Here is a 71021-nt window from a genome sequence, read left to right as displayed (position 1 = left end):
CCTGTGGCGGGGAGGTGGGGGCTCGCTCCGGAGCAGCAGGCTCCAGTCAGGCCCATCCCGCCAGCCTCAGCGTTCCCTTGCACTGCTCCGCCCCGGTCTCGGTGCCCAGCACTGAACATGTGACCCAGGGGCAGCGTCCCCAGAGCCATGTGCAGGTAGAGAGGAGCCAGGAACCATCCCTTCCCTGTTCCACGAGGCCTCTATGGCCACCCCCAACCCACGGCTGCTGCCTTGTTGCACTGAGGACCCGATCCCTGGGCACTGCCCGACCAGAGCTCCCACAGCAGTGGCCAAGCTGCTGCAACCCACCAACCGAGCCAGATCGGCCTCACACCAGAACTCAGGGTGGTGGTGGGGGGAACATGAAGCCATTTGAACAAAGGGGTCCTGAGCCAGCAGGGACGAGGGTGCGCACAGCATCACCCAGCCGGGCACCACTCCCACATCGGCCCTGCTGACCCGCTCTCTGACAGGATCATTAGTAGGGGCAGGCTCCCCAAGTTCCCCCCTCCAGCCTGTGGCTCCTAGAGCTTCTAAGCAGGCAACCAAGACCCCCCCCCGGCACCTCTCTACTCCCCCTGGGAGCTGGCTCCTGGTCCCCCACCGAGCCCCACAGGGCAGCAGAGTGCAGAGTTCTAGCAGGGGCAGCCCCAGAGGCAGCTGGAGAGACAGGACCAGAGCAATGAGGAAGTAATTCAGGGGGAGAAAGGGCTGAGGACAGGGCATTCCTCCCTGCAGGAAAGTTTGTCCCGATTCGAGATCTTTTTTCCAAAACCAAATTTAAAAAAAAATGGGTGGGAAGTTATTTTCATTGTCCAGCCAACTCTAATCAGCCTTTGTTTTCTCACGTGGATTTGAGAAGTCTCCCATTACATCCCTGTGCGCCAATCTCTGAGCGAATGCAACCAGCACGGCACTCAGAGATATGCAGGAGCACAGAGAGCAGGAGACTTTTCCTGTGGTGATTTTTAAAGCTGACTGAACAGCGATCCCAGTCACCTCAAATTCTGCAGAAGAAAACAGCCCTCTGGCAGGAGACCATCTCAGGCAGGAGGAATCTGTTGTTATAGGTGTCAAGGGGAAGGCATGGCGCTCTGTACCTCAAATAGCACCTGGGACCTCCCGAGTCACCACTGTGATAGGATGATGATGTGTTTTGTACAAAGCATGCCTTGTGAGGTACCATTTGAGAAGCCATGATCTGTTGAGTGTTACGATCCTGTTGGATTGTGTGTAGTACCGTTGTATCTGAAGTTAGGAAGTTTTCCTAGATGTGTGTTACTGAAATGAGGTTGGGAGACACCCACAATCGGCCTTTCAGTGGCAACAAAGGAGCAACTAACGTTGGCCAGACAGGCGTTGATGGCCCATCAAGAACAATCCACTCTCCCACAAACTCCTCAGAGAGCACATAGGCGGCCGAACATGTCACAGCAAGGATCTTTCTAGCTGGAGAGAAAGCGTTAGTGAGCATGAACGTCACCACTTGACCTCTCTCCTCCCCCTTCTCAACACCTGGAAGATTGTCTGGAAGACAAAGACTGAACTGGGGAGATCGATCTCAGGCTGAAACGGAATCCAGGAGATTAAGAACTGTGAGCTGCCTGTAACATCTATTAGGGTGAGAAACTGCTCGATTCAAACCTTAAGCCATGTCTATATTGGCGCTTTCATTGTTAAAACTTTTGTTGCTCGGGGGTGTGAAAAAAACACACCCTGACTACAAAAGTTTAATGACGAAAAGCGCTAGTATGGACAGCGCTTCGTTGGTGGAAGTCCCTCATTGGGGGTGGTTTTATTTGGCCACCGGAAGAGCTCTCTCTCGGCGATAAAGAGCACAGTGTAGACCCAGCCTTCCCTAGTCTGTAGAATTTAGATTGGTTACATAAGAAATAAATGTAAAAATGCAATTTTGGTCTCAGCGCCTGCTCCTTAGAATCACTTAAAATCCATCTTTCTGCAGTCAACAAATCTGTGTCATATTTTATCTAAACCAGTGCGGTGTTGGTGGCAGTGCTTGGAGAATCTCAGCTGAGGTTAACAGGGGCTGCTGCACGTCCACTACCCGTTAGTGGAGCAGCGAACTAATTGATGAGCTTGCGCTGTCCAAGGGAGTCTCGAGCCGTGGAAGACGGTGCAGTTCTGGGGTGATTGGCTGGTGCCACTCTCTGTACAATTCGTGAGTGGCTTGCAGAGCCTTCATGCAATTTAGCTGGGTGTGGGCCTTCCCATGCTGATCGCTGAGTGATCACAGTGCCTGGAGGGGGTTACTGTTGTCACTGGCATAGCTTTGTGAGAAATAGCTCAGGCTGGAGAGTTAAGGGGGAGCACAGCTGTCCCATAGTTCCAGGATGTACCCTGGGGGTCCCATCACAGAGGGTCAAAACCAGCCTGGTAAGAGAAAGCGCAAACATGGAGTCACTCTTCAGTCCAGTCAGAGTCAGGTGCAGTTGTTGCTCCTCGCACCCACAGGACGGCCATTCTGGTCTTTGTTCTCAAAAAGAAAAGGAGTACTTGTGGCACCTTAGAGACTAACCAATTTATTTGAGCATAAGCTTTCGTGAGCTACAGCTCACTTCATCGGATGCATACTGTGGAAAGTGTAGAAGATCTTTTTATACTCACAAAGCATGAAAAAATACCTCCCCCCACCCCACTCTCCTGCTGGTAATAGCTTATCTAAAGTGATCACTCTCCTTACAATGTGTATGATAATCAAGGTGGGCCATTTCCAGCACAAATCCAGGGTTTAACAAGAACGTCTGGGGGGGAGGGGGTAGGAAAAAACAAGGGGAAATAGGTTACCTCGCATAATGACTTAGCCACTCCCAGTCTCTATTCAAACCTAAGTTAATTGTATCCAATTTGCAAATGAATTCCAATTCAACAGTCTCTCGCTGGAGTCTGGATTTGAAGTTTTTCTGTTGTAATATCGCAACTTTCATGTCTGTAATCGCGTGACCAGAGAGATTGAAGTGTTCTCTGACTGGTTTATGAATGTTATAATTCTTGACATCTGATTTGTGTCCATTTATTCTTTTACGTAGAGACTGTCCAGTTTGACCAATGTACATGGCAGAGGGGCACTGCTGACACATGATGGCATATATCACATTGGTGGATGTGCAGGTGAACGAGCCTCTGATAGCGTGGCTGATGTTATTAGGCCCTGTGATGGTGTCCCCTGAATAGATACAGTTGGCAACAGGCTTTGTTGCAAGGATAGGTTCCTGGGTTAGTGGTTCTGTTGTGTGGTATGCGGTTGCTGGTGAGTATTTGCTTCAGGTCGGGGGGCTGTCTGTAGGCAAGGACTGGCCTGTCTCCCAAGATTTGTGAGAGTGCTGGGTCGTCCTTCAGGATAGGTTGTAGATCCTTAATAATGCGTTGGAGAAATGCGTTTGTGTGTGTGGGGAGGTGGGGAGAGAGAAAACCTGGATTTGTGCTGGAAATGGCCCAACTTGATTATCATACACATTGTAAGGAGAGTGATCACTTTAGATAAGCTATTACCAGCAGGAGAGTGGGGTGGGGGGAGGTATTTTTTCATGCTTTATGTGTATAAAAACATCTTCTACACTTTCCACAGTATGCATCCGATGAAGTGAGCTGTAGCTCACGAAAGCTTATGCTCAAATAAATTGGTTAGTCTCTAAGGTGCCACAAGTACTCCTTTTCTTTTTGCGAATACAGACTAACACGGCTGTTAATCTGAAACCGGTCTTTGTTCTGTGCATCTTGGACCAGAAGAGAATTTGGTTCTCATCACAGGTACAGGGAAGTGGCGGTAGGAGACTGAAACCTGCCCGCTGCAGCTGGAAGCTGCCCTGCTATTTACAGATGGGAAGCGGCATGATCACACTTGAAAAATGAAAGAGGAAGCTCTAGTTTGCTGAGCTAAAGCTGATGGGGGCTTGGGGCTCTGAAGAGAGACTTCCCATACAGCAGAATGTTGAGAAGCCCAGAGGTTAAAACAGCTCCTATAAGAACTAGGGTCACAGCTCATGACCCAGCAGAGAAAGTAACAGAAAACTCCAGCGTGTTGTTGTCACGGAGTCCCTGGGCGATGCTCTGGAACTGCTCCCCATGAAGCCAGGCAGGACTCTGGGGAAGTCTCCTTTCTGTGAGCAGCCTGTCTTCAGGACACACAGCTCACACAGCTTCCACCTTCCTGGGTCTGACCTCGGAGCATTCAGCATCCTCTGCCCCTCCGTGCGCTTCCCCCAGTGAGTCCGCTCAGGCAGGCTCCTGGGGAAGCCAGAGGGTCCTGCACCCCAAATCCACAGTCAGATGTGACTCTCAGCCAGCCAGTAAAACAGAGGTTTATTAGATGACAGGAACGTGGTCTAAAACAGAGCTTGTAGGTGCAGAGAACGGGACCCCTCAGCTGGGTCCATTTTGGGGGGCAGTGAGCCAGACAACCCCATCTGCACTTCACTCCATGTCCCAGCCAGCCCCAAACTGCAACTCCCTCCAGCCCCTCCTCCTCTGGGCTTTGTCCCTTTCCCGGGCCAGGAGGGCACCTGATTCCTTTGTTCTCCAACCCTTTAGCTCTCACCTTGCAGGGGGGAAGGGCCAGGCCATCAGTGGCCAGGAAACAGGGTGTCGGCCATTCTCTGTGTCCAGACCCCTGCACACACCTGCCCTCTAGGGCTCTGCAAGGATCATACACCCTTACCCCACCCCCTAGATACTTAAGAACTGCATAGGGGAAACTGAGGCACCCCCACACTATTCAGAGGAACCATTAAGAACAGTCCCACTTTGTTACATCTCTCCCCCCTTCGAGATCGAACTGAGCGGGATCACTTTAGCCAGTGACCTGGGGAAGTTCGAAGCCACCAACATTCCCATGGATGCCCCAGCATCTCTCCCATCCCTTGGTAAGAGTTATACCAGGCCCTTCCAGTTTCACGCCCTCCCCTAGGTCGGGGGTGGTCGATAGAACTCGCAGGCTGCATGTGGGAAGGTTTATGTGGCCCGTGCCCTTTGGCCACCCGAAAACCCCAGGGGGTCAAACTGGGATTGGGTCTTCTCCCCAACAAGCTGGCCCAACACAGCCACTTGGTTATAGGACTGTTTAACTTTCTTAACAGCTTTCACTTCATCTGAGACCTTCTCAAAAGCTATCCACACTGGATCTTTCAACAGGAAAGTTATTGGATCCATTCACAACAGAAAATTTCTGGCTGTTAGGAACTGAAACTTTCTTGATTAAATCACTTTCACACCCTTCAGTGGCAGTAAACTGCTTGCAAAGACTCCATGAGGATTCCTTTCCCTAGGGCTTTTCTATGCAACAATTCACCCCTCACAGAAATTCTGCCCTCTTACCCTCTTTACCTAGGGCTTGCTCTAGAGGAACACTTTCCTGAACAACAACAGACTCTTTCTGGGTCTCCCTTACATCCAGAATTACCTCTGGCCCATCAGGCGGATTCCTACACAATCCCCTTTCAGGCAAACTTACAGACTTCCTAGATAAAAGGTCAGAAGCATTCTCCTTCCCTTTGCCACACACAAGTTCAGGAATCTTTTCCTTCTTGCGACAGGTTTCCACACCCTCAGTAGGTAACACAATCACATCACCTTCATGCTCTCCTTGTGCCCTGGCTGGGATCTCACCCTGATTAGACAGAGTTGCTCCACCCTTTCCCAACAATACATTAGCAACAGGCAAAATACAAGCACCAGAATTGTCTGGTCTCTGGGATTTTACACAGACACTAACTGGATGCGACCGAGTTACAGGGCCATTCTCTGGAGCAGTCACAAACTTAGGACCCTTCCCTTCCTGGGCTTTAGCTGAATCCAGAACCAGCTCTGAGACAACTGCACTGCCCTCAACTATCACAGGCTGAAAGGCCCCTTCTGTCTGCTCCACAGACAAAGAAGAGCTGGACACACTTTCTCCTTTCCCAGACACACAGCTTGGGATCTCTTTCCCCTGGTCCCAGCACACAAGGCTGGTCACAGACATCTGCTTGGAGATCAGGGTAGCTCCCTCCATAGGCAAGTCAATACCCCTGACAGACACAGGCACGTTTCCTTCACTGTCCCACTTCTCCACCCAGCTAACAGGTAAGGTCCAGGGACACTCATCTTCCACTCTCCTCGCCTTCCCACCCTGCTGACTAGACACAGCCATCAGCTCACAAGGCTGCCTAGGCTCATCCAGGTTTCAGAGTAACAGCCGTGTTAGTCTGTATTCGTAAAAAGAAAAGGAGTACTTGTGGCACCTTAGAGACTAACCAGTTTATTTGAGCATCAGCTTTTGTGAGCTACAGCTCACTTCATCTATGCATCCGATGAAGTGAGCTGTAGCTCACGAAAGCTCATGCTCAAATAAACTGGTTAGTCTCTAAGGTGCCACAAGTACTCCTTTTCTTTAGGCTCATCCAGACTTTCCTTACCAAGCACCTTGCCACTCCCAACAGATCCCCTGCCCTGCCTGTGTCTCCCTGCACTCAGCTGGGGTCTCAGCTCCCACTGTGCTCAGCGCTGCCCTTGCTGTCCCAGAGGGGGCAGGCAGTGAGCTCGCTGCTTTCCTCACAGCATCAGAGCCAGTGTGAGCCTCCTCTCCAGTGTGCAAGGGGGGTGGGGTGCATCTCTCTGTCCCACCCAGCCCCAGGGGTCTGGTTACAGGCAGGCAGGTAGCCTAAGCCTAGTAGCTCCTCCCTGCTGCCAGCCAGGTCATCTGCATTTTCACTGACCATTTCCCTCTCCGCCGATTGGTTCCTTGGATTCAAATTCAAACCCTTGGCCATTACAGGAGCAGGGCCTGGATCCTGTCCCAAAAAGACACAGTCACCCCACAACAGGGTCTCACAGCTGATATCCTGGAGAACCCCAACGACCAGCCAGCCCCACCCCTCCTGGGTCTGCACAGGGATCTGGGCCACAGGCAGGGCGAGGGGCTTCATCCCTGGGACCCTCACCCAGCCCCTCAGCATCTGAGGCTGCACCACCCAGGGCCTGACATCAGTTCTCTCTGTCCCAGGATCTCGCCACCCCAGGAATGTCTCCCCATTGACCATCACCTTCTGCTCCCACTGGGGGTCTGAGGGGCCTGAGCCCAGGAAACTCCACACAGACATATAGGCTGGGACCAGGAGTGGGAGCCTGTCCACCTCCCCACCCATCTGGCTGACGGAGTCTGTGGCCTTGGGACCCAGCAAGGGAGCTAGACACCGGGGCTTTTCTGCAGGGTCCCCCTGGTTCAAATCTCCAGCCTGCTTAAAGGCAGTGAGGTGGGCATCCACATCCCCCCCCCCCTTAACCAGGGGCAGCAATTTAGTCTTGAAGTTCCCTGCGGAACTGGCCCCCCGGGGTCTATCCCCACTCACCCCTGGGAGGTCCCCTAGGCCTCTCCGCTCCACCACCCCCAGTTCATGTTGCTGCTGCTTCTGCAGCTCTTTCTCAGGCTCTCGCTGTCTCTCTCAGTCCTCTTGCTCTCTCGGACTCAGCTCCAATCCCGTTCGTCTCCGATTCCCGGATGGGGAACCCGATCGTGAAGACCCCCGTCTGGTCGGGGACAGGAGTCTTGGGGATGTCTGGCTCCCACTCCAGCTGCTCCCAGATCCTGCCATAGCCCGATTTGGGGTCAGGAATCTGTTCCTTAGAGCGGTCATCCTCCTCCAGCTGCACGATGAACTGTGCTTTGGTGAACTTTCCAATGCTCAACCCTCTCTTTCTGCCAGGGTTACAATGCCCTTCTTAAGGAGACGGTGACAGGCCATCACTCCGCTCTTCCCGAGTTGTTGTGGACTCACAGGCCTGTGTGCTCTCAGCTCCCCACGGTTTCCAGGGAGAACCCCTAGTGTGCCAGCCCTTCTCGAGGTCACCACCTCTTTGCCAGGGTCGAGCTGCAGACTCCTCCGCCTGTTGGACCGCTCACTGCAATCCCCCGGGGGACCCTGTTACTGCAAAAGTCCTTCTCTCTCCCAGGGCCAAGCCGCAGGCTTCTCCGCTGCTGAGACTGCTCATCGCAGTCCCCAGGGGCACCCCATTACTGCACAGTCCTTCTCGCTGGTCACACTCCCAGGGGTTAACCGCTCCCTGAAACAGTCTCTCTCTGAATCTTCAGCACGCCTGGTCCTCATCAATCCCCCTTCGTTTTACTGCTCCCCAGTCACTTACTGCAGGAAGCACCATCCACGGGGTGCAGTACATCCCACCGCTGCCACCAGTTGTCACGGAGTCCCCGGGCGATGCTCGGGAACTGCTCCCCATGAAGCCAGGCAGGACTCTGGGGAAGTCTCCTTTCTGTGAGCAGCCTGTCTTCAGGACACACAGCTCACACAGCTTCCACCTTCCTGGGTCTGACCTCGGAGCATTCAGCATCCCCTGCCCCTCCGTGCGTTTCCCCCAGCGAGTCCGCCCAGGCGGGGTCTTGGGGAAGCCAGAGGGTCCTGCCCCCCAACTCCGCAGTCAGACGTGACTCTCAGCCAGCCAGTAAAACAGAAGGTTTATTAGACGACAGGAACATGGTCTAACACGGAGCTTGTAGGTGCAGAGAACCGGACCCCTCAGCTGGGTCCATTTTGGGGGGCAGTGAGCCAGACAACCCCACTTCACTCCATGTCCCAGCCAGCCCCAAACTTTGAAACTCCCTCCAGCCCCTCCTCCTCTGAGCTTTGTCCCTTTCCCAGGGCCAGGAGGTCACCTGACTCCTTTGTTCTCCAACCCTTTAGCTCTCACCTTGCAGGGGGGAAGGGCCCAGGCCCTCAGTTGCCAGGAAACAGGGTTTGGCCATTCTCTGTGTCCAGACCCCTGCACACACCTGCCTTCTAGGGCTCTGCAGTGATCATACACTCTTATCCCACCCTCTAGATACTTAAGAACTGCATAGGGGAAACTGAGGCACCCCCACACTATGCAGAGGAACCATTAAGAACAGTCCCACTTTGTCACAATTGTGACTAAGCATCTAACCATCCTGGAATGCATCTGATCCCTATGGCGTTTGGGCTTCCCCCTGGCTCTGGGGAACGGCCAAGCAGCTGCAGCAGTTAGACATGGAAGAGAGCCACTAAATACGAAACCCCCACCAGCCAATGCAGCACGGTTCCAAAAAGGGACACTTTCTAGAGCTTCCGCTTGTGAACATTTCACAGGATAGGGCTCTGTTGCAGTAATGGCTGGAAAAATGGTACCAGATGTTTAGCGCTTCTTGTCTCAGTAGGTAACATGAGTGGGGAAATCACCCACATTAGCTGAAAACCCTAAAGAGCCCTGGGAGCAGGGCAGACTCCCCCAAGGGAGGGGTCAGGACTAGCTCACCATGGAACAAGTCATGGCTCAGCCCCCAAGGCCAGTAGATTCCCTTACTCAATAGCCTCATAGTTCTGCATAGCACTTGTCTGCATGGAGCCTAATGCTAGCACCACCTGTCCCATGTCTCAAGGGCTTCCCTTGAGGTCACGGACTAGCAGCCCCATCACGGAGCCCCTGGGCACAGGGGGCTCTGCAAACCAGCTATGCCAGATCTTGACCAGTTGAAGGGTGCTCTGCAAAGAGTCAGAAACAAGGACCAGGGGGCTGAGTAACTACAAGAGCCCACACACACAATTTGGGTGAACAAGGAACATGCTGCCGTCTCCAGCACCGAAGATATAAACGCCCAGGAGACGCACTGCTCAGGGTGGAACGAGGGCTCGTAAGGGGAATAGCATGATGCAATTAAGCTGAATATTTGGAAATGTCCCAACAGTGAAAGCTTAGGGTGAGGAATAACCTCCATTGGGGGAGTGGCTCCTGCGACACTAAACTGGGTGCATTGAGGTAATAAGGAGGAGCTCTGTCTTGACTCTGCCCCTTGCCTGCTCCCCTGCAGGTCTGATTTATTATTTAGACTCACAAGAGCTTTAATAAAATGCCCAGCCAATAAACAGCCCTGTGCATTCCCCCGAGTAACTCAAATACACAGTGATGACCACACCCAAACTGAGACCAGTCAAACCCGTTCACCTGATCGGCAGAGCCCCACGCCGCCACCACCCACCTCCAGTGAGATGTTATGGAGAGAGCCTCCTTACTGCCGGGCAGCGCTTCATGCCCCATGCCCATCTCTGCGTGCTGGCCGGCCTGTCTGCACGCAGTCGCCTGGCTCCTTGCTAGAAACTCCGCTGCTGGGCACCCCTGTCCCTTGCTGCTTTTTAGCCTGGGAGTGGGGAGGTCTGGCACCTGGTGGAAAGGGGGCATCTCCAACCCATCTGCCATGCCTCCTCCCAGCCATCCAGCCTTGCCTTTCTCATGGCACAGTTCCCCCTGCTGGCTTCCCCCCCCCCGAACCCAGGAAATAGACCAGGCCCCAGCTGACCTCCCACTGAGAATTCACTAGATTTTTAAATGGTAACAATCACACTGGATGAGCCCCCAGCTAAGGTACCATAGGGAACAATCCTGTCTGCCTAGCAGGGGGACACCCTTACCCAGCAGGGCTCAGGACAGGCAGTACCAGAGGATGCTGTATCCAACCCAAAGCACCCAGACACGTCGCTAGGCAGAATACGATGACCTTCGCTGGCATTTTGCCAAGGTATGATGGTTAATGAGTCTATTCTTACAGACAGTGCCATGGGATCCTTAATGAAAGCAAGTAGCTTAGTGCTCCATTTCCCGTCTTGCCCATGCTGCACCACGGAGCAGAAGGAAAAGTTCTGCCTGCTGAATAACCACAGACCCCTCCCTGCCGCACTGAGCCCCTCCAACCTGCGCAGCCGTGAGGGTACGCTGGCTCACAGCCCACATGGCATGGCTGCAGCCCCTGTAAATGCTGCTTCCACAGCAAGGTTTGGGCAGAAAGGGCTGGCATTCAGGACAACTTATTTTACCAGCGTGTATGAAACCTTGCTGGCTGGGAAGCTCCCACTGGCAGAGGAATGAGCGGGGTGCAGCTCCTAGGGACATGACATTACTGTGGGACAGGCGCAGATGTCGGCACGGCAGATGCTACTTTGGGATTGTACATGTCCAGTTTTCAGTGGGAACCCCGCATTGAATCCTAGCGAGTGACAAGTCAAATGGAAGGCTATTGGCAGCAATGAAATCCCTGGGAAGCCAGGGAGCTGCACGTGGACCAGGCCGGGGTGCAATGGAGCACTTCACAGATCTCTCACTTGTCGGTTCAAACGGACACAACCTCCTCCATCAGCAATGAATGCCGTGTCACTGATGACCACCTGCTGTGCTGGGGTGGGGGTGAGGTCTAGGATTAAGGCTAGTCTGTGGCGCTGACACTGCTGTCGAGTTTAGGGTGTGCTGCTGAGCAGCCTGGTCCCACGGGGGACTCTGCCCATGGAATGAACAACCCTCAAGAGTGCAAGAAAGAGGGGACTGGAAGGTATGAGAGACATGGGCTATTATAAAACACGTGTGTGCACCGTGCAGTCAATTCGCACACAGAGATAAGCCCAGACTCCTGCCCTAGAAGGTTCACACTCTGAGTTAGAAGACACAGACAAGCCCATGGCAAGGCATGGAGCAACAGTTCAGGAAACGGAGGGCTGTGGGAGTTACCAGTTCAGACAGACTCGAGGAGGAGATGAAGGATGCTTGGGGGACGAGGCAGAGAGCAATGGGACATAGGGCACAATGCTACAGGGGAAGGAGACAAAGGGAGCTGTAAGACGAGAATGGGGGAGGAAATGAGAGGGAGAAATGGCAGCAGAGAGATGGACAGTGGGACTACGCAGGAGCCTTGCAGCTGAGGACAAGGGGCTTGAGAGTGATGTCAGAGGAGACCGGCAGCCAGTGGGGGAATGACGTGGCGCGAGCCGGAGCTCAGCAGCAGCGGGGTTTGGGCACCCGGGGAGGCAGCCGAGCAGTGGCACAAGACGGAGAACGTTACGGTGATCCAGCTGACAGATGTCGGGGGTTCAGCAGGGGCAAAGGGCAGCTCCTGGAGAAGCAACTCCATGACTTAGCCAGCGGCCAGAGCAGGAGGGATCTGTGTCAGAGGCGGCACCGAGATGGGGCATCTGGAGAGTGAGTGCCTGTGGGGACAGGGACGGGGGGAGGAGGAAGCCCAGCCGCTTAGCGCGAGCGAATCTGAGCAGGGGCTGCTCTCTGAGTGACGGCAATGTCACAACTGCTGCTTCTCCCAGGCCTGGGGGGCTGCAGCGGTTCCCCTCCCCAGGCCTGGTGTTCTGGGGGGTGGGGGTAGGAGCCATCCTGCTGCTCAATGGATGGGAGGGGGAAGCAGAGCTGCCCGGCTCCCTGCTCCCCTCATGTGAGAATGGCTTCAGTCCTTGAGAGGAGAGGGGGAGGGAGCGCGGTCTGCTTCCCGCAGCAGTTCTGATTGGCTGCTTTTCCCACCGCCCCGCCTTCTGCAGTAGAGCAGCCAATCAGTCAGAGCCTCCCCCTCCCTCTCCCAGCAGGGCTGTAAGAAACCCAGTGGGAGTTGTAGAACACGTGTTTCCAGGTCTGCACCCCCTTTGACCAGCTGCAGTTACAGTACTGGATGCACAGGGGAGTGGGGGGTGGGAAAGAGACAAGCTGGATCCAGGATCACTGCTCAGCCATTAAGGGAAAAATGGGTGACAAATGCAAAGCTCTTCTGGCACAAACTCCAACACACAATTTCATTTCCACTTGCCTGTACCGACAAAGTCAGCTAACCACCAAGGAAGCCCTTAAGAAAAGTGTGGCCTGTTTTGTAATTAAAACAAAGGTAAGGCTCTACCCTGATTAACATAATACCATGCTGTAGGCCAATTTATTTCTTCACTGTGCAGGTGTTTCCACTGAGAATGTAGAAACTGGATTCCAGACCAGTCTAAAGCTTTTTCCATAATCCACTAGCAAGAGGAGCAACCTTCACAAAGGACATATTCCCTATTAGATAGACTCTAATAATCTCCATATCAGAGGGAAAGGAAAATAAAATCTAGTAGCAGCCTCATTATTGGCCAAGAAATAAAAAGTAGCAGCCCAGGAGGATCTGGGTTTTTTGTTTTGCTATTTAAAAAGCCTCTTTTCTTGGTGGATGCTAGATGTGGAAGAGCCCAAGGTTTCTCTGCAGAAGAGAAGAATGGTCTTTCCTCTCACAGGGGGACTTCTGGACATCTCGTCTTACACAGTATACCCCAGCCATTTGGCACATGGCACAAAAACAGCAGGACCAAGCAGCCACTGTGGACAAAGTGTTAAAGGCACAAGAGCTTCATGTCAGCTTCAGGTTTTGTTTTTGTTTTTCTTGAAAAGTTCCCCTGCAGTTTGGCTGCAGGTAGCTGCTATGTTTATTTCCCAAGCAGGTGAGATGCAGTTCCTGTGCAAAGTCACATATGAAAAATTCTGGTTTCCAGTATTGCGAATATCCTAAAAAACTATACCTTTAACATACTTCTGTTACAGGCATTCCACTGCAAACCTTGTAGATTTACACACAGGAAATCTATCAGATTTCCATCCCAAGTAGTATCTCCTCTAAGATGGGAACCAGTGGAGCTCAGTAAATGGAACACACTTCTTTCGCAGGGAGGGACATTCAGCAAAAAATAAGCAGCACCAGGTAGTGTGAATAAAAGCACCATTACTTTGCGAGTCACTGATCTTTTCCAGCAGGCTTTTACTTCATTGGCTCTCTTTTCAGCACCCACAGGAACAGTATCCTCTGCTTGTACATGAGGAGATGCACCTGTCCTAGGCATCCTCACAGCACTGTACAGTTTAGGCTATTCCTACCCTGGTGAACATCTGCACGCAGGAGCTGCTCCAACCAGTGGTAGGAATGTATTTTCTAGGACTGAATGGCACTTGGCATGCACTCCCTTTTCCCTTCCTTTGCACAGTGTCCAGGTCACAAGTTTGCAGATGAGCAAAGGCCTGTGTAGAGTCCACCTGTGAGAAGCTGCTCACTACATATTTGGTTCCATGAGGACATCCGCTTGCAATTGTTGCTGGTATTTCTGCCGGCGTTCACAGCGGGGGCAAGATTTCATGCTGTCTTGGCAGCACCTGTGGAAGACAGTTTTACAATCTCTGCATCTACAAGAAAAGCAAAAGCAAAATCATCTCATCATCATCATCATCACCACCTCGATCACTGGGACTAGGGCTGAGAATACAGATTCCCCACATCGCGAGAGTGTAACTTGAGAGTTTATTTCTATTTCTTCAGATTCAACATAACTCCCACCCCTATCCATACAAATGCTCTGACAATGATTCGATCTATCCATCACCAGCCAGCAGCATAAATATTAACATACAAATAAACTAACTCAGCCAGCCAGCAGCAAAAATCAGTCAAAGAAATGGAGACAATTTACCTCCATCAACCACCAAGTACAGCTGGAAAAGCCAGAGGAGAGCCTTGTGCCCCCATGTCAGTTCAGGGTCAGCTGACTGCAGTCAGCTGTTGGAACATTATTTACTGTTTCCAGATAAAAGAGCATTAGGGGAAACACTACGAAAGAAGAGGGTTTTGCATGCCCCTAAGTGTCACAGCAGAAAAAAGCTCTTAAGAAGTGGAATATAAAATGAAAATATTGAAGGTTGAATTGCTAAAATCTTGGTGGGGGGGGAGGTGGGGGGGCGATTGTAACTAGCTAATGATGTTGCTGTGCGACGAGAAAAGGTGCATTTTAAAATGCAAGTCAGCACAGGCCATGGCACCCAGCAATTTCAGAATGACTATAAGAACAAAGACTCTGCCTCTACTCCCTGCATCAAGGGCCCAGCCATGACCTCCCCCAACATCCTCCTTGCCCCATTGTGGGACCAGACCGTGCTCATATCTGACAGAGCAGGAAGTGCTGCCAGACAGCTAGAGGCAGACATTGCTAGGGAGGAGACACTAGAAGCGTCTGCAGGCACCCTTGAGATGGGCAGAAGGGGATGCCTTGGGAAGGAAAAGCCTTCTGATTTCTGTGACTGAGCAGAAAACACAAACTCGGTTTTGATTTCGTTAAGCTGCGGGGATGGCGGAAGCCAGATTAGCTAGGCGGTGATCGTGGAAGGCTCATTGCATAGGCACGAATACTCCCGGGAGGCATCCCTCTTCTGAGGCAGAGCCTGCAATGAGCATGAAATGTAAAGAGCAGCAAATTACACATTGCATCAAGCTATTCAGAACAGGCTCTGTAGTAAAGTCTGGTTAACTGGTTATGCTGGGCAGAGTGAGGGAAAGTTCAGGAACTGCAGGTGCTACAGGAAGTGCTGCATTGCTTGTTTTCCCGCATCTAATCCACTTACATGTCCAAATCTTGCTTGCTGAAAGAGCAAACTCAGGCAACCCAAGCTAGATTTAAATGACACCAATTCTGGTGAAATGCAAACGTCTCACACACAACAGATATACTTGAGACGAGCACTCTGATGCTGTAAATCTGGGGCTGCTCGGTACACAATAGACACATGACGCAAGTTCCACACACCAAAGAAACAACAGGCGGCCCAGGTGTTGAGAGCAGAGGGTAAATCCAAAGGAAGTGGAGAAAAACAGCGTTTGCACTGATGTTAACAAAGTGGGGAAGCCACAAAAACACACAGCACTGTTCTTCTCTGAAAGAGCTAGGGCAAAATTCTGCTCTGGATCACGCTGGTGTACATCCAGAGTAATTCCACTGGCTTCTATGGATTCACACCTGCGTAATTCACAAGAATTGGACCTTTAAATATAGTACAGTGGATTGTGGAATCCCATTACTAAAGGATGAAAGCTCCCCGATACAGCAGGCACCTGCTGAGAAGTTGCACGAGTGCTGTGCAATTTTGTAGCCCCACAGCCCATTGCCCGCAGTGCAGATTTACACTGTTTGCGTGGCCAATATGCCACTTTTCAACCACCCCCACCCCATGGGGTCCCAGAGCCCAGGCTCCAGACCGAGCCCGAACATCCACACAGCAATCTTACAGCCCTACAGCCCGAGCCCCACAAGCCCAAGTCAGTTGGTGTGGGCTAGCCGTGGGTGTTTAATTGCAGTGTAGAAATACCCAGTGGGGCTGGAATTTCATCCAGAGTGTTTGTGAATGAGTTGTTGCCAAAAGGAAATGACTGCACCCTCCACCTGCCAGGAGAATGGTTTCAGGAAATGTCTGCCGCTCATGTGAAAATGACAATGTTGCTCACACATTGTTAGGAGGCATTTCGGACATATCCTGCAGTGAATCATATACAACATGACCCCAGCAGCCAGCTGTTACACGTGGCAAAGAGCAACAGCAGCCTGCTTCAATGGGATGAGGTTAACAGTCTTAGATCACAGTCAACAGGATGTGCCGCTCTCACCCCAGGGCTGGCAGGGTGGCGCACCTCCTCCTGGACACCTGGGGCCAACATGTTCTGGTTGTGGGTCTGGCTTAGTCAGAAGATATGGGGGGGGTGGGAAGTCAGCTGGGGCTCTCATGTTAGATACTGAATGTGGAGCAATCCCTGCCCTAGGCTGAAGGGGCAGAAATCACAAGCCATTCTGCTAAGCACATCCAGACCGGAAATACTCCTTAGTCCTGATGTGTTAGGCCCACATGGTCCCACAAATCTCTTGTAGAGCTTCTGGACTGGCTACTAGGCTTGGTATAGTAGTACATGAATTGCCAGAGCGTATCAACGGCCGGACTAGTGTCCCATCTCCAAAAGCCACCTGCCCCAGCTGCTTAGGAGGAAGGCACAAGAAACCCTGCACTGGACAATTACAGAATAACCTGCCCGTGGAGGAAAACCTCTCCCTCTGGTCCTGGATAGTTAGTGGTTGGATCAGGCCTCGAAGGAGGGTAGGTATACTTTAATAAACATGAAATGCTAGCTAACAGAGCTGCATACATGCACTGTTAATGTAAGTGTATCCTTTTCCGAAACCTGCTCAGGTGATATCCAGTGGCACTGAGTCCCACGGGTTAGTTACGCACAGTGTAAACAAATGCTTCCTTTGTTGTAGGAAAGAGTAAATAGGAGTATGCTGTCTCCCGTCTCGGCTCCAGTCAGGATTTTGTCCCCTCAGCCACCTCTGCTCTCAACCATTTTGCTCTCTCTTCGCACGGAGGGATAGCTCAGTGGTTTGAGCATTGGCCTGCTAAACCCAGGGTTGTGAGTTCAATCCTTGAGGAGGCCATTTAGGGATCTGGGGCAAAAAAAATTGGGGATTGGTCCTGCTTTGAGTGGAGGGTTGGACTAGATGACCTCCTGAGGTCCCTTCCAATCTGATATTCTATGATTTCCAGACCACTATTTTCTTTGTCTGTTTACTAGACCACCAGTCTTTTCACACTCACCATTTGGAAATCTCTCTGGGCCTTGAATCCCCTGTCTCTGAGCTCCTATTCCTGCTATCACTGGTTCTAACTATAGAATTGGGTGACCGGAACTGAACATAGTGTCCCTGGCGAGGGTGTCCCACCAATTTATACAAAGACATTCCAATCTTTGCAGTATTATTTTTGAGCCCATTTGTAACCCTCAAAAGTGCACCAATGGAATAACTCACGCTTAAATTTAAGCATGTGCTTAAGTGGATCAGGGCCAGAGCCCTGCACAGCACCTTGCAGGATTGAACTCCCTGTCTGGGAATTTAGGGCACTGACTCCTTTATAGCTCCCTGTGCACCCTGGAGCTCCGTTCACGGAGTCTCTTGCAGGTTTCAATGCTGCTGACAGAGTTAGCACATTTATTTTGCAACTCTCTCTGGAAATTCTCTCTCAACCATCCTGATTCTCCCTCCCACCATTTCTATTAGCTTCCCTAGGGCGGCACTGCCCTTTTCTGAAGGACACTGTTTGAGTCAAATAACCTCTGGACTCACTGAAGCCAACGGGAGCTGCTGAGTGCTCAGCACTTTTGAGAGCCACACCACTTGTTTAGGGGCCTAGGTGTTGCCTCAGGAGCCCACACTAGGCCTGTGTGCTCAGCACAGGCAACAGGCAGCTGTCTAGTCACCATCTGCTTTCCCAACACACCCAGGAGAGGACAGGATGGCCCAGTACTTCAGGGACTAGCCTAGGACTTAGGTGACCTGGGTTCACGTCCCTGCTCCACCACAGCCTCCTTGGGTGAGTCCTTTGGGGCTTGTCTACACTTGAAAGGCTACAGTGTAAACATGACCTGTGCCAACAGAAAGGGTTTTCCCACTGCCATAGTTACTCCACGTCCCTGAGAGGCAGTAACTAGGTCAATGAAAGAATTCTTTCATCAGCCTAATGCTGTCTACACCTGGGGTTAGGTCGGCTTAACTATGCCACTCGGGTATGGATTTTTCACACCCATGAGTGACGTAGCTCGGTTGACCTAACTTTTTAGCCTCAGTCTCAGTTCCCCGCCTGTAAAATAGAGATAATAGCCCTGCCCTGCCTCCCAAGGGTATGTGAGGGTACATCAATTAAAGATTATGAAGCCCTCAGATACTACAGTTTTGGGGACCAGAAAAGTACCTAAGATAGACAGACAGGCTACATCAAAACCTGCTTCTCAACAAATCTCTGAACAGATCGATTCTGCAGCCTTCCCTTGCAGGAGGAAGAGTTGACAAAGCCAGTCAGGAGTTTCCTGGGCCTTCCCTGGGCCTTCAACGCTAAACGTCCCATGACAGGAAGTTACAATGGAAAGCTTCACTCACCGGGTGGTTGTGTCGAACTCAAAGGGGAAAATGATGCTGCTGTGGTTACACATCTGACAGATGAAACCCCGCTGGGTACAGAGGTCACAGTTATAGACATGGTGGGAAGCAAACTGGATCAGAGATTGCAGGTACACTTCAAATATGCCATCGGCTATCTGCAGAACAGAGAAAACTTAAAACAACATTGGGGAAGTCTGTCTGTGTGGGTTCTTGCTGTGCAGCTTCTTTGTGCAACCTCGAGCTACTGCTGCACACACACTGATGGTGGTTAGTGCTGTCTGAAAATATGGCCACGCTCGGAAAGTGACTAATATTGTGACTGCTTCCAGCCATACCAGGTCTGGTGGAGTCCAGAGCACATCTGCTCAATTTGCAAGCGAAAAGGTGTTTTACTAACTGCCAGGCCTGCAAATTCAGCTAGGAGCAGAGTCAAACGAAGGCTTTGTCTACACTAGTACTTTTGTCGGCAAAACTGGTGCTGGCCAGGGGTGTGAAAACATCCCCCCCCAACTGACATAAATGTCACTGACAAAAGTGCTGGTGTGGACAGCATGGTGTCGGCAGGAGAGGCTCTCCTGCCAATATAGCTAACGTTGCTTGTTGGGCGGGGTTTAATTCTCTCTCCTGCTGGCAAAGCGTCTACGCAGGAAATCTTACAGCTGTAGCAGTCCAGCTGTGCCGCTGTAAGATCCGTAGTGTAGACGTAGTCTGAGTTTTCTCTGGTATGTGTCTCTCCTTTTCCCAAGACTGCTCTGGTCTGGGGATGTGCAGAGATCCGTTCTATCACCTCTCCTGTTCTATACGTATGTGAGGCTGCTGGGGGAAACTGTGACGCGGGCTGCATACAACTGATATGTGGGTTCCAAAACACCTTTTCATTGTACTCCCACGGTGCAGTGTCTTTACTCTCTCCGTGAGAAATGCACTCCTGTGCAGAGGGAGTCCCACTTCAGCTGTGAGTCGAGGCAGAAGTGGGATTTAACTGCTGCAGAGCAGTGCGCTGGCTGAACTGCACCCCTAGCACCTTGCTGGGATAAGGATTTGGATGTGGGGAACCTCAATGGAGACAAGACAGAGGTGGTGCTGGTGGGCAGAGAGACATCTGGAGGGTATGGGCAGGGATGGCGTTTGGCCCAGAGAACAAGGCACTTGCCCTCTGCCCAAGAAGTTACATTTAAGGGTAGTTTTGGGTCCCTGATTGGTTCTCTGGCCTCCGGTGCCATCAGCAGTCCAGAGCATTGGAGCCTGGGAAGGTGACTATCCATTTCTCTGACAACAGGCAGGTCGCCAGAGGAGATGCCGGCTGTGCTCTCTGAGGAGCTTGTCTTTTAGTGCAAGATGCAGCTGTGCGAGTCACAGGCATCACTACCCCAAGAGCTGTACTGCCTCTTATTTGGCTCTGGATGCAATTCCAGCTGCTGACTCAGATCGATACAGATTTATCTAGTTTGGTTCCTGGCTACCAAGCAGACTCCCTCTCTCGCCGTCTGTCCCATGGCATGCATCATCTTTTAGGTGCTTTTGCTACAGTCCCAAGATTTGACCATAGAAATAATGGAGGTTGAATCCCAGCATCTGTTGGGATGCAGGGCACAGCAAAGGGCCAGTTTTGAAATGAGAAGGTCCGGCTGGTGACTTAGCCCCAGAGGCTGTAGCAGGGCCTCTCACATTCACACAGACACCTACCATCACTGATTGCAGTTGTGGTGGAAGAAACGTGTTACGGTTTGAGCCGAGAGGACTAAGGAGATATAGGCCATGACTGCATGTTCTAGGGTGCCTAGGCTGGAGCCCAGTGTAGAGGGTGGGCCTGGCTTCCCCTACCAGCCCCTGGATAGTGGCACAGGCGTTGGAGATGCCACCCTGACAGTAGGGTCTGGAAGGCCTTTGGATTCCTTGGAAGGGGAGGATTTTTGGGACCAGGCTGGAGGGCCAAGCCACGAAGAGGAAGCTGTTGGTCCAGCAGTGACTGGGGTAGCAGGACAAGACAAGACAGGGGAAGACGCTACCAGAGGGAGTGCGCATGCTGGTGGAGCTAATCCCCAGGATGGCCAGCAGGAGGCACCGCAAGCAGCGTGTGAACCCTGTGACTGTGTAATTTATAGGTTAACCCTGGATCAACATTACATGCAACTAGAGCTCAGGTTAGGTCAGGGGTGGGAAAACTTTTTGGCCCGAGGCTGCCCCCTTCCACTTCCCACCCCCCTAAAAGCTCCCGACCCATCCAACCCCCCTGCTCCTTATCCCCTGACCACCTCCTCCCAGGACCCCTGCTCCCAACAACCCCCCGGGACCCCACCCCCATCTAACCCCCCTGTTCCCCGTCCCCTGACTGCCCCCCCCAGAACCTCTGCCCTACCCAACAGCCCCCTGCTCCCCATCCCCTGACCGCCCCCACCCCCCCGAACCTCCGCCCCATCCCCTGACTGCCCCCCGGGACTCCCTGCCCCTTATCCAACCCCCCGGCCCTGGCCCCCTTACAATGCCGCTCAGAGCAGCATGTCTGGCCACCGCACCGCCCGGCCGGCCGGAGCCAGACACTCTGCCCTGCATGAGCGCACAGCGCCGCCATCCAGAGTGCTGCCCGCACGCCAGCGTGACTACGGGGGAGGGGGGACAGCAGGGGAAGGGGCCAGGGGCTAGCCTCCCGGGCCAGGAGCTCAGGCATGACAGTCCCGTGGGCCGCACGTGGCCTGTGGGCCGTAGTTTGTCCACCTCTGGGTTAGGTGCATATTAATAAGGCTGTGAGTCTGTCACAGAAGTCACAGATTCTGTGACTTTCCAGGACCTCCCTGACTTCTGCAGCGGCCGGCGCGGCGGACCCCAGGGCCATCTGAGCAGCTGTGGTGGCCCTGGGGCCAGCCACTGCTTGGGCGGCCCCAGAGCAGCAGTAGCGGGGCCCCGAGCTGCACCCCCATGCCCCCAGCAGCGGGGCCCCGTGCTGCCCCCCTACCCCGCAGCAGCCGCAGGACCCCACTCTCCCACAGAGCACCTAAGTTTTAGTCAGGGGTATTTCTATAGTACAAAATTGCCTGTGACCTGTCCATGACTTTTACTAAAAATTGGCATGACTAAATCCTAGCCTTACATATTATATACAGAACTGACCACCATATGCCTGTCCCTATCTACAGGCACAGAGTCACATAGTGAGAGAGAGAGACGCTGAGCAAAGGAAATACAGGTACAATGTGAGTTGTTTGATCCTTTATAGGTAGCAAAAACTGTCAGTTTCAGCTTCCTTTCCATGCAGAGAAACCAATACATTTTCACCAGTGACACAGTAAAAAAATAAGTCAAAGCTCCTACCTGTCTCAGATCAGCGACACTGTATTTATGGGGTGATTCCAAGAGATAGTCCCGATAACCCAGTCTTCAAACAAACACAAAACAAGAAGTGTCAGACATGTTTCACCAGGGCCGTAACAGACTTCGAGACGGACATGAAACAGATGACACTGACTCTGAAGAAAACTATTACAAATCTGCCTTCACTATTATTGATCACAGATTTTGTTCCCATTACTTCTACATTAAAAACGGTTTGAGAGATGGTCAGAGAGTACTTTTATTATATAATTTTACCTAGCTATTTCCTCTCAGGAGATTGCTTTGGTTCAGGATGGTATTTTCTTATCATGATTTCTTTCCCCACATCTCTTAACACATGGGCCTAGAAACTGATATATAACAACTCCTAACAGCAGATGGAAACAGGGAAAAACCACAAAGCCCTTCCAGCACCACTCTACCACAGAGCAAGCTGGCTCAGAGAGCTCTGCTCGAAACTTGCTGAGTACAAGAACAAAAGCTACAAGAACTTCCCATTAAATTCCAAAAGGAGAAGTCAGAGGACAACAGTCCCAAGGACCCCAGCACAAACCAGGGGGATTTCTGGGTGAGTGGGAATTGGAGAAACTCAGTTAACCGGTGAGAAATGACCATTCTCTGATATCCAACAGCCTGGGACCTCCCGACCTGCCATAGCTGTGATCAGGAGCGGCCTTGCTCTTGATGCCCCTAGGCAGAACTGGGAGGAGGGCTATTGGCATAGCACTCAGTGAGGGTCCCTTTCCTTTGGAGTAGTCTGCTCCCAGTGAGTCAGCATGGCTCCCGTCTATTGTCCTTTGGGATCACTGGAAAGCCCATCACTTTGGGTGGGCATTGGCAAAGGCTTGAGGGAGTGGTGCCAGTCACAACCATCCCAAAGTCATGGTTCAGGCTGCTTAAAATCATCAGCTTCGTTTAAAAATCAGGAGATTAAAAAAAAATAATTTGGGATCTTTTTAATTTGCCTTCTAGTTCAAGTGTTTCAGGGTCAAGTTTTCCAGCTTTTCTCCTCCACCAGGTGGGCTAGAAACTTTAAACAATAAAGCTGAGATACTCATGTAATCTCAGGATTCCAAGGGCTGGGGCTTTAAGGAAAATGCCAACTCTAATGAGATGTGATCAGATTGCCAGAGGTGACAAACACCAAGGGTGGGCCTGCTGTCTAGCGGGAAAGTGCACAGAGGGCTTCTAAGCTGCACTGGTCTCAGGACTGGGGAACAGACAGGGTGTGCGGAGGGGAGGGGAGGGAAGGTGCTGCTCTGTTTCATTTTTACTTTGCAACTCCTGCCAAGTAGTTTCAGCTGTTCTCTGCTTCTACAGATTCAACTCATCCTCTCCACGTGAGCATAAAGGTTTTTGTTCACCCATTTCAGACTGAGTAAAGGTTGATTGCGGATTTGATTCAGGCATTTTTTAAATGTATGGTCAAGGGTGCCCAGAGCTTTGGATGGGGGCTGAGTTTGCATATGACACAAACCCTATATGGCAGGCCCCAGTAGCACCTGCAACAGCAGGACCCATCTCCAGGACAGCCACAGGGGGAGTACTAAGAAGCAAAAGATGGTAGAGAACAATGCACAGGACCCTATCTAATGAAGGCAGGAGCACAGGGTAAGCCAAGGTGTTAAAGGTATGTATGGACCCACAGCTTTCTGTCTCATTCAGTTCAAGAAGGGAGGTGATTTCTGACACACTGTTTTGATGAAATGGGCCTGGCTGGGAGGCGGAGAGTGGCTAGCAGGACAATGGCTAGCATTTACCCAGCACTTCATGCTTTTCAAGGACTATAAAGGCATTAGAAAATCCTCCCGAACTCCCATGATGTGGGTAAGTATCATCTCCATTTTATAAGGGAATAAGGGAGAGGATAAGTGACTTGCTCAAATCACACAGTCAGGCAGGGGGTAGAGTCAGGATTAAAACCCAGCAGGTTCTAGCTCCCATGAGTTCCTTTAGTTCAGTGTCCTCCAGAGAGTTACTGAGCTCCAGAACTAGAAAGACCCTCTCCTTGGACCCAGGGCTGGATCGTTAGGTGCTATGGACTATCTAACACCTCATGTCCTTTGCAGATCAACCTGAAGATCTGCACTGAAGGTGCTGGCAATTTGGGGTTCAGGATTGATCGCTGCCTTGCCATAAGGTTAGGATGCCTGGGAATTCTTAGAGAGGGGCCTCACCGTTTGCTCAGCTCCTTCAGGGCCCCACTGCGACACATTATAAGGTAATCACCAAGTAGTTTCAGCTGTTCTCTGCTTTTACAGATTCGACTCATCCTCTCCACATGAGCATACAGGCTTTCATTCACCAATTTCAGATTGATTAAAGGTTGAATGCGGATTTGATTCAGAAATTTTAAAGCTTGTCGAGAAACCTAAAATATAGAAAAAACAAGCATTGATAGGGGCTCAATTCAAAGCACACTGAAATCTATGAAAGGGTTCCCAGTTACTCCAATGGGTGTTAGATTACTGCCTATCTGCAAAGGAGGTTTAAAAGGAAACCATAGAGGAGGAAGAAACAGTCAGTGACTGGGCACCAAAAGTGCTGATTCATAGATTTTAAGGCCAGAAGGGACCATAAGATTGTTGCACCTTCCACATAACACAGGCCAGAGAATTTCATCATGACTCAAGTACATCTTCCAGAAAGTCATCCAGTCTTGATCTGAAGACTCCAAAAGATGGAGAATCCACCACTCCTGTAGCAGCTTGTTCCAAAGGTTAATCACCCTCCCTGTTAAAAAATGTGTCTTACTTCTAACTTGAATTTGTCTGTCTTGAATTTCCCGCCATTGGTTCTTGTTCTGCCTTTCCATGCTACACTGAAGAGCCTTTCAGTGCTTGGTATTTTCTCCCTGTGAAGATACTTTACACAGTGTAATAAATTCACCTCCTGATCTTTTTGACAATTAAACAGACGGAGCTCCCTAAGTGTTGTACTGTGAGGCATTTTGTCCAGCCCTCAAATTATTTTTGCAGTTTTTTTCTGCACCCTCTTCAATTTTTCAACATCCTTTTTCAAGCATGGATGCCAAAACTGCACACAATATTCCAGTACTGGTCTCACCAATGCCACCTTTTGCTTCTACTCACTACTGCCCCGTTTTTTACCTCCCAGGATTATATCAGCCTTTCTGCGGAGCAGGGGGGATGTTTAAAGAATTGGGTATCCCCTGCCTGGACCATCCATAGACTTACTGCTCTTTTAGTCAAGTCCCAGTTGTGGATAAGGCGCGATGGAATCACAGACTCGTCGTCCTGATGGCAGCTGTCACAGTAATAGAGGCCAGAGAATGCACAAAGTTTGGGTTTCACAAAACTGAGTCCGATCTGTCTGGAGCAACCTGAAAAGAAGAGAGATTGAACAGTGAGAGAGTAACAAACACTCATTCCCCCATTCACTTCTGAAGATGGGTCCAAACAGCACAGACCCTGGGAAGTTTGGCTGTGTATGGAACCACACGTTGCAGAGCACATCTCTAATTATTACAGGGCAGCACAGTGGTTCAGGGCTAAAGAAAGATCAGGAGAAAATGAGAAGATGAAACCAGAAAAAGTAACAAAGGAAAATCCCGCAGAGGGAGATTTAAAGAGGGAGCATCCAGAAATAGTGACAATTGATCTGCGAAAGGAAGAGTGCACTTCCCAGTGGATGAGATTTTTTTCTGCTCTATAGTGGGGCAGTTCACACAGTGGGTAATGTATATCCTGTCCAGAAGATGGAGAGAGGAAATCAAAGTTCTATGATGTTTTCCCCAAAGTTTTCCAGCTGACCAAAGCAGTTACAGAAAAAACAAAAATGTGGAAAACTAAAATAAATAAAAACAAATAGCAAGCAGCAAGACCAGAAGGAAAATGGCTGACTCCAACCACTGAGGCACGCACACTACTGTAGTGAGACTACTTCCTGGAAAGAGAAAGACGGGGCAGAGTCTCAGGCTGTCCACAGAGAGCATCTCCTACCAACAAAGCACTCTCCACACCAGCACTTTTGTCAGTAAAACTTTTGTCAGTCAGGGGTGTCTTTTTTCACACCCTTGACCAACAAAAGTTTTACTGATGAAAGTGCAGTATACGCATAGCCTTTGTCTGGCATGACCAGCTAGGGACATAGAAAAATCTGCTTAGAGAGAAAACTGTTCTCTGGGAAGCTCTGGGGGAAAGCAGACAGGCCATGGGCTCCCAAGGGCCTCTCTACTTGAGGTGTGGGCCCCCAATTCGTACTGTTTGCCTTTGCAGCCAGCTCCTCAGCCTGCAGGGGATGGTGTGGGAGAGAGAGGCCCACCAGTCAGGTGTCTCCAGTGTCACCTCTCCCCCCTCCAACACCTTCTCGATACAGGCCTAAGAAGCAATCTAACAGGAGTGCCCTGGCATTATCTTCGCAGGAATCAATGGAGGCTGACATATTAAACAGAAACCATTCAATTTGTATCCAACCAAGTAGCTGCCTGCCGTTGGGCTTGAGCATTCTGATGGAGAATGAACCAGATCAGGTGAGGGTGAAACAGTATTAAGGGTCTTGCATCCGCTGAAGTGAGCTGTAGCTCACGAAAGCTTATGCTCAAATAAATTGGTTAGTCTCTAAGGTGCCACAAGTACTCCTTTTCTTTTTACTGTTAAAAATGTGACTTATTTCCATGGACGTGACCAGCTAGTAAAGTGGACACACAGTCTCCTCTGTGGCTAGATAAAAAAAAATGTCCAGGCTCAGCCAGGGATGTAGAAACACTTAGAAGGAGCAGATGGAAACCAAATAAACTGGATTCTTGGACATCGCTTTCCCCTGTGGGTTCATTCTGGTGAGACCCTGGGTAAGGATTTCTTCTTGCTAGTCACATCCCACTGTAAGTGGCTTGTGTGTCAAATGGGGAACAGCTCACTCTCACTAGGGTCAGCGAACATGGAAGCAGAACCTGACTGAGCAGGCTGCTGTGTACAGCTCTCAGCAGGTGGAGAGAAGAGTGTATTGCAAGAATAGCAAGAGTCATGGACTGTATGTGCAGAGTCTCATGCTACAGTTGGCTGGGAGCCAGGGTCTCTCTCTAAACTTCTGTCCTTCTCTTCCCACCTGTGGTAGTACAAATGGGCTACAAGCTGCTCCTGAGAGAGAGAAAGTGGCGGACAGAAAAGAGAAGCCCCGATGGAAAATCTAGATTCCAAATCAGGCCAGTTTAAAGGGTTATAAAATGACTGAAGACAGAGGAAAGCAAAGCTCAAACAGAGGCTGTTCCACCTGCCAGAGACAGGAAGTTGGGCTGGCATTGCAAAAGACACAGTCTGCGCCTTCCATCTATCAGGAGCAGAATACCCATTATTAGGACAGAAGGAACCGAAGTTTCAGAAATGAATAGACACACCAGAGACAGTTAGAGACTGAGTGGGAAAGATATAAAACAGGAGTTAAAAGAAAGTTCTGAAAAACATGTAGGGCACAGGAAATATTATAGGAGTGACAGAGAAGTCTGAAGGGGATTTTTCAAGTTTAATCAACTTACCATATTAAAGAAAGAGCAAATGCAGCTTTATGTAGAAATCAATGATTGTTATCCTATTAAATCAAAATGACCTTGTATATTAGAAGGTATTTGTTGTTTGTGGTTAAATGAATATTTTACATAAGAAGGTTGTCACACTTGTAATTTAAAACTGTTAAAGTGAAATTATTTGTCACTGGAATATTGATCTTTTAGAACATGCACTTATTCCTCATGATTTGCCCATGTTTATCCCACAGGTTGTAGCCATGACTTTCAGCTGTGATGCCCCATTAACACAGTCCTGGCCTTTCCGGCAGAGGCTGAAGTAAGTGAGCAAATCAAAGCCGACATGTACCTACCTGCACATATGAAGCTCTGGGAGTCCAGTCCTTTCTCCATGGGGATGGCCACCAGATATTGTAAGAAAAAGCCATTTTCCTTTACAGTGTTTTTCAAGATTGCCTGAGAATTCCCATCCAAATTGCCACCAAGTGTCAGGGCTTCCTCTGCAGTTTCAAGATATGAGGTTAATACTCTACGAACAAGCCCCCTCCATGCTGCGGCGGCATCAGCACTCTCAGCTTGCAGCTTCAAGATGGCTTTAGAGGTTATCACCTTGAAAAACGCAGGCCCACCAAGACTCGTGTCGGGAAGAATGTCTTGGATTGTCTCTATTCCATAGCTGTTGCTTAATGTTTTTTCATTGTTTTTTACTTTAAAGCATTTTAAAGCTTCTAATGACAAGGAAAAAATAAAAGGAGCCCAAGCTTTATCTACATCCATATAAAGAACCGATTCTTTAATGGCATCTAATTCTGGTGCAAGAGAAGACGTCCAATCACAGGCATTTCCAGCTCCATTGCTGTACTGGAGCAAAGCAGCTGAGTCACCGAGCAACACTCCAATTGTGTGTCCTTCAAGGTCGTCTTCTGGACATTCAAGTGTCTCCCATTCCTCCTCTTGCTGAGGCCGACACTTGCATCGAGCCTCGTGTATCCTGTCTAGCCAGTCCTCAGCTTCATCTCGGGAAGGCGCTCGTAAGCACAGTTTCTTACCAGAGAACACCAGCTCAAAGCGGCCGTCACTGTGAACCAGCCCCTGTGACTCGCATCGCAGCAGAGAGTAATTCTCACTATAAATCCGCTCTTCGTGGTCCAGGAAGAGGCGGAACTCCAGCGGGGATAACTCACAGAAGAACTCTTTCCAGAGGCCCATTGCTCCCCTCCTCTCCAGATTGCCCAGCTTCAGGAGGCCTCGGAATGGATTGGAAAGACCTTTGGGAGGACAAGGCATTTCCATGAAACCCAGAAGAATACGACAGACAAAGCAGAGAAAAGCCAATAAACAATTCACAGTAGCATGCAAATAAACCGCATAAAAAATATTTAATAGACACAGCTGAATCGGTTAGATAATGGTCTGATTTTCCATTGCCATGCGCCTTGCATTGACACCAGTGCAAAACGAGTGTGTAAAAACTCCCCAATGAGAATTGTAACTCTGTCTGCACTTTGCATTGGTGTCAGTGAATACACACCTGAGCCATGGAGGAGAAAGGCATCCTTAGGGCTTTTCTACACTAGAGAAATTTTCTAAATATTTCCCATCACTGTTAATGTGGGCTCAGCAACACTGGGAGCCCAAACATAGCTGCCACTTCTGGCCCTGTTGTTATTAACAGTGTCACCTAAACCTGCTCAGAATTGGTCTGATCAGAATAACGTTGTGTAAACCACTTCTTTCACAATGAGGATTTGCCAGGTAGTTTCTAGAAAGAACAAACTGACTTCCAGCTCTCCCCAGTGTATAGGCACCTACAGCAGAAAGGGAGGCTAAAAAAGGGCATCAACTCTTCATTGGGATGACTTTTCATCCCATTTCCCAACTGATCCATTCTTGGTTGGAATGCACATACCGATCTGCCTGCGATGAACAACATGGAAGCCCTTTTGTTCCTGGTCAGGGGATGGCTTGGGCTTCCCAGTCTTTGAAGAGGATAAGAGGGGTCGCTCCAAACCGAGTGCACTGATCAGTTCTGCGGACTGGCCTTCTCTGGCCCCCTCAAGAGAGGACCCATAAGAATCAGTTAGGCCTTTACTGCTCCCTTCTGGAGAAGGCCTGTAGAAATCGTCTTCTGATATCCAGCTCCTTCTTTTCTATTTAAAAAAAGAACTGAAATATTATTGAACTTAGGCCAGGATCCTGTAAACATATCCACACTTAACTTGACACAGGAGCGGAACCATTAACTGCAGTGGGTCTGCTGATATCTATAAAATGAAGCAGGTACATAAATGCATAAAGGTCAGGGTTTAACTGCCTACAAAATCAAGAATATTTACCTTTTAATGAGTTACAAATGTTTGTAAGCTGCACTAACAGCTCTCTGTATCTAATTACTGGTCAGTTAGTCGGTCCTACCCCAGTGCACGGCCATGACAAGTTCTCTCTCTCTCCTTGGTCAATATAGTTAACTGAACAAGATTCTTCACCAGGAGGTCAGAGTAGGAAGTTTTCAGCACCCTCCGAAACACTCCAAGGGATCCACCATTTAGCCCACCATGATCAGAGAGACCTAATTTTGTAGCTGCCATTTCCACCATCACAAAGCACTGAATGAGACACCATCTACAGCTGGCCATTGCTGCTTCTAAATGAGCAACACTAGGCAACCTTTCCCCGCACCCCATTCCCTGAGTGCTGCGCCGCAGAGCTCTTAGAAGAGGTGTTTGCATTAAGTTTGCATCCAAGCTGAGCTGCTTCTACATACTTGCTCCTCAGTTGAGTTACTTTTCTCGTCTTGTACTTTAGCTTAATCACGTTGACCATTTCTAGTTGACCTTGTCTTCTCACTACAACTGCAAGACCAAATACTGCCCTCAGTTAAACCCATGCAGCACAAGTGGCTTTTTGAAGTACAAAAAAATTATACAGATTCCTAGATTCCAAGGCCAAAAGGGACCACTGGATCCTCTAATCTGACCTCCTGCATAACACAGGCTGTAGGATTCCCCAACATAATTTCTGTTTGAACTAGACCAGATCTTTAAAAAAAAGAGATAAGAACATAAGAAGAACAGAAGAACGGCCCCACCGAGTCAGACCAATAGTCCTTCTAGCCCAGTGTCCTGTCTTCTGACAGTGGCCAATGCCAGGTGCTCCAGAGGGAATGAACAGAACAGGGAATCATCAAGTGATTTATCCCGTCGCCCATTCCCAGCTCCCGACAAAGAGAGGCTAGGGACACCATCCCTGCCCATCCTGGCTAACAGCCATTGATGGACCTATCCTCCATGAACTTATCTAGTTCTTTTTTGAACCCTGTTATAGTCTTGGCCTTCACAACATCCTCTGGGAAGGAATTCCACAGGTTGACTATCCGTTGTTTGAAAAAATAATTCCTACATGCAATCTTGATATAAAAATTCCCAGTGAGGGAGAATCCACCATAACCTTTGGTAAATTCTTCCAATGATTAACCCAACCTGTTCAACATTTACATCTTATTTCCAGTCTGAATTTGTCCATTTCTCCTTTATCTTCTATTTTGTGGATGCCCTCAAACTGTAGTAGATTAGAGAAGGACAATTTTCATTAACAGAAGCCATGTTTGTTTGTCCCTGTCCTATCATGTTAATCTAGGCATTTGAAAATTCTATTTGTAATCACTGAAAAGCCCAGGATCACTGTTAGCATGTTTTTTAAAGAGGCAGGTAGTTTATTTGCTGCCTTCCAGTATTGTAGGTAAATCTGAGATGCACATTTTGGTCAGCAGCTCTGCTCTCAAGTTCCTTCAGAACTCTGGACTCTACTCTGTGGTCCTAGTAATGTGCTGCTCTTTAATTGACTAATTTGTTCCAGCACCTCCTATTGTAATGCCTCTGGCAAAGAGGACTTTTGTTACTGTTAAAAATGCATGAGAAGGAAAAGGACTCAGCCAAAAAGGGAATGAAAGAGCATGCACTGCTAGTCTGATGTCTGGTCTTCTGAATCTTTATATGAAGTAATAAAACAATATTTTTTGGGGGAAAAGATATACATATTGTTTTCTCATTAACTATGAACCCATTCTGAAGCAAATTTCTATCAGTATTGTGAAGTGACACCTACCTCTCTTGGAGTTCTGCAAGCAGGTACAGGCACCCTAGGACAATAACCCCAGACACCTGATCCAGACTAGTTTAAGCCTATTCCCTTAGATTAGGCACTTCTCCATTTCATACACAGACTCTTCAGTTCATGATAAGAAATACTGATTATCTCTGAGTTGTTCAACTGGGTGATATCTTCCACCAATTCCTTAGTCACACTTTAACAGCTGTTCTAATGTAATGACCACTGCTAAATTGTTCCATCTAATTTTCAGGTATTCTTATAATTTGACCATGAGCTAAATCTTACTCACTTATTTCTTTGGGAAAAACCACTGTCCCTTCTGTTTGGTAAAGGGACAAACCCCAAACACAAGGCAGCCAGCCCCAAGATACACAATGAACAGGAAGATTATGTTTACTCTAGAATCAGGAATGACTCATGCAGGACAGTAACAGGTATTTAAGCATGATGGACTTTCCTGTTGATATCCAGAGGTTACGAATAGATCAACCAAACTACAGCCAAGAGGCGGGATAGGTAATATGGTCACTGAGCATTTTAAGGAGTAGATATCAACAAGAGAAATTGTTTAGGATGGTTTAAGGATATATGGTAATAGCATTAAGATATAATGATGAGTCATAAGATGGAATTAAGCAAAGCACAATTTAGCCTGAATATCAGGTAACATTTCCAAGCAGTGAAATCTAGCTGATTATTCCAGTCAGCCAACAGAAGTAGTGGGACCCCTTCACTCGAGACATTTAAACTAGACTGAGCATGGGAGAGAACTATCCTGCACTGGCCTCGGTGACCAGATGTTTGATGTTGCATGTAGCAACACCAAGCAGATCTTTTCCACTGGAAAGCGGGGATCTATTTCTGCAGCCAATCGTTCCTTGGCTTTCTCCCTTAGGACCAAAAATCAAGAGAAACTCTCTTTCACTTACCTTTGTGGAATGCCAATTCTCAGACTGTTCTTTCAAATTGCAAAGAGTCCAGGGCTAGATTTTCAGCAGGACTCAGCAGCTTCCATTGAGAAGAATAGGGAAGTCCATCCCCTTTCACCAAGAACAATGGAAGCTACTGTTTGAGGAGCCTTTTGGAAAATCCAGCCGCCCTTTCATGTAGGTACTTAATGCGTGCTGGGCTCTTACCTGGCTGCCTAGCTCTGACAGCTTTTGGTGATGCATCTGCCAGGTAATTTAATTCGTTCTGATTTCTCCAAAGCCCAGTGCAGCAGTGTGCCTTTCAGCTACAGCAAAGTACGTACGGAGCAAGGAATATTTTTCACTACAACTCTGTAGTGAACCTGTGCATATGCACCACGTGTGGCAGTATTCTTGATTAGCACCAGAGTGACAAAGAGACCAAAACACACCGCGTATCGGGCTTAACTTAAAACGAACAGCAACCTAGAAGTCTCTATTGCCTTCTACACAACATTCTTTTTATGCTTCCTAACCACTTCCCCCACTTGATTAGCGGCGAAGATCTAAGAACATGGAAAAACAATTGTTAACACCTACTGGACAAGCTGTTGCTGGTGAAAGAAAGAATTCTGTCACTGGGCTGAGATCCTCTTGGCTTTTCTTATCACCATTTATCTCACTGGTTCCATCTTTATCCTCTGGGTTAATAATGTAAAGCTGTTGGGATGAATCTTTGTCTGCTGCACCATTGTGTGTTATGATTGGCTGAGACAACAACTGGATTCCCGTAACCTGTGAAGGAGGATCTGGTATCTTGCTGGCCTTAGCTAGATCTTCCGCCCGGATGGACTGTGGGTTATCGGTGTCAGGAAGCGGTGCAGAACAAAGAGTGCTCTCCGCTGTTACGTTTAAATGCAGGTGAGAGGCTCTGGAGATGGCAGGAGGAAGTGCGGGCTGCAATGGGGCAGGTGCCAATAGATTAGGAAGGAGCGGTTCTTCGGTAGGTTCAGAGACTTGCTGTGCTTGTCTGAATTCAGACAATACCCTTAAAACAAAGTTTAGGCAAATAAAAAATAAGTGAATAGACAGAACAAAGTCTGCTACAAGACATCATTGGTTCCCAGAGGTCATGTGATTATAAAAATAAGTCCCCTCAGGGTTTCAGCCCCTGAAGTACTGTAAGCCTGAAATGATCTATCCCATGCCATTTGTCTAGGTTCTAATAAATCCACTATACTTGTTTCATAGATTCTAAGGCCAGAAGGGACCATCGTGATCATCTACTTGGATCTCCTACTCAGCACAGGCCCCAGGACTTCCCTTACTTTCTGTTTGAACTAGAGCATGTATTTCAGAAAAGCAACCAATCCGGATTTAAAAGTTGCTAGTGATGGATGACCAGAGCTCCTGGAAGGCTGAAGCAGAGCTACTAAATCACAAAGCTGGGGACAGATACCAGCTACCAGACCACTGGGGTGGATGAAGTGGTGGAGCCAGGACATCAACTCTTCAAGCTGTCCATCCTCCACGACCTCAGAAACCTGGAGTCCCAAGCAGCAGCAGAAATGCTGCCATTGCACCAATCAAACTACGTTTCCCCCTAACATTACTTGATTTTCCTCTTTAGAAGGCTCTGTGCAACTCAACGGTGACACATCCCAGCGTCTTGGCTGTCTATGGTTGCCAATTACGATAAACTGCTTGTGTATTAGCCCTGCACGTAAATGTTAGAATTTACTGGAGATGAGGCATGATGTACCGCTTCTGTGTCAAGCTTGAGGACTGGAAAAAAGGGGTTTTCTGCACAATCATGTAATGGCCCCTCCAAGTCAAAGTGAGAGAGCTCTTCATTCACTCACGGGCGTCACCACATTTACAAGAAAAATAAATGCTCAGGTAAAAATAATCTGCTTTCTAGAACACAGTGTTCAAAGCCAGCCCAGCTAAAGAGCTGGGGTGCTTCCTTTGAACTATTCATATCCTGAATATACTTGGGAGTTTGCATTTAAACCACCCCGAGTCATGCTATTTATTGTAGGTCCCCCAGAAGAGAGCTTTGCACATGTATTAGGATTACATATTGCAATTTTGCATGACTGCTTTGCTCATTAAGCATGTGGCTAGCTATGGTTTGTGTGTCAAATTTCCAACAAAAGTAAGGATTCATAGCTGTAATAAGCAATTAGCAGCAGCACTCTGGACAGTCAAGAGACTGTTTCATGCTCCTTTGTTCTCAATTTTGATCTCAACATAACCTGAAACCAACTATCTTTCCATCATTAACCTAATCAAATCAAAATGGGTTCTCATAATCTCAAGAAATGAAAAGTTTTTTTGGAATCTAAAACTGGGTGACAATGTTGTTAATGAGGGTGATACATGAGGCAGAATCGAATCAAACTATGGTCTGCTGTAGTTATGCTGGCTTTCCAGAGCTGATAGCAGTTAAAGGTTGCTTTTCCTCAGTAATCTAAACATAGCTGACAAGACAATAGCCACAGCGTGACTTTTCTGACCACAGCCCCATTTTAAAACCAAACTCAACAAGAGTGTGTTTGCCAAGACAAAAACAACATCCCAAAGCTTAGACTGTTTAGTTCTACGTGAGAATGCCCTTTAAATTTTTTATGGTGATAGTGAAAACATTTGCGGTCCAACTGTTTCTTATTTTGTCTCTGTCCTGACATGCAAGGGGTTCTACATAGCTAAATCAAAAGAAGGATTCAAACAAACAAACTGTTTACAGGCTGAAAACACTACAGCTCCTCCACGTTATCAGAGAAATCAGAAATATGTTTTCCTCATAAAGCGTCAAAATAGCTGCATGAACATTTGGATGTTACATCTCTGGACTCCTACTGGAGGAGACAAGGGTACCAGCCAGGAGTCAATCACCCAGCAGGAGTGTTCTGAAAGACAGTTAACTAGACCTCATGCCTAACCAGGCTGGCCTACATCCTCAAAAGTATTTAGGCAACTACCTTCCATAGATTTCAGTTGATCTGGGCTGCAGTCACTTTACTTGGCAGGAAGACTCCAGCCAAGCCTTGTAACCATGCTTTCCTTTTGCCTTTCCACAACCCATGAGGGAAAACATGGTTTGGGGAGAGGCATGCGAAAGGGAGAATGATAGGTTTTCTGCTTTTGAGAGAGAGGATGAAATGCAGGGGTAAAGAGGAGGGTTAAGAAACCCTTAGCAAAGAGCATTCTCAGATACTTACTCTTGCAGAGATCTGTCTAAATCCTCTGCGTTTGCTGTCCCTAAATCTGAGTCACACGACAGGGGTTCCTCACACCTATCAGGACTTCTAGTGCAGCTGGCCTGCAGGAGGCCATCAGAGCCAAGGCTGGAGGACAGCTGGGATGAACTCATAGTGTTAAGGCTTAGCGTGGAGCACGTACGTTTACTTTTGTCCTCATTTTTGCTGAGGGCCAATGTGCTGGGTTGAACTTCAATATCATCAGATCCCGAAGAACGAGAGACCAAACCCAGGGACTCCTTTCTCTGGGATTCAGAACTGGAGGATGTTAGATACTCCAGAAGCTCCGAAACAGGACAAAGACCAGACAGGGACAAGGGAGTCACAGTCCATTCATTTAAAACTGCTGATTTATAGGACAATTCGAAGGTCAGGGAAGTTAACCCCTGCAAGAAGCTAAGCAGAAATTCACATTCCTCTGCATCCAGAAGCAGGGCTGATGTCTGATAATACTCAGGCAGCCTGGACTTCTCTTGAAGCAGTAACTTCAAATAACACTCCATGAGGCCATCGTTCAAGGCAAGCCTTAACCAGGCACGGCAGCGCCCCACGTCAGTGCTGATAAAACTTAACTGTTCCAGCTCTAAAATGATGTTTCTAGGGGGGGAAAGAACAAAACATGTTAACAACTGCACTGTGAGAGCATTGGGGGGGTGGGGTGGGGCAGATGCATTTCCCAAAGCATAGAGGGTCAGGAGATGCAGCACAGCAGGGAGGAGGGAGGCAGCCCCAGGATGGGGCAGAAGCTGAGATAGGCATGCACGGAAGAGAACCTTAACTCTTGCATTTCCCAGTATTCCGTCATTTGACCTGCACAGTGAGACATCGCATTCCTAGCCATTGACTGCATCTCATGTCTCTTTCTAAAATGATAAAAAATAGGGCTTGTTGGAAGTTTTCAGTCAAAACTGTTTTTCTTCGGAAAACAGGGGTTGCAATGATTTCTGGTTTTGCACAAAAAGCATCTGTTTTCTGTGGGAAAAACTGATTTGCATCAAAAGCCCAAACTCTTGAAAACCAAAATATTTTGATTTGGAAATGCTGTCACAGTACCTCTATGGCAGTGGTTCTCAACCAGGGGTCCGGGTAGGGCCGCCATCAGGATTTATGGGGCCCTATGCAGTATTATTAAACTGGTGCCCCTATGCCTGATGGCAGCCCGGGCTCGCATGTGTATTTTAGATAAAGGTGGTCTTTTGAAGGATTTATTTAAAAAACTATATGTCTGAAAATCCAAGCATTTAAGGCTAAAGTTGAATACTCAGACTGTGCATCTAGAAATCTGTGCAAGGATTTTTTAGAGATGTGATTTTATAATCTTCAGCAACACACTAATGACATATTTTTAAAGCAAATTTTAAACTAAGGTCCTGTAGACTAACATGTTCTGAGTAAATATTACAGTAATTCACAACTGTTTTTGTTAGGAAATTCAGAAACTGCAGTCTATACCTGGGGGTTGGCAAATGCCAGTTAAATGGCTTCATTACCCCTTGAATGGCTCTTTAACCGTTTCAGTGTTATGCTAGTAGGTCTGGCAGGCTGGAGGCTTTTTCACTTTTAAGTACTAGATCCCCTCCTGCGGAAGATTCACCAGGCTGCAGAACAGGGATAGGAAGAGGCGGACGGGTGGACACTAAGACCCAGGGGTGCCCCAAATTTTCGGCTGCCCTATGCAGCCGCATATGCTACATATGCCTAAGGACGGCCCTGGATCCAGGGCCCCCTGGGGGGCTGCGAGCAGATTTCAGGGGGTCCGCCAAGCACAGCTGGCATTAGACTCCTTACGGCCCAGGCAGATAGCCAAAATCCTGCTGCGCAGGACTGCAGCCCGGGTCCCCAAGTCCTGCCACCCGGGGCTTAAGACAAAGCCTGATCAACTTAGCTTTGAGAGGCCCCCTATGGTATGGGGTCCCGGGCAATTGCCCTCCTTGCTAACCCCTAACACCAGCCCTGGCTTTTATATGCAGAAAAACAGCTGCTGTGGGACAGCTGGACCATGGAGTTTTTATAGCAAGTTTGGGGGGTGCGGGGGGAGAGCCCTCATAAAGAAAAAGATTGAGAACCCCTGCTCTATGGGATGGGTTCCCTGGCTGGACTACATCTGTCATGAGGCACTGTCACTCCTCTCCAAGAATGGGGAAGGAGCTCCCATCCTTGCTGCTCTTTGGAGAGCATTTTCTGTTGTCCAGACTGGATATTCACAATGGCAACAGGCAAACTTAATTATCTGACAGGAATTAAAAAGTAAAATTTGCAGAATACTGTGAAATGCAGCAAAACTTGCTGAGATACAAAACTAGCTGGCTCCACGACTGGTTCTTTTCCAAAGGTGAAGGCATTTCTTGGACTAGGTACAAGGAGGGAAGTGGTGTTTCAGTGACAAGCTCCTTCATGCACATTGTTCCACCAGCAGCTCCTATGCATGCCCAGCACCTTCTCTGGGCAGGGAAAGATACAGGGAAGCTGCAAAGTGGCAGAGCTGCTTTCTTCCCCTCACTGGTTAATCAAAACCAACAGATTTCAAATATTTCCCCCCCAAATCTAATGTTGACACTAGTCCTTGGTCCCAGCTCACATTTCAGTTGGTGGCACTGAAGCCATATTAAAAGTCTTGGCAAAAGAGTGTGGGTCTTTTTGTTCATTTTTAAAAACAAAGGCAGAAATGCTCAAAGGCATAAAAATGTCTCCCAGAGTGTGTGAAAAGTGGATGTCTTTGACTCTTTCATAACTCACAAACAGCTAAGGGAATCTGGATGAAACCTTCCAAAAACATATGCTTTTGGGCTAAGACACAGTATTGAAAGATTCTGTCCAGAAGGTAAATGTTTCAAAAAAACTCATTAGCATACGAAAATAGCAAATAAGAACAGCTAGCTCTTATCTAGTGCTTTTCATCAGGAGATCTCAAAGCACTTTATGGAGGAAAATCAGTACCATTATACCCATTTTACAGATGGGAAAACTGAGGCACAGAAAGGGGGATGCGACCTGACCAAGGTTACCAAGCAGGGAATAGAATCCAGGCCTCCTGAGTCCCTTCCCAGGCCACAACAATTTTACAACCTTAACTACAGGGTTCACTACATTGCAATAAACTCCCTAGAAATACAGTGGCCAACTTTCTCAGTAGACTGTCTTATATGCTTCCCACATGTGCTCGGAAACTGCAAGTAGCACACCCTGGCGCTTTCCTTATTTAGCGGTGCTTCTTGAATAGAGCAACAGAGGACAGTGGATCCTCATTTGGGTGCAATTTGAGATACTGATTTTGATCTATAAAGTCCCAATAAACATGCTGGCTTCTGGTTATCTGCTGGCCCATCTACCCTACAACAACAATGGGGTCAAGGAGCCTGCTTACCATAGGATGTCCCTTGACCTGGTTACAACACAGTTCCAACTTGTAGTACTGTAGATGAAACCTTAACCAGGGCTAGCCTGAGGGAAAATGCTGCCCTAGGCGAACTTGTATCTTGGTGCCTGGCCCACGTGGGTGTGGTGCCCCCCCATTGCTCCTGGCCCCTGCACCTCCCTCCTGTGCCCATGTGGGGAAACTGACCTGGACGCACAGAGCAGCTGGCATTGCTGCTCACTCCCCACCCCCAAACGCTGCTCCTCCCTACCCCCTAAGGGGCTGTGAGGTGGGGGAGCAAGAAGCGGTGTCAGGGCTCACTGCATCCAGGCCACTTTCCCCACCTGGACTGCGTAAGGGGAGGACAGGAGAGCAGAGCCCAGCTGGGGAAAGTGACCTGGATGCACGGAGTGCTTGGCAGGAGGTCGCCACCCCCCTCCCCGCATCTCCCCCCCCCCCCCCGACCAAGTCCCTCTGCCAGTAGGAAGCAGGGAGAGATCTGGACCACCCCCTCCTCCCCCACGCAGTGCTCCCCTGCCAGCCAGGAGCAGTTTCTGACTCTCCACCAGCAGCACGCTCCTCTGTGCTGACCTGGGCTCAGATTTCAGGGCTATTAAATTGCAGTGCAGATGTTCGGGCTCAGGCTGGAGCCAGAACTTTGAGACCCCACGTGGGTGAGTTTCTCAGAGCCAGGGCTCCTGCCCGAACGTCCACACTGCAATTTTTAGCTCTGCAGCCCCAGTCAACTGACCTGGGCTTTGAGTCTCATGTTTTTTTATCGCAGTGTAGAGGTACCCTTAGGGGCCACTTGCTTCCCTATGACCCATCCCAACAACTGCGATGCGCTAAGTGATTAAGATCTGGGAGCTGAGGAAAGGGTATGGTCACAAGGGGTCCCTTTACTCTGGCACTTGCTTCCCTCATTGGTCCCACACAGCCCAAATCTGCTGATCTTCCAGACCCCTTCCATGGTCTGTGTTCCCTCAAGCTTCTGGCAGAAGGGGCTAAGTATTCTGAGAGAAGGTGGGATGAGGGGGAGTTAGTTCTTCTGAGTTGGCCATGTTTCTATTGACTGCTCCATGAACTGTGTGGCTTTTAACCTATGTAAATGTACGAAGGAATGCAACAGGCTGTAAGTGACTATAAGATGGAAGCTCCTCACCTGTGCGTGATGGTTTTCAGCAAGCCCCAGAAGACAGGCTGGGGAAGAGGTGCACGGCCACATGGTTTTTTCACTTTTCCTCCAGCGTCTGTTTTTATGTACTTCGCCTTCAGTCCATGCACAAACACAGCCTCTAGTGCACAGCACAGGGCATTAGCATCGTCAGTGTCACTGGTTACAACGGCATCAGAGGTCACATACTGTTTCTGCAGTCCCTTGATGGAACTCACCAACTGCTTCTTGATCAACTAAAGGACAAAGCATGCAGATTTGTGTTATAAGAACAGCTCGCTTCGAAAAGGATCCAACTAAATCATTCCAGCCAGGGCTTTGTCAAGCCGGGCCTTAAAAACCTCTAAGGAAGGAGATTCCACCACCTCCCTAGATAACCCATTCCAGTGCTTCACCACCCTCCTAGCGAAATAGTGTTTCCTAATATCCAACCTAGACCTCCCCAATTGCAACTTGAGACCATTGATCCTTGTTCTGTCATCTGCCACCACTGAGAACAGCCGAGCTCCATCCTGTTTGGAACCCCCTTCAGGTAGCTGAAGGCTGCTGTCAAATCCCCCCTCACTCTTCTCTTCTGCAGACTAAATAAGCCCAGTTTCCTCAGCCTCGCCTCATAAGTCATGTGCCCCAGCCCCCTAATCATTTTTGTCACCCTCCGCTGGTCTCTTTCCAATTTGTCCACATCCTTCCTTTCTGTAGTGGGGGGCCCAAAACTGGAACAATACTCCAGATCCACCATGGGCTCTGCCACAAACATACAGCTCAGGGTAGCATAAAATCCCTCCTTTATCTGTAAAGGGTTAACAAGCTCAGATAACCTGGGGGGCACTTGACCAAAAGGACCAATAAGGGGAGAAGATACTTTCAAATATGTGGGGGGAAGGGTTTTGCTTTGGCTCTTTGTGTGTGTTCTCTCAGGAGACAAAGAGAGAGACCAAGCAAGTAATCTAGCTCCTACTGAATGATACATCTAAATTTACAGAAATAGTAAGTAATAGCAAGGAAATGCGTTAGAGTATCTTTTGTTTTAGCTTATGAATTTTCCCTGTGCTAAAAGGGAGGTTTATCCCTGCTTTTTGTAACTTTAAAGTTTTGCCTAGAGGGGAATCCTCTGTGTTTTGAATCTGATTACCCTGTAAAGTTACCTTCCATCCTGATTTTACAGAGGTGCTTCTTTTATTTTGTTTTTATAATAAAACTCTGTTGTTAAGAACCTGATTGGTTTTTAGGGTCCTAAAAAAACCAGGGGTCTGGTTTGCGCTCACCTTGTTTACCTATCTGGTTGGTAGATTATTCTCAAGCCTCCCCAGGAAAGGGGGTGAAGGGCTTGGGGGGATATTTTAGGGAAACAGGAACTCCAAGTGGTCCTTCTCCTGAATCTTTGTCTAACTCACTTGGTGGTGACAGCAGTACCCATCCAAGGACAAGGAAGGATTTGTGCCTCGGGGAAGTTTTTAATCTAAGCTGGTAAAAATAAGCTTAGGGGGTTTTCATGCGGGTCCCTACATCTGTACCCTAGAGTTCAGAGTGGGGAGGGAACCCTTGACAGCCTCATCAGTGCCAAATAGAGGGGAATAATTACTTCCCTCGATCTGCTGGCAATGCTCCTACTAATGCAGCCCAATATGCCGTTAGCCTTCTTGGCAACAAGGACACACTGTTGACTCATATCCAGCTTCTCATCCACTGTAATCCCCAGGTCCTTTTCTGCAGAACTGCTGCCTAGCCGCTCGGTCCCCAGCCTGTAGTGGTGCATGGGATTCTTTTGTCCTAGTGCAGGACCCTGCACTTGTCCTTGTTGAACCCCATCAGATTTCTTTTGGCCCAATCCTCCAATTTGTCTAGGTCCCTCTGTCCATGATTACAGACAGATTTCAGACCAAATTTCAGGTGGAAGGTTTATTTTAGGAAAATACATGGGGTTCAAATAAGGCTTAAAATGGCTCCAATTGTTTAGAGCGGGCTGCCTGAGATTTGGTTATGGTTGGGAGAAGCAGTTCCTAATTTTCTTTATTTGTTCATCTGGTTTTTGGTGTTTTGCTCCTCACGGTCTTTAGCCAGGATCTTCAGCAGTGGATTAGTGATTCGGGTGCCTGATTTCTAAAAAGGGCAGAATATCCAGCCTCTGCAAATCTGACCCCTTCCTGGGGTCTCAAGTTGTGCACCTGAAAATTGAGGCATCCTAAAATCACTAGTCATTTTTGAAAGTCTTGACCTTAGTCTTTATGTTCGGGTGAATTATTTTTCCAAGACTTCCACAGCCCATTTTACTCCACTTACAGGGCCAAGATCCCAGATGTATTTATTTGGCAGTCAAAGTTTACTACAAGAATTCAGCCTAGCTAAAGACAGTATTTCCTGAGGCATTTAGTGTGGGGTGATTTGGGGGACAATGGCCAGGCAGGGGGGGAGCTGAGACCTCTGCTTATTGTACTTGCTTCTTGTACTGTTACCTTGTCCAACCTCTTGCCCCACATGCCCCTCCCCGCATTTGCCTGTCTCATCCTTCTGTCACATCTCGTAAGTACCTATCTCGTGAGCTCTTTGGGGTACGGACTGTCATTTCACTGCCTGCACAACCCCCAGAACAAGGAACCCTAGTCCTTGATTGGCACCTTGGGCGTTACTGTAATAAAATAATACATATTTTATACACACATTCTATATGTCTAATTCTGTTCTAGGACTAAATTAAGCACAAAACTGTAATCCTTATGTTTGTAGCTAATTTACTGAAATGTTCTTTCTAAACATGTACAGATTCCAAAAAGTTATGTAAAGAAAAATACACCAGCTACTAACATTTCTGTAACAAAGTTCCTTGGGACCAATCTTAACACTTTACATCTTCTCCGCACTGTATAGAGCCTTTCAATCTGAGAGCCTGACTACATTAGAGCTTTTGGTTGTGACACAGCTCAAGTTAACCAATTGCCAATTCACTAGTGTTAACTGACATCCTTGGGCATGCTAGTTTAGATGCTCCATGACACAAATCTCTGCCATTGGGAACAATGTTTGTACACTGCTGAGAGGCTAGACTAGGGCAGCTATACATAGCAATGCCAGGATCCCCTCTTAGTGGAGACTGTTCATATCGGCAAAAAAAAAAAACCAAACCAAAAATGTCGCTGGTACAGTTTATACTGATTTGCTGAGCAACATAAGCTTTTTGTCTGTGTCTAGAGCAGGGCTTTTGCCTGTACTGAAACGTCATTAAAAAAAAAGACTCTCACCACTAATCTGCATTGTTGTACTGGCAAAAGGTTCTAGCGTGGAGCTGGCCTAGCACTTACAGCCGTGTTAGTAATCTCCAGTTACCTGTCAGTCAGTCAACGTGAGTTACATCATAATCAAAAACTCTCATCAGACGGGCCCTGAGAGAATCAGCTGGACTCACTCACCTGTATAACTACCTTGGGGTCAGGTCCATTTTCAGTTGTGTGACTGGAATGCATTTCAACTCCTGCTGCCACCTAACTCTGATCACATGACACCTGTAGGACAACAAAGGGGGAAGATTTTAACTTATAAGTGAACAAGCTGCCATGCAACACGGATTCAGCAGGATGTGCAGATCACATTCATAGTCTGTTTGAAAGTCTTCAGACCCAGATCACTGCTCCCAATCAGGTCAGGAATGACCCTGACATTGTTAGATTTACCAAATGCGCTCTGCACGCATTCACGCAATTTCAAACAAAATTCGGAACATGCTGACTGATGAGAGTCCCAATACTCTCCCCTGGGATGATGTAAATATTCCCCATGCACTTACCACCCAGGCACAAACCTGAAGTAGTAGATGGGCTGACAGTCGGGCTCAGGTTCTATCAGAACAGGGAAGCAGGCTGTAGAGCTAAGGACCTGCCATGTCTCAAAGGGGCAAATCTAGGAATTTACAGTCTCCTGCTCCTTTGTGTTCTTTTCTTGTAGTGCCTTGCACAACGAGAGCCACAGCCATGGACAAGGACTCTAGGCATTACCGCAACACAAATCATTAATAGCAATGTTAATAAAAGAGCCCCAACTAGTCTATTCTGCTCTGAGGGTGCAGGCAGAAGAAAGTAGGAGAAGTTTTATATTCTGTGTAAAAGGAGCCCCAAGTACAGAAAGATACCCTCGGGGAGACATAGACTTCTGCTTTGAGATCATCGGCCCTGATGGACTCAAAGCCTGAACACACACTTGGATACTGGTAAAAGCAGCTCCAGGGAAAAGGCGGCTCTCCAAGAGCATGGAGTACCCTGGGTTCACATCGAAGAACACTTCACACCCAGGTCTGCTACTGAAGTTTCAACTTGCTGCACCTGAGTGCCACGCAAACCAGGAGACTGGCGGTCCAACTTGTTGCAGAGTGCACAGGGCCTCGGGTATAAACAGCAGCAAACACAAGCAATAGCTGGTGATCCTGCCAACATATAAAGATGACAATCTCAGCCACTGCGGAGGTGAGGACGTGGCAGCGCCAACGTCAGTGCAGACTGCGTACGCACCCCTGTCCCCCTGCGGATGTACTCGCTTGTGCAGCCCACGCTGAAGACCACTGCCTCATTTCTACTTTCAGTGATCTGACTAGGTTACAGCTAGCGCGCGTCTGTCTATACATGCTGCAAATCACACTGCAGCTGCAGTGTAGATGGGTATGCTTTGAGTGAAACTGACCAAAGTTCAAACAGAGAATACGCACACATGCACCATGACAACCTGCCACTACGGAGGCAGCCACTTCAGTTTGGATCTGAATAAGCCAACAGAAAACTCTGCACCAGGAAACTCTAGCCTGATTCCCAGCTGGTCAGAACTTCAGAAAAGAAAACTCGTGGTTTCCACTGAAGCCTTGTCACAAGGTTTCTTAAACTCTTTGCACTGCAATAAAAAATGCTGAGTGCGGTGACCACAAGTGGTGCTTTAACCTCTGCCCCATACGGTTAATTTGTTGATTATTTCTGACCTGTGAGGAGAAGCACATGGAGACAATGCCTAGAGGAGAGTAACAATAGCAGAGGCCTGGAGATCCCGGTCACTGTTATACACACTGCGCTAGTGCTGAGAAGATTCAATCAGGATCTGAGCCCCGCTGTGCTAGGCCCTGCATGCTGACACTTTCCCTGTCCCAACATGTGGACATGCCACTGGGCTACCAGCTGCACAACGGTCTCCTCCCTTGCAGGGACTAATGCCACCAGCCACAAATTCAAAGTGAGAGAGGTGATGTAACCCTACCTTACAATCGTCAACCCCAAAATCCAGTGTATGGCCACTATGTGAGTGCAGACTGAAGGCAATCTGGAGTAATCCTAGGCTTTCATGGCACCCATAAACTCCTGGGTTAACCCAGAAGACCTATATCAACTGCATGGACCTTGAAGTCACCCATTACAATAAGCCTGGGCTATTTCCACACAAGCCAGATGGCACTTCTGCCAACACTGATGGAAATCAGAGATACAGTCAAGTGGCTTATACAGCACAATTATTTCCAGTTTAACCCCATCTCAAGGTTGCTACTTCCCATGACAGTATCATGATTCACACTGCTGTTTTTCTTAAGGTCTGGCTCCTGGAATCACACGAGAATCGACTTAAAAAACAACAACATTTCTCGTTCTTAAAGTAGCAGAGAAAAGTTGGAGACATGTACGCTAAAGGCACAAAAACAGAAGGCAAGTAAAAAGAACTCAAAATGTATTATTTTTGAATCTCATTGATTGGAAGGGCCAGACTCAGGATTTCTGAATGCTTGTGCTTGGCAATGCTTCTCCTGGACAAACTCAAGCAAATCAACTGTTGGAATAGAGCACCTCCTACAGGCAAACAGCCCGACTAAGCCACTTGCCAAACTTCCCTCGGGTCATGCTAAACCTGGTATCCATCTTGAGAAAACTCTGCTAATACAGACCAAGCCAGCCAGGTCTCCATTACACAGGCAAATACATGGCCTTGCCCATGACTAAACCACAGAGAGTGTATGGAAGTGAAGGCAGCTATAAAAAATGAAAAAACCCACATCTATAAAATGGAAGTAAGGGGAAGTTAATATTAATGAAAGTATTTTTGAAGAACGATTAGCAGGGTCCATCCCATGCAGGTCAGCGCCATCCAAGCAGAGAGGGAGAAAATTCACGTAGTCCCATTTGTGAGGCTTTAAAAAAGCTTAGAGCAACTCCACCGCAGTGTGAAACACCAGAGGCCAGATTCTGAACTGAGCCCAGTATGGAGCAGCTCCCATTGCTCTCAGTGGGAGCTGCTGGATGCTGAGCACTGGGAAAATCTGCTCACAAAGGCCTTTCAGCCTCCCAGAGCAGCCCCTACCCCATTCCCCAGTATGGGACACTGATACCCACATCCTCAGAAGTATTCAGCCACCTAACGCCCACTGAAATCAATTGACAGTTAGTTACCTACAGTAAATGTCTTTTATGGATCTGAGCCTCAGGGCTTATCTCTCCCCTCCCCCCAACCGAGGAGCTTCTCCATCCCATTCAGTTGAGAGTTACCTGGGGCCTCCCACCTTCTTCTGTTTTAATAACTGTCATTTGAATAAAGAAAAGGAGTACTTGTGGCACCTTAGAGACTAACCAATTTATTTGAGCATAAGCTTTCGTGAGCTACAGCTCACTTCATCGGATGCATACTGTGGAAAGTTTAGAAGATCTTATTATATACACACAAAGCATGAAAAAATACCTCCTCCCACCCCACTCTCCTGCTCGTAATAGCTTATCTAAAGTGATCACTCTCCTTACAATGTGTATGATAATCAAGTTGGGCCATTTCCAGCACAAATCCAGGTTTTCTCACCCCCCCCCCCCCCCCACCACAAACTCACTTTCCTGCTGGAAATGGCCCACCTTTATTATCATACACATTGTAAGGAGAGTGGTCACTTTAGATAAGCTATTACCAGCAGGAGAGTGAGTTTGGGGGGGGGGGGGGTGAGAAAACCTGGATTTGTGCTGGAAATGGCCCAACTTGATTATCATACACATTGTAAGGAGAGGTTTCAGAGTAACAGCCGTGTTAGTCTGTATTCGCAAAAAGAAAAGGAGGACTTGTGGCACCTTAGAGACTAACCAATTTATTTGAGCATGAGCTTTCGTGAGCTACAGCTCACTTCATCGGATGCATCCGATGAAGTGAGCTGTAGCTCACGAAAGCTCATGCTCAAATAAATTGGTTAGTCTCTAAGGTGCCACAAGTACTCCTTTTCTTTTTATTGTAAGGAGAGCGATCACTTTAGATAAACTATTACCAGCAGGAGAGTGGGGTGGGAGGAGGTATTTTTTCATGCTTTGTGTGTATATAATAAGATCTTCTAAACTTTCCACAGTATGCATCCGATGAAGTGAGCTGTAGCTCACGAAAGCTTATGCTCAAATAAATTGGTTAGTCTCTAAGGTGCCACAAGTACTCCTTTTCTTTTTGCGAATACAGACTAACACGGCTGTTACCCTGAAACCTGTCATTTGAATGGACTTTTCGAAACACTCAGATTGGCAAAGGGCTGAAATTTCTGACAGACAGCAGCTCCGTCAGTCTCACGAGTGCCAGGCTAATGCTGTATGTCAGCTCTTGGTAAGAAACAGGAGGGCCCCCCTGCCCATTCAGAGGGCATCTGGTTACAAAACTGAGTCATTCTTCAAAAATACAAACCCTCCCCTCACCATCTTCCCGCATGGCGAAACACTGAATAAGGGACACATCTATGGAAATTCTGCCAGGTTCATTTGCTGTTCAAGGTAAGTAGTTCAGAGGGGCTCTACGTTCTCATAATGAATTCAGGGAAGTCCTATGATCTGTCTTACTCAGACAGGTGGACAAGATGATCACAGCGGTCCCTTTTGGCCTTATCATCTATGAATAATGATGGGCTCTGTAGACAAATCGGATCACCTCAATACTCCAAACCAAACTAGGCTGCTGCTACAACTTTGTCTTCCCGACACAAACAACGGGACATGTGCCAGATCAGCAATGCAGATGCACAGGTTCATTTTGTAGAACTCCTCAAACAAACACAGAGAAACCATTTAAAAAAACCTGTTGCCAACACAGGCAACAGCCCTTTGCAAGGCAGTGTGGAAAACAACTAAAACCATACAAAATTGATTCAGTTCATTCCCTGGAAATCCACAACTATGACTTTGGATCTGATTTATAAGAGTAAGATTCAAAAGGGGGGAGGGATAGCTCAGTGGTTTGAGCATTGGCCTGCTAAACCCAGAGTTGTGAGTTCAATCCTTGAAGGGGCCATATAGGGATCTGGGGCAAAAATTGGGGATCGGTCCTGCTTTGAGCAGGGGGTTGGACGAGATGACCTCCTGAGGTACCTTCCAACTCTGAGATTCTATGAATGGACGAACTACAGGGGCACCCAAACTTAACAAATCTGTACAGGAAATTGGCACGTGGTTTCCTTGTTAACACTCAAACACTGCTCAGGCAGAGCACAACAACTAGGAACACATAAGGAAAGTAGAATTAAGATCAACCCGATGGAGTCATCTTACCTTAGGATGCGGAGATTGCTATTAAGGGAGACAAAGAAGCCACGTACACATTGATTAACCAAGCCAAATGGGTTTCCAAATTTTAAAGTATGGGCATATCTGACCACGTATATCCTTCAGAAATTAATTACTTGTTAAAAACAATAGTATCAAAAAAGAGGCCAGACTCTTCCAGGAGCCCGTCTCCAGGAAGGAAATCTGCTGGGAAGAACTCACACGGACTGGCTTCCCTGTTTTAAACCTCACTGATGACAAGTAGCTGCTCACACGGTTCAGATGGAAACAACAGACGACAACAGCGTTACCTAGTGACTCAAAGCCTGGAAACAGAGCCAGTCATTTTCCAAGCATGAGCACCTTGGAAGTTATCCTCCACCCAGAGAAAATTAAGGAGCTCGCACACCAGCCAGACCAAACAGCTCTTTCCAGATGTCAATGCAGCCCTCTTCTCCGCCCACAGTACGACAAGGAATAAGCAGTTGTCAGTACCATAACCAGGAAAAGCTTTTCCATCAAAACCAGGATGACATCCACCTCCAAATCCTACCTCCAGCACAGATTTCTGTACCCCCAAAAGGTCAGAGATTCATGAAGCCCACTAGGGACTTGATATTGCCAACCTATTTCAGTGCTCATGTACTGTACTACAGGGATGGGTGGTGGCACACAACGATCTGCTAAACAGCAGCACAGTGTTGGGAATCAACGTTCTGGGAGAGGGAGCACTGACTAATGGTTACAGCAGTAGTTACAGAGAGGACAGAGAAGCATGTAGATACACGAGTGTGAATACCCTGGCCTATGCAGATGATCTGGTCCTGACTGCAGACAACCCCGAGAGTCTCCAACAAATGCTTGATACCACCAGCCAGGCTGCCAACTAGATGGGACTCCGCTTCAGTGCCAGGAAGTGTGCATCCTTGCATATCAATGGCAGTAGAAGGGATTTGGTCCAGGCTATGTCTTTTCAGATCCAGAGTGAACCCATGATCTTCCTCGAGGACAGGCAAGTGTACCAACATCTCAGCAAGCTGATGGGTTTCTGCGTCCAACAGACACCTGAGGATACCATCGTGGTGATCCCAAGAGAGGTGGCCAGGATCGACTCTTCCCTACTGACACCGTGGCAGAAGATCAACGCCTTGAACACCTTCCTGATCCCCTGTATCTCATTTGTCCTGAGGGGATCTGCCATGGCGAAGGTACCTCTGAACAAGGCAGACAACACTACTGGCAGCTGGTGAAGAAGTGGATGTTTCTTCCCCAAACACCAGCAATGAACTGGTGTACATCTTGCACAGGCAGGGTGGTGCCAACATCCCTCGAATGGGTGATCTGTGCGACGTTGCCGTGATCATTCATGCCTTCCGCCTTCTGACATGCCTGGATGCTACGGTGAGGAACATCGTGGAGAGTGCTCTGCAGGATGCCATCAAGAAGTGAATCACCAGGACCCTCTCCAACCAAGATGTCACCACCTACCTGAGCAGCTCGCGGGAAGGTGAATTTGGAAGAGACAGAGGAGACTGCTTCTCTCTGAACTTGTGCCCGCAATGCTACATGACAACTGGAGAAGTGTATCAGCTGCCACTGGACATGATACAAGGAATGCCAGGAGCTGGGAGTCCTGGTGCCACAGGTAAAGAATACAGATCACACTATCATCACTCCAACAGCTAGAACCATGCTAGAGAGGACCCTGAAGGATGCCATCCACTGCCAATACGTGGAAAACATGAAACGGAAGCCGGACCACGCCAAGGCACTCAAGGTGATGTGCAAGTGTGACACCAGCAACCACTTCGTCCCTGGGGGCAGCTTCACCCGATTTGCTGACTGGAGGTTCATCCACAGGGCCCAGCTCAACTGCGTCCCACTGAACGGAGCCGTCTGCCACAGGAACTGGGACAAGCGATGCAGGAAGTGCAGCTACGCCAACGAGACGCTACCCCACATCCTGTGCAGCTGCAAGCCTCATGCGAGAGTCAGGCAGCTGCGACACACCACCATCCAAGATCTCCTGGCCAGAGCCATTCCGCCACCCATGGGGAAGGTTGCCGTGAACTCCGCCGTACCCAGAACCGACAGCCAGCTGCGACTGGACATCATCCCCAAGGAGGACCGGAAGAAGATCATCATGGTGGACGTCACAGTGCTGTTTGAGAACAGGACCCCAGGCTTGCACAATGCCCGAGCTCAAAAGGCTGAAAAATATGCCCCTCTGGCCAAAACCTTGAGAGCTAAGGGTTCCAGGTCCAGACACACGCACTGATCGTCGGGGCCTTAGGCACATAGGACCCCAGTAACGAGTGAGTGCTGAGAAAATGTGGAATTGGTCAATGCTACACTTGGCTGATGCAGCAACTCATGGTGTCAGATGCAATCAGGTGGTCGAGGGACATCTACATAGAACACATCACTGTACATCAGCAATACCAGGAGGGATGAGCTGGAGGCCAATGAGAAGCGCAGTCAGGAAAGTAACTGAAATACTTTCCTCATGGATTGTATTTTCTAAATGGACGACCTACCTAATTCTCAATTACTGAGGGACAATCTCCTCTCAATCAAATCTCTGTACAACTTTTCATGAGTGATGTACCCGAGTACTCAGATTCTAATATCTAAACTGTATTGTTAAATCTATTCACCTAAATTTGGGTTATTGCTGATTATGTACTCTATGTATCATATGACAGGTTTCAGAGTAGCAGCCGTGTTAGTCTGTATCTGCAAAAAGAAAAGGATGTATTATATGACTTTTAAAAACAAACTTTGTGGCTAATCTAAGCACTATACCCAGATGTACAGACACTCTGTCCCCAACCTATGTATTATATATATTTTTTAACATTAGCTTTAATAAAATGTTTAAATTTGTTCTTATCAGCACCTGTGGCTAAGCAGTTGAGACTTGGGTCTGCCAGAATTGACAGACCTGAGCTCTATTCCCAGCTGTGCCAGAAGTGCAAACCCACTTCTAAGGCCTGGTCTACACTACGAGGTTAGGTTGAATTTAGCCGCGTTAGGTTGATTTTATAAGGAATGTGTCTACACAACCAACCCTGTTCCAACGACCTAAAGGGCTCTTAAAATCGATGGCTGTACTCCTCTCCGATGAGGGGGGTACCACTAAAATCGACCTTCCTGGGTCGAATTTGGGGTACTGTAGACGCAGCTCTGTGCAATTCGATGGTGTTGGTCTCCGAGAGCTATCCCAGAGTGCTCCAATGTGACCGCTCAGGACAGCACTTTCAACTCCTATGCACTAGCCAGGTACACAGGAAAAGCCCCGGAAACTTCTGAATTTCATTTCATAGAATATCAGGGTTGGAAGGGACCTCAGGAGGTCATCTAGTCCAACCCCCTGCTCAAAGCAGGACCAATCCCCAATTAAATCATCCCAGCCAGAGCTTTGTCAAGGCTGACCTTAAAAACTTCTAAGGAAGGAGATTCTACCACCTCCCTAGGTAACGCATTCCAGTGTTTCACCTGTTTGGTCAGCGTGGTGAGCTCAGCAGAACACCATGCAGTCCCAGAATCGCACACAAGCTCCAGCATAGAGCGAACGGGAGACACTGGATCTGATTGCTGTATGGGGAGAAGAATCTCTGCAGGCAGATCTCTGATCCCACAGAAGAAATGCTGATATATATATGCCAAAATCGCACAGGGCATGGTGGACAGAGGCTACGCCAGGGACACAAAGCAGTGCCGTGTGAAAATTAAGGAGCTCAGGCAAGCCTACCAAAAGACAAAGGAGGCAAACAGTCACTCTGGGTCAGAGCCCCAGACATACCGCTTCTGTGATCAGCTGCATGCCATTCTAGGGGGGACCCTACCACTACCCCACCACTGTCTGTGGACACCTGCAAGGTGGCAGCCTCAGGCAACACGGAGGAAGATTTTGTGGATGAGGAAGAGGAGGAGAATGCACAGCAGGCAAGTGGAGAATCTGTTCTCCCTGGCTGCCAGGACCTTTTCATCATTCTGGAGCCAATACCCTCCCAGACCCTGAAGGCGGAGAAGGCACCTCTGGTGAGTGCACATTTGCAACTCACTACAGAGGTTAAAAGCAATTGTGTTTAATGTTTGATTTGCCCTGAACAATTGGGATACATTCGCGGCCAGTACCACTACTGGAAAAGTCGGTTAACGTGTCTGGGGATGGAGCAGGAATCCTCCAGGGACATCTCCATGAAGCTCTCCTGGAGGTACTCTGAAAGCCTTTGCAGAAGATTTCTGGGGAAGGCTGCTTTATTTCATCCTCCACGGTAGGACACTTTATCACGCCAAGTTAGTAGCAAGTAGTCTGGAATCATTGCAGCACAAAGCATGGCAGCGAATGGTCCTGGGTTATGGTCGCATTCATGCAACATTCGGTCTTTATCTTTCTGTGTCAGCCTCAGGAGAGTGATCTCATTCATGGTCACCTGGTTGAAATAGGGGAATTTTTGTAAGGGAACAGTAATCCCCTCTGTTTGGTGATCCCCAGTGCGTTATTAGACCCCAGTCATGCTGGGCTCTTTGCGCTTGGCTAAAAGGGATCACCCTGGAGAATAGCCATATGGGGAGCGGGGGCGGGGTGCCCTGCACATCCACTCCAAAACCTCAGCCCCTCCTTTTAAATGGCAAACCCAGCTGGCATTGGTTGCTATGGGAAAGGAGAACACTGCAGTATGAAACCATTCCCACATGTTATGAACGCGGAAGAAGCCAACCCCGTGTACCCTTTGGCTTACCACGGCTGCCTGGAAATCGAATTCTGTTGCCCAGCCATGTGCGATGCAAAGCCAAAATGCGACCTTGTACCTAAAACACATGTGCTGCCTGCTGTGAATTGCTTGATTCACTGTGAAAGAGTCTCCCTTTTGTTCTCAGAAATGTATCTTCTTAAATTCTACTCCCCCTTTTTCCCTCCCTGCAGCTGCAAATGTTTCTATGCTCCCCCTATCAACTCCATCCCTGAGGTTATCACATATTAGAAGGAGAAAAAAAAGCACTCGTGATGACATGTCTTCAGAGCTCATGCAGTCCTCCCACACTGATAGGGCCCAGCTGAACGCATGGAGGCATTTGGTGGCAGAAGCCAGGGGGGCATACAGTGAGCGTGACTGGAACACGCAGGAGGAGATGCTGAGGCTAATGGGGGAGCAAACGGACATGATGAGGCATCTGGTGGAGCTTCAGGAAAGGCAACTAGAGTTCAGACCCCCACTGTATCCATTGTGTAACCGCCTGCCCTCCTCGCCAAGTTCCATATCCTCCTCACCCAGACGCCCAGAATGCGGGGGGGAGGCTCGAGTCACCCGGCCATTCCACTCCAGGGGATGGCCCAAGCAACAGAAGGTTGTCATTTAAACAGCTTTGATTTGTAGTGTGGCTACAATAAGCACTGTGGCCTTGTCCTTCCCTCCTCTCCCACTCCACCCAGGCTACCTTTTACCAGTCAGCGTTGGCAGTGATCTGAAGTTCTTTTTAATAAACAAAGAATGAATGGATTCAGAACAATAGGGATTTTATTTTCCATGCCAGCTGCGGTCAAAGTGCGGGAGGGGGATTGGCTTACTGGGAAGTACATTCACCAAAGGGGGCAGCTTTGTCTCAACATACAACTGTCAGCCCTGGTGTCTGGCTGTTCAAAATTGGCTGCCAGGTGATTTGCCTCAACCTCCCACCCCACCATAAATGTCTCCCCCTTACTCTCCCAGATATTCTGGAGCACACAGCAAGCAACAATAACAATGGTCTAACCTACTCAGCAAATAGCGCCAGCGCCCCTTTAAATGCCCAAAGGCACATTCTACCACCATTCTGCACTTGCTCAGCCTATAGTTGAACTGCTCCTTACTGCTGTCCAGGCTGCCTGTGTATGGCTTTATGAGCCATGGGAGCAAGGGGTAGGCTGGGTCCACAAGGATAACTATTGGCATTTCAACATCCCCAACGGTAATTTTCTGGTCTGGGAAGAAAGTGCCTTCTTGCAGCTTTTCGAACAGCCCAGAGTTCCGAAAGATGTGAGTGTCACGCACCTTTCCCGACCATCCCACGTTGGTGTCGGTGAAACAGCCTTTGTGATACACCAATACTTGCAACACCATTGAGAAGTATCCCTTGCGGTTTAGGGTTAGGGTTTATGTACTGTTTGGCAAGCTGACCCGGTGCCAAGATAGGGATGTGCAATCCATCTATCTCCCCACCACAGTTAGGGAACCCCATTGTAGCAAAGCCATCCACTATGAAATGCACATTTCCAAGAGTCACTACCCTTGTTAGCAGAAGGTTATTAATTGCCTTTGCTACTTGGATCACAGCAGCCCCCACGGTAGATTTGCCCACTCCGAATTGATTCCCGACTGACCGGTAGCAGTCAGGCGTTGAAAGCTTCCACAGGGCTATCGCCACTTGCTTCTCAACTGTCAGGGCAGGTCTCATCTTGGTATTCCTGCGCTTCAGGGCAGGGGGAAAGCAACTCACAAAGTTCCATGAAAGTGGCCTTACGCATGCGAAAGTTTCACCACCACTGGGAATCATCCCATACCTGCAACACTATGCGGTCCCACCAGTCTGTGCTTGTTTGCTGGGCCCAGAATTGGCATTCCACTGTATCAACATGCTCCAATGCCACCATGATATCCCAATTGCCACATCCCGTGCTTTCAGGAACATCTGTGTCCTTGTCCTCCTCACAATCTTCCTCGTGCTGGCAGCTCCTAGCCAGGCTCTGCATATACTGCAGGATAATGCGCAAGGTGTTTACAAAGCTCATAAAAGTAGCACGCAGCTGAGCGGGCTCCATGCTTGCCGTGCTATGGCGTCCGCACGGATAACCCAGGAAACAAGGCGTGAAATGATTGTTTGCCGTTGCTTTCAAGGGGGGAGGGAGGGGAGACCGACAACATGTACCCAAAACCACCCGCGACAATGTTTTTGCCCCATCAGGCATTGAGAGCTTAACCCAGAATTCCAATGGGCAGTGGGGACTGTAGGATACCTACCCACAGCGCACCACTCCGTGAGTCGATGCTAGCCACGGTATTGAGGACGCACTCTACCGACCTAATGCACTTAATGGGGACACGCACGATTGACTGTATAAAATCGGTTGCTAAAGATTGACTTCTACAAAATGGACCTAATTTCATAGTGTAGACATGCCCTAACTTATTTATAGAATTTGTAAGTGACACTTGCCTGCCTCCTATAGCTGGGAGTACAAGACTTCCCTCAATAGCAGAGGTTGTGAAGTGCACAGAAATATCAACACTGGTCAGAGAAAGAAGCAAAAATCTAACTCATGGCCTCCTGGCTCCCAGCATAGCCTTGGCTAAAAGGTATTGTGAGGGAAGTCTCTCTCTCCCGCCCCCGCCATCTCCCTGAGCAATCCTGAGGTACAACACTGAGGGTTACAGGACAGTCCTTTCAATTCACAGGCTGTCCCACCAAAAATGGAACAGGGGGGAAAGCCATAGCATGAGAAAGCACACCCTGGAACAGCTCCGAAGCTAGTGACTGAACATGAGCTGAGTGACCGATGCTTGCACCATACCTCTGAGGTCAATTTGACCACCACAGGCCAGAAAACACAGACTGCACTTGACCGACAAGCATGGTGGTGAACGAAGAATCTCTTCCAGCTGCTAATGAAACCAGCATTTTCAGCTTAAAATGCTGCAGTCACAGCTGCACCCCAAGTCAGGGAGCCCACCTACTTGCACAAATGCTCAATGCACTCCATACGCTCCTCATTCAGGACAGCACAGTGAAGCACACAAAAGGCAGGACATGCAGAGTTTACGATGAATGCTCAACAGTGCCTTTAATTATGTGATCACATAACAATCTCTCTCAAATGCAGCAAAAGGAGAGTTTTCACCTGCATACACACGTAACAGGTAATTAGCAAGTGCTGGAGACAAGGGGAAGTTCTGTGGCCTGTATTATACAGGAGCTCAGACTAGACAATGATGGTGGTTCCTTCTGACCTTGGAACTTACGCATCTATGAACTCAGAGCTCCTGTGTTCTTAGGCCTTGTCTACCATGGCAAGTTTCTGCACAGTAAAGCAGCTTTCTGGGGTGTAACTCCTGAGGTGTGCAGAAACTCCTCAGCTGCAAAAAACCCACCTGCACTGCATTGCCAGGGTAAACACATCAATTGCTTTCAGCGCTGTAATTGGCCTCCGGAAGTGTCCCATAATCCCACAAGTGGCCGCTCTGCTCATTGTTTTGAACTCAGCTGTCCTGGAGACATGCGCCTCTCCCCTTTCAAAGCTCCCTTTCTGACAGCGCTTGCACGCTGTGCTGGTCTGCTCTGGGACACAAAGCAAACCATTATTGTGGAATGATCCTGCCGGTGAACACAGCGGCAGGTGTGTGTGTGTTACAAGACAGCATGCTGACACACTCTCTGTTCCCCAAAACACAGTGTCTCTCCCCCCACATACACACACACGCTCCCTGTCACACACTCTCACCCCTCCACTTCAGTTGAAAAGCGGCTGGCAAGGTACTGGAATGCCCATGGAACAATGGGACTGGGAAACCTGCATCATGTGACGCTGTGCCTGCCCCATGAGGCATTGCAAACCCTTCCCAAAGCACCCTGTGGCCAGCTGCACAGTGGGATAGCTACCACAGTGCACTGCTCTCTGGGCCGTTGCAAGAGCTGCTAATGTGGATGCGCTCCACCATCACAAGGAGCAGAGCGTGCACGCACAACAGCGGTTTAATTCCAGCGCTTTAATAAAAGTGGTGTAACTTGTTGCACAAAAAATTTGCAGTGTAGACATACCCTTACTGTGACACTGTGGACCAATACAAGAATTGGATATGAAGAAATCAGATAAAGTTGGAAAATTCCATAGTGTTTCAATTAAGTTTTCCTCTGTCTGGAGAGTGAGGTGGAGTTGTAGACAAAAATACATTGTGCAACCCACAGCTATTGGGATGGGGATTTTCTTCTATGATGTGACATGTTATCTAACATCCTAGAGAAGTTCAAACTGGATTATCTGACACTACTAAGTGATCACAGAATTTAAGAGTGCGCTGTAAAGCACAGCACAAGGAGACAGTTAGGGTTGATAGTTTAATCCTATCTCTGCATTTCCTGGCGTGCATATGCAATTACTCAGCTTTGCCATGGCAAACACTATTATAAGCATGGAATTTTCTCGTTTAAAAAAATTAGCATTACAAATAAACAAAGGAAGTTACAAAAATATTGAGTGTATGTTGGGTCCATGCCTGGGGCATGGCGGTGTGCATGGAGTATGTCTGACTGAGACGCTCTGTAGTGCATGTGCGCACCCGCTTCTGGTCCATATCTAGGATTTGGCCTCTGAAGTGACTCGGAGGGAGGGTCTAGCGGAGATGTCACTAGAGTATGTATAGGTTTGCCTGTGTGTGCAGTCTGTTCCCTCTGCCTCTAGCACATTACCCGAGCCTGCATACTGCAGTGACAAGGACTACGCAACTACTTACGAGAGATGGAGAAACAAAGCGTAACTCAGAAAATGGAGCCCACATTAGGTACGTTCAATCCCACCTCTGCTCTCTGACTCTGCACATCATTACCGTATGAGCTAAGCCTTCACAAGAAATTCACAGAGCCTAAATCACTGAGCCAGCTTCGCCCTCTCCAAATAAAACACACCCATTGCAACGTGCCTGAGTGAAACAGGAAGCCTGCCAGCAAGCACCGTCTACATACTTGTGCCAGCTCTCCTCGAGCTAGCGTGCTAAAACAGTAGCGTAGCTGGAGTTGCACAGACAGCGCCCAGGAGGCTCAGGCAGGTGTGGCCTCAGCACGCTGCCACCCCACTATTTTTAGCACACTAGCTCGATAAGAGCTAGCATGAGAGCTGGGAATCACACTCCTAGCTCCAAGTACTGACTCAGCCTCAGAGTGAACTCAGACAAGGTGAAACTTTACCTGTGCAGAAATGGAATGACTTGTCCAATCTGCTGGGATCCATTTCAGTGACACTGCATCCTGCTCCCGTCACTTCCAGGTACTAATCCCCTTGGAATGCAGCAGTGTCACCTGCCTGGCAGGTGAGCATTCCTGCATTCCAAGGGGATGATCTCCTTCTCCTCTTCCTCTGTCCAGCCACAACAAAAGAATGGGAGCAAGGGCCATGACTGAAATCTGATGTTGCAGCCTGACCCAGGGAAAACGGGTGGCCTGGATCTCTCTGCCAGCCTGGGGAAGTGAAGTGTGTGTGTGACAGGAATGCCACTGCGGCTTCTTAACCAGAGAGTAAAGAGTGCAGTCTGCTCCCCCAGACCAGGGGCACTCATCTTCACTCCCTGGGGACTTCCAGAACAGCAGCAATCCCACCGTGATTCTCCTGCTGACCCAAGTTCCCCGGAGAATGCAGAAGCAACCTCAGAGTCTTCCTGCAGCACTCAGTGGGTTGGGAGGGGGCAGGATTAAAGACCAGGACCACCAAAAAGGTTGGAGGCTCCAGTTACTGGCACACTCCACCTAAAGGGCCCTCACATTCATGAGCACTTATGCAGGCAACTACTCCACTGAAGCACTTATCCAGGTGAGCAGGGGTCTCAGTGAGGCCCACAATTCACTATAATCCAATTCTTCTGCAGGAAGAGAATTTCATGAACCCCACCTCTGTGCCCCTTCAGGTCCGCCCTAGAAAGATTCCCCTCCAAGACTGTCCCCTGGGAGTGGCAGCATCTCTGAGCCAGTGAGCAATACGATTTGCAGTCAGAACAGAGCTGTGTAGGGGCACGGAGAACCACAGGCTACTCAATCATGTGCTATATTCTTTGGGGAGCATGCACCCTGCACCTTAAACTGTGATGCAGAAGCTCCAGCTGAAAGATGGGTGAAGCAGAAAATAGAGCACAAGGTGTGGTCACTTTTGAAACAATCTGTGATCTCATGTCAAAGGAGCAGCAAGAAACACCATATGAGGGTGGCAGGCCACACTCCACTGAATGTGCCAATAGCAAAGAGTGAAGAAAAAGTCCAATTAGCTGTGCCAGACTCCTGCTCTTGGGAGGGTTGGGGAGGGGAGCTGCTGGGAGAGCACAGAGTCAAACCTAATGCAGCTGCCAAGTGGGGTAGGAAGCAACTCCTGGCAGAGAACCTGACTCTTCTCCTGCTCCACCCACTCACACTGCAGGGTGCTGCATGGCCTACTGACATCCCCTAGCTACCTCAGCTCCAACTGGCGACGGCACCCCATGCAAAACACCACTGTACAGATTTTCAGAATGGTGCTGCGCCACTGAAGCCCTAGGGAAATCTGTCACCTCCCTGCAAAGGAAATTTACTCCTCTCCTGAGATGCTGCCTGACCTGCTCAGCACTTCTCTTAGCATCAGCTTTCAAACCCAAAGGGACAGCTGCAGCTGGGGATGGAAGACCCCCAATACTATCTTCAATCAAACACCATTTCAAAGCCCTGTTATAGCGACAAGACAGGACTTACTATGGCTTGGGGTGGTGCGGAGGGAGCAGGGTAAGGGGAGAGGAATCAGCAACATAGAGGAGAAGTCAACACCAAGAGAAGCTGACCCTATCACTCAGACTTTCATCTCATGGCTTTGTTCTGAGGACAAAGTTCACGGTTAGCACAAGGTTTGTAACTTGATAACTCCAGTTTGTTAATAAGATGCTACTTGTGAAAAGAAAATACTGCATTCTCATTCAGCCATTGGGAGATGCTGCAAAGTACTCCATAAAAGACGTGGAGATGTGATTCCAATACCAAGAGTCTATGATCTGGAATAAAACATAAAATCCCTTGATAATGAAGTTTGCGCACAACAAAAGGATTGGTCAGGTGGTGAACAACAACACAGACAAGTTACAGACAGAGCAATCTGCATCACTGGGCAAGCCAGATGCAATCAAACAACATGTGTTTTAATATGGCCAAATGCAAGGTCATACACTTAGGAACAAAAAGTGTAACTTACAGGATGGGGGCTGGATCTTGGAAGGCAGTGACTCTGTAAAGGAATTAGAGATCATTGTATTTAACAAAGAACACGAGGTCCAAATGCAATGCTGTGCCAAAAAGGGCGAACAGCGTATAAACAGAGGATTACTGAGCATGAGGAGGGTGGTGATTTTACATCTGTATACAGCACTGCTGAGACCACTACAGAAATATTGCACCCTATTCTGATTTTTAAAAGGATGCTGAAAAAATGAAGACACTTCAGAGAAGCTTTTAGACACAACAAATCGTGTATCTTAGCAGGGGGTTAGATGGCCCTTGAGGACCCTTCTAACCCTATGGTTCTAGGATTCTAAGAACCACAAGAATGATTTGAAGTTTGGAAAACTTTAAAAACAACAACAACGAGAGACTCGGGATGCTCAGAGCTCGTCTACACTTAGCCTGGTCTACACTACACAGTTAGGTGCACATAAGGCAGCTTACATTGATCTACCACTGTAAGCATTTACACTAAACTGCAGCTCCCACCAATGTAACTTGCCCACGACACCGATTTAACTCCACCTCCGCGAGAGGCGTAGTGCTCAAGTCAATGTAGTTAGGTCACCGCAGTGTAGAAACTGCATGGCTTACATTAAGAAAAGGAGGACTTGTGGCACCTTAGAGACTAACCAATTTATTTGAGCATAAGCTTTCGTGAGCTACAGCTCACTTCATGGGATGCATAAAGTGGAAAATGCAGTGAGGATTTTTTATACACACAGACCATGAAAAAATGGGTGTTTATCACTTCAAAAGGTTTTCTCTCCCCCCACCCCACTCTCCTGCTGGTAATAGCTTTATTACTATAAAGAAAACCTTTTGAAGTGATAAACACCCATTTTTTCATGGTCTGTGTGTATAAAAAATCCTCACTGCATTTTCCACTTTATGCATCCCATGAAGTGAGCTGTAGCTCACAAAAGCTTATGCTCAAATAAATTGGTTAGTCTCTAAGGTGCCACAAGTCCTCCTTTTCTTTTTGCAAATACAGACTAACACGGCTGCTACTCTGAAACCTGGCTTACACTGACTGCCTTTCAGAAGCCCTCCCACAATGCCCAACACTGACACTTAAAGCGATGCAAGCGCTCCTGGTGAGGACACGCACCACTGCTACAAGGACCGTAGTGCGAACATGCAAAAGCAGTTTAATTACTGCAGTGGCTGTACACTGACGTAACTTAGGTCAACTACATTTTGTAGTGTAGACTTGCCTTACAGCACTTCGGCTATGTCTACACTGCACACCTTACAGCAGCACCCCCAAAAAGGGGCGGTAGCTTTGTCGGCAGGAGAGCGTCTTCCTACCAACAACGCACTGTCCACACCGATGCTTTTCATCAGCAAAACTTCTGATGGTCAGGGTGTGTTTTTTCATACCCGACCGAGAAAAGTTTTACCGATGAAAGTGCAGTGTAGACAAAGCCTTAGTGAAGACGCTGCCAGCACCTCCTGTCAGCGTAGGTACTCCACCCCCCCCCGTTCCCCAAGGTGGTAGCTATGTGGACACAGCGCTGTCTATGCCAGGGTTAGACTGGCATAACCACGTCACTCCCGAGTGTAGCTATACCGACATAAGTTTGTCGTGCAGACAAGGGCTAAGTCTATTTAGCTGATTGAAGAGAAGGTGAAGAGGTGACTTGATCACAGCTATAAGTACCACATGGGGAGCTTTCTGATGCCGGTAGGTTCTCTAACAAAGTCACAAGCTCTAGTGATCAGTAATTAAGAGATAGAAAAATAATTTTTAACAGCGAGGGTAACTAACCATTTGAACAGATTACTGAAATATGAGGCAGATTCTCCATCACTTGGAGTCATTAAATCAAGGTTGGGTGCTTTTCTAAAAGATACGCTCTAGTAATCAGGTTTGATGCAGTGGATGAATTTCTAAGACCTGAATTATGCATCTGCAAACCACACAGGGAGAGAAGGGACATGGAGCGGAATTCAGGGACAAGAGAGGAGAGGAGCGAGGAGAGAGCGGAGAGCCAACAGTAGTTGGAGGAAAGGAGCTAGGGGAGGTTCGAAAGCTGATGTCAGTGGCACCCAGTGCCACCTTACTCTAATCAAGAGCATCAACAAGCTTAAGTTGCTAGTTTTCAGGGCAGGGGCGATGTATGCCTCTGTGTCTGTGCAGCACCTAGCTCAGCGGGACCCGGATACTTCGCGGGACCACGGGGCATTACTGCAGTGTAAGTAATGCACAACAGCAGATGGGCCCAACTGACAAAGTTCACAGGAGGGAGATACCAGCTCCAGGCAAACCAAACACAACAAAGGAATCTGCCTGGCGCTCTTTGCCAGCTGCGCCCGGAAAGCCCTGGGACTGGATGCAAGTGCACAAGGTGGCTGGTGGGGTTGGGGTTCAGAGGGATTCGCGGGTGCGCCCTTAAGCAGCGATTCTCCCTTCCTGCAGCGGGACCCCCACACCTGCCACCCTCTCACTGAGAGCCAGGCAGCGCCGCCGCTCCTGGGGCACGCGGGGAAGTTCTTGAGGCTTCTTGCCCCCCGGGCAACGCAAAGTGTCCTTCCAAAACGGAGCAGCTGAGACGGAGTTAATGAGGAAGCAAAGACGGACCCGGGGTTCCCAGGCAGCCCCGAGCCCCGCAGCACGGGGGGGGTCGTGGGGGGGGCCGAGCCCCGCGCCCGCAGCACGGGGGGGCGTGGGGGCCTCCGAGCCCCGCTCCCCGCAGCACGGGGGGGTGGGGGGGGTCCGAGCCCCACACACGCAGCACGGGGGGGGCGCGGGGGGGGCCGAGCCCCACACCCGCAGCACGGGGGGGCGTGGGGGCCTCCGAGCCCCGCTCCCCGCAGCACGGGGGGGTGGGGGGGGTCCGAGCCCCACACACGCAGCACGGGGGGGCGCGGGGGGGGGCCGAGCCCCACACCCGCAGCACGGGGGGGCGTGGGGGCCTCCGAGCCCCGCTCCCCGCAGCACGGGGGGGTGGGGGGGGTCCGAGCCCCACACACGCAGCACGGGGGGGCGCGGGGGGGGCCGAGCCCCACACCCGCAGCACGGGGGGGCGTGGGGGCCTCCGAGCCCCGCTCCCCGCAGCACGGGGGGGTGGGGGGGGGTCCGAGCCCCACACACGCAGCACGGGGGGGCGCGGGGGGGGCCGAGCCCCACACCCGCAGCACGGGGGGGCGCGGGGGGGGCCGCGCCCCGCTCCCCGCAGCACGGGGGGGGGGTCCGAGCCCCACACCCGCAGCACGGGGGGGCGTGGGGGGTCCGAGCCCCGCACCCCGCAGCACGGGGGGGGTGTGGGGGGGATCCAGCCCTGCCTCCCGCGGGCGGCCCCAGGAGACCCGGCGGGGGGCCGAGCCGGGGCGGGGCACGCGGCGGGCGTGGGGGCGGGGCCAGCCGGGGGCGGCGGGGGGCGGCGAGGGAGGGGGCGCGCGGGGGCTCTGGGGCGGGGCGGGCGCGCGCTCACCTGCTCCGCGGCCCCGAGGCTCCGGCTGGGAACCCGGAAGCGCAGGCGCCGCCGAGCGCGCGAGCCCACACGCCCACGTGACCCGCGTCGGCCGAGGGGCGGGGCCAGGGGGCGGGGCGGGGGAGACACGCCCCCGGGGGGAGGAGTCGGAGTCTCGCGTCTACAACCCGGAAACGGGCGGAGGCTGCCGGGGGGGTGCGAGTGTCCGCGGGGGGGGGGGTTGGTGCAATTTGGTGCTGCCCCCCCCCGCCTCACGCTCGGCTGGGGCAGGGGGTTGGGGTGCAGGAGTGGGTGTGGGGGGCGGGCTCAGGGAGGGAGTTTGGGTGCAGGGGGGCTCGGCTGGTGCAGGGGGTTGGGTGCAGGAGTGGGTGCGGGGGGCGGGCTCTGGGAGGGAGTTTGGGTGCAGGGGGGCTCGGCTGGGGCAGGGGGTTGGGGTACAGGAGTGGGTGCGGGGGGCGGGCTCTGACAGGGATGTTTGGGTGCAGGAGGGGGGGCTTGGCTGGGGCAGGGGTTGGGGTGCAGGAGTGGGTGTGGGGGGTGGGCTCTGGGAGGGAGTTTCGGTGCAGGCTCGGGGCTGGGGGAGGGGTTGAGGTGCAGGAGTGGGTGCGGGGGGTGGGCTCTGGGAGGGAGTTTGGGTGCAGGAGGGGGCTCGGCTGGGGCAGGGGTTGGGGTGCAGGAGTGGGTGTGGGGGGCAGGCTCTGGGAGGGAGTTTGGGTGCAGGGGGCGGGCTGGGGCAGGGGGCTGGGGTGCAGGAGTGGGTGCGGGGGGCGGGCTCTGGGAGGGAGTTTGGGTTCAGGAGGGGGCTCGGGTGCTGGAGTGGGTGTGGGGGGCAGGCTCTGGGAGGATGTTTGGGTGGAGGAGGGGGCTCGACTGGGGTAGGGGGTTGGGGTGCAGGAGTGGGTGCGGGGGTGGCCTCTGGGAGGGAGTTTGGATGCAGGGGGGGCTCGGGGCTGGGGTAGGGGTACAGGAGTGGGTGTGAGGGACGTGCTCAGGGAGGGAGTTTCGGTGCAGGCTCAGGGCTGGGGCAGGGGGTTGGGTGCAGGAGTGGGTGGGGCGGGCTCTGGGAGGGAGTTTGGGTGCAGGAGGGGGCTCGGCTGGGGCAGGGGGTTGGGGTGCAGGAGTGGGTGCGGGGGGCGGGCTCTGGGAGGGAGTTTGGGTGCAGGAGGGGGCTCGGCTGGTGCAGGGGGTTGGGGTGCAGGAGTGGGTGTGGGGGTGGGCTCTGGGAGGGAGTTTGGGTGCAGGGTGCTGGCTCGGGGCTGGGGCAGGGGTTGGGGTGCAGGAGTGGGGGCGGGCTCGGGGAGGGAGTTTGGGTGCGGGGGGCGGGCTCGGGGCTGGGGAGGGGTTTGGGGTGCAGGAGGAGGAGAGGGGTGTGGCACTTAGCTCAAGTGGCTCCCGAAAGCGACCCGCACACTCCCCTGGCAGTGTCTGAGGCGGGAGTTGCAGGGGTCTGCACACGCCGCTGCCCACAGAGACCGGCCATGCTGCTCCCCTTGGCCGCCGGTCCAGTGGCAGAGTTGCCCCTCGGGGCAGGGGCAGGGGCTGTGCGCGGAGACACGGCAGGGACGTGCCCGCTGCTTTCAGGAGGGCGCACCGAGTGGAGTGAGGGCGGGCAGGAAACCGCTTTTGCCCCACTGCGCTGCCAGTGGTGGTGGCAGGGCCAGGGGATGCTCTGGGGGAGGCATGGGGGCGCAGAAGGTGGGGCTGGGGGAGAGACCCAGCCCCGAACATTGGCCTTTGCCATAGAAAGGACGACACAAAATGTTAAATTACTTTGAAAAATCAGAGGAGGTGACTTAAGTGGGAATTCCAGTCCTGGAGGCACTCAAAACTAGTGGCACTAACAATGGTGTGGTGATCAAATGGGGCTTTTCCATCTACATTATTATTTAGTAAATTGCCATTTTGCAGTCCCCTTTATTGTGTTTGTTCAGCCAGTTGACAGACCCAATGTCACTGCTTGTCCCTGAAGCTATTGGTATGTGTGACGCCGACATGCCCAGGCAGGTATGGTCCTGTGTGTGACCAGCCATCTGCTCAGTATTTCACCAAAGGGGGCCATGGTAGCTCTGTCAAAAACAAAGAACCAACGGATTGTTGTGGTTATTGGGAAAGGTTTTGATGGTAAATAGTTTAAGAAATATGTAAAATATAGGTTTCAGAGTAACAGCCGTGTTAGTCTGTATTCGCAAAAAGAAAAGGAGTACTTGTGGCACCTTAGAGACTAACCAATTTATTTGAGCATGAGCTTTCGTGAGCTACAGCTCACTTCATCGGATGCACGAAAGCTCATGCTCAAATAAATTGGTTAGTCTCTAAGGTGCCACAAGTCCTCCTTTTCTTTATGTAAAATATAGAATATTAGGTTTCAAAACTGTTTAAGTGAGAACTTATCACCAAAGACCAGGTGCGGTCTTGGCTAACTCAGTCAACGCTGAGAAGAATGGACATCCATGGAGCCAGCCATGTTTGTTGTCTGAACCAGGTGTAGGCTTGAGGATTTACAAAAACAAAAGAAGCCCAAGAAAAGTCTCTGAAATGGGGACCTCTGGCTGGGTAAGAGACAGTGGTCTGTAACTGTATAAGAGATGAAGAAAGAACACAGATTATTATCTGTTACTGAGGAGAAACTCTGCCAGTGGCAGTGTCTCACGAAAGGTAGATGCCAGCATTCTAGACTGAACTAGGACTGACCATTGGGTGAGAGACCTTATAAGACAGGAAAGTAACTTTTTAATAAGTATAGGCTATAGATTGTGTGTTATGTTCTGCTTTCACCTGTAACTGTATGTTTCCACACCCTTACATTTGCTTTTATTTGAATCTCAACCCCAGACTGTAAAATAAACTTCAGTTTTTTTCTGTAGATGTGTCTACGGGCTTTGTGCTAAGGAGTGTTGAAGTGAGGTGAAACCAATGAGCTGGCGTGCACTGCTTCCATGGAGCCAGTGGATCGGTGAACATTGTGGGTATCCAGTAGCTAAGGGACTGGGCACTCGAGTGTAGCAAAATGGTATGTGTAGCCAGTATTGGGAGAGGGTGGGGCTTGTGTTTCCAGCAGCCGGTAGTTGGGGAGGGTCTCCCCTGGGGAGTAGGGACCAGGCTTACTCCTACTGTGAGCTGGTGGTGGTGATACACCCTGGACACCTCGGGTAATCCCAAAAAGTGTCACCGTATGGTTTTGTGGTATGCAATAAAACCTAGAGATGGCATCTATCGGTCACTCACCTTGTTTAACCCCCTCAGCTGCTTGCTCCATTAGCCTTGAATGTTACAGGGTTGGGACTCCATTCAGCCCTGGTCACGGTGCATCCCAGAACATCTGCCTGGAACATCTCCATGCAGTGACACATGGTGCCCATAAACCCTGCTTCATGGGCAGGCCTCGGAGTTAGCCAATGCAGTGCCCAAAGGGCATGAGCCTGGCCAGGGAGCCAGCGTGGCCAGGATGTGGTGATTTAGCATATCCCCTGCGAGAGCTACTTTAAAGCTGCCCTTCCGAGGTTGAGCCCCAGCTAACTATGATCAGGGGACTGGAACACATGACTTATGAGGAGCGGCTGAGGGAACTGGGATTGTTTAGTCTGCAGAAGAGAAGAGTGAGGGGGGATTTGATAGCCGCTTTCAACTACCTGAAAGGGGGTTCCAAAGAGGATGGATCTTGGCGGTTCTCAGTGGTAGCAGATGACGGAACAAGGAGTAATGATCTCAAGTTGCAGTGGGGGAGGTTTAGGTTGGATATTAGGAAAAACTTTTTCACTAGGAGGGTGGTGAAGCACTGGAATGGGTTACCTAGGGAGGTGGTGGAATCCCCTTCCTTTGAGGTTTTTAAGGTCAGGCTTGACAAAGCCCTGGCTGGGATGATTTAGTTGGGGATTGGTCCTGCTTTGAGCAGGGGGTTGGACTAGATTCCCAACTTTATCACAGGCTCCTTGTGTTACGTTGGGGAAATCATTTAATGTCTTGAGCCCTAGCTCTCCCTCTGTACCAAGGATGAGAAATTTCAGAGTAACAGCCGTGTTAGTCTGTATTCGCAAAAAGAAAAGGAGGACTTGTGGCACCTTAGAGAATAACCAATTTATTTGAGCATAAGCTTTTGTGAGCTACAGCATCCGATGAAGTGAGCTGTAGCTCACGAAAACTTATGCTCAAATAAATTGGTTAGTCTCTAAGGTGCCACAAGTACTCCTTTTCTTTTTAAGGATGAGAAAGTTACCTTCCCGCCCTTGGGACAAGCAATCCATTAATGCACTATAGTGCTACTATGCATCAGAGAGCCAACAGCCAGGCTCAGGGAGTTTTATAGGATCATAAAAAGAAAAGGAGTACTTGTGCACCTAAGGTGCCACAAGTCCTCCTTTTTCTTTTTGAGAATACAGACTAACACGGCTGCTACTCTGAAACCTGTTATAGGATCATAATTTCTAAATTACCCTTTGTGTTTCCTCAAAACACCTATTTTGACCAGGCCTCCAACAATCTCAGCTTGGCTAGACCTCTCTTCTTGTGAATGACTGATTTCAAGCCAGTGCAGCCTCTCAAACCTTTCAGTCATCAATCATCTATTAATGGACCTGCTGTCTCTCTAGCTGGCTGAGGGAATCAAGGCCGGTGCTCAACTTGATGGTATTTCTCTGTCTGTTTGGACATAATACAGTCACGTTTGAACAGAGCATAGGATCAACTCCAGTATTTCAGGGTATCAGTGGGCAGAACCCTATTCATTTTGGTTACCATTAGAAAACAGCAGAGGGAAAGGAGAGACACTTGGGGCCCCTGGCAGCGGGTTAGCAGACCCATTGCCTTTAGCCAGGGCTGTAATTGACTACAGATCAAAGAACTGGTTGATGGCAGCCATTAACACCTTCCAGCATAACCGAGCCCCCCATCTCAGCTCTGCCCATTGTCTCGGTAGGGTTAAAAGTGGTGACATCTTAAATAATGTATCTCCCAGGCAGGAAGAAAAGAAATAGTAATGGTGAGGGAGAAGTGGGGAATGGAAAGGCCTGGTAGGGAAGCGGGATACAGAGCGCCTCTGGCATTGGGCGGTGGGGGAGGGGAGAAAGGGAGACCCTGGTAGGGAGGAAGGGAGAATGGGGGAGCACACAAAGTCTTTGGCATGGGGGAGAGAAGGGGTGACCCTGGTAGGGGGGGCACACAGAACCCCTGGCATAGGGGGAATGGGGCAGTACACAGAGTTCTGGCATGGAGGAAGAGAATGCCAGACCTTGGTGTGGGGAATGGGGGACACATAGGGTATGTCTACACAGGGAAGAAAAATCTGCGGCTGGCCCATGTCAGCCGTCTCAGGCTCACGGGGCTGCTTCGTTGCTGTGTACACTTTGCTCAGGCTGGAGCCCAAGCTCTGGGACCCTCCCAGCTTGCAGGGTTAGCACTAAGCCCGCACTTGTTCTGTGAAAAAGTATGCATTTTAATCATCAGTTCTGAAGGCGACAGAGAGGATGGCTTCCCGTTTTATCTATGTCACACAGAGCAACATTATAACTTTATACAGTACTCTTGATATACAGTAGTATTCACAAAAATACAAGTTAGTAGCTTTCTTTGCTGGACGACCACTCATATTGTCTTCTAAATAGAAAAAGACAAACATGGAAAGATTTAAAAAGTTTCTGTCTAGCTACAGGAAAAGCTGGATTTTCATTTAATGCACAGCAATATTTTCTTCCTTCTGTTACCTAAGTATCAGAGTAAGACGCAGGGCTGCCACTACGGGAGACTAGAAACTGTTCAGCTCCCCTCTTCCAGTGCTGCCACTTCATCGGTACGTGCTACTGATGCAAAATGCAGCACTGCTCCTGCACCTGAGCTCAGCTTGAGGAGCTCTCTCTACGCAGGATAAAAGCTCTGGAAGGGTCTGATTCAAAGTCCAATGAGCTTTGGACCAGGACCTAAGGCCTTGATCCAGCAAAGTTGTGGACTAAGGCCCAGATCCTCAAGGTATTTAGGCACCTGACTCTCCTGGGAGTTAGGCTTCTAAATATCTTTGAGGGCTTGGGCCTTAGTCTTACTGACTTCAGAGCTGTGTAAGGGCTTTGCTGGATCAGAGCTACAGCTCAAGTTGTGTACCCCACTGAGAGTAAAAGAGAGATCTTGCAGGCCTCGGCCCTAGCCAGCCGAAAGCAGGCGTAACTGAACAACTGCTCATATGCATCTAGCATCTCGGTCTCATCCTTCTAGAAGAGACAGTCCCACGAAAACCCTTATCTGATTACTGAGTCGTGGAGATGGAAGCTGAGCACCATGGCAACAAGCCAGTTGTAATGACAACCTTTAGATGAAAATGGGTTATCCTCTGAAAGGGACTAAAGCCCCTGTGCTCTGCCCCCACTCACATGAGCAGAGGGGAGGAGCAGCAGCAGCTCAGCATCATGCTCTTCCCTTCTTTCTGATCTCAGGGATGCCTCTGGTCCCACCACGTGGGGCTGGTGAGGAGCGTGAAGGGTCGGCCCGAGGAGATAGCAGTTCTCTGTTGTGTTCTCTCTTCAAGCCCGTGGGGGCTCTGGATCACATGTGGAGAGGGGCACTGCAATATGGCTTTGAGGATGGGCAAAGGCAACTGTCCTATGGAGCTGGCCCAAGATGGCCACTCTCCCAGTGCATCATGGGACATCTTCAGGGATGATCTGATGGCAAGTGAGCAAAGGGGAAGTCCCAGAGCCTCCTAGTCCCTGCATGGGTGGGGGATGGTGTGGCTCTAAAGCAGGAGCTCAAGGGGAAATGCAGTGATAACTCTAGGCATTGCTAATATTCCCTGATTTACCTTACATCAGCCCTGTTGAAAATTTCTTCCTCATCCGAGGAGTCTCTGTCATATAACTTCTGGGCCATGGATTTTTTACGTATAGAATCCAATGGGAGATACATGTCTCTAAGCCAAAGCGGTTTCTCCATACTTGAAGTC

The 71021-nt window shown here is 49.5% G+C and overlaps 2 protein-coding genes across 7 annotated transcripts in view; both read right to left on the bottom strand.

The window, feature by feature from the left end:
* Positions 1-12687: 12687 nt before the first annotated feature.
* Positions 12688-64196, bottom strand: PLEKHM1 (pleckstrin homology and RUN domain containing M1). Of its 6 annotated transcripts, none has more exons than XM_037886746.2 (13): positions 64100-64196; positions 60637-60669; positions 43578-43670; positions 40162-40409; positions 35606-36241; positions 32982-33429; positions 29273-29513; positions 27717-28631; positions 25079-25224; positions 24059-24252; positions 21861-21924; positions 18549-18706; positions 12688-13956 (listed from the first exon to the last, which is right to left on the bottom strand). In XM_037886746.2, exons 3-13 carry the CDS (start codon positions 43629-43631, stop codon positions 13857-13859), a joined length of 3204 nt encoding a protein of 1067 aa, XP_037742674.1. In that variant the 5' UTR covers positions 43632-43670; positions 60637-60669; positions 64100-64196; the 3' UTR covers positions 12688-13856. The 6 variants fall into 6 exon arrangements, with proteins under 6 accessions (XP_037742674.1, XP_043392511.1, XP_043392509.1 ...); XM_043536576.1 differs by having other exon boundaries at positions 12688-13986; positions 43578-43669; positions 64100-64145; XM_043536574.1 differs by having other exon boundaries at positions 12688-13986; positions 43578-44584; positions 64100-64144.
* Positions 64197-70538: 6342 nt separating this feature from the next.
* The window catches only part of LOC102941537, an 11600-nt gene continuing 11117 nt past the window's right edge, over positions 70539-71021 (bottom strand). The window contains exon 6 of the mRNA XM_043536986.1: positions 70539-71021. This exon is cut by the window's right edge and continues 17 nt beyond it. Within this exon, the coding sequence (XP_043392921.1) occupies positions 70877-71021 (145 nt within the window). The 3' untranslated portion in view covers positions 70539-70876.

The sequence above is a fragment of the Chelonia mydas genome, chromosome 27 (genome assembly GCF_015237465.2).
Source record: "Chelonia mydas isolate rCheMyd1 chromosome 27, rCheMyd1.pri.v2, whole genome shotgun sequence".
NCBI classification, from domain to species: domain Eukaryota; kingdom Metazoa; phylum Chordata; order Testudines; family Cheloniidae; genus Chelonia; species Chelonia mydas.
The sequence above is the reverse complement of the archived record's forward strand: the minus strand, read 5'-3'. Positions and strand labels throughout refer to the sequence as shown.

Bases quoted from the DNA above. Each gene is read 5' to 3' on its own strand.
- PLEKHM1 (XM_037886744.2), bottom strand. From the start codon at position 43,631: ATGCATTCCAGTCACACAACTGAAAATGGACCTGACCCCAAGGTAGTT. The intron at 29,514-32,981 runs GTAGGTGTTAAC...TTTTTTAAATAG, and splicing joins CACCAGCAACAGCTTGTCCA to AAAAGAAGGAGCTGGATATC. The intron at 18,707-21,860 runs GTAGGAGCTTTG...TCTGTTCTGCAG, and splicing joins GTGTCGCTGATCTGAGACAG to ATAGCCGATGGCATATTTGA.